Source organism: Cupressus sempervirens, chromosome 4, assembly GCF_028749045.1.
Source record: "Cupressus sempervirens isolate cs-2001-9-10 chromosome 4, ASM2874904v1, whole genome shotgun sequence".
Lineage (NCBI taxonomy): Eukaryota > Viridiplantae > Streptophyta > Pinopsida > Cupressales > Cupressaceae > Cupressus > Cupressus sempervirens.
The window spans coordinates 727,499,122-727,571,210 of record NC_143121.1 but is presented as its reverse complement, the minus strand read 5'-3'; the positions used below and the strand labels follow the sequence as shown (position 1 = coordinate 727,571,210).

Here is a 72,089-nt window from a genome sequence, read left to right as displayed (position 1 = left end):
GATCCATTATTCCAAGGAGTGGGAGTTGGAGATAATGCAATTTGGGCAGTCATGACAGTTGTTGTCGTCCTGGAATTTTCTGCAGGTATGGATTAATTTTTTCTTGTACACATTGGTAGTTAACGATATAAGTTGTGTTGTTTTGTTCTTATCTTTATTATGTTCGCATTGTTGTCAAATGTTTATAGGGAATTCACTCTTGCATTTGCATTTGTAACTCCATTGTATCATTATTTTTGAGTCGAAATCATTTAGCCGTCTTTTTTAGGGAAACCTTATGTTTGCATTTAAAATATTAGAGAATTTTGACTACAGTATGTAATTTTGCTATTAGAATTCAATTGTATAGATTTTTTGAGTGAAACTTATTGACTCAATTGTGTAATTTTTTTTTAGTGAAACTCATTGACTCGTGTTGTATGAGTAGTGGCTCACAAGACCCCATTTCTTGATAATCTGAAAAACAAGAAAAACAGAGTAAAAACAGAGAACACAATATGCACATAAATAAATGCACATGGATCTGCTACAGCAGATATCAAATTATCTTTTTATTCGATTCCTTAATTAGAGGTCATTACAATCAATCATATATATAGAAGTCTTTAGACATTTCTAGATTTCTCATGAAGAAAATACAAACTAAAGCATTCTACTGTAAACTCAAGAAACTAACTATTGATGAACTAGACTAAACTGAGAGACTCCAGATGTGCTATGATTAACATTATAAACTGCATACATGTCTCTGTAATAACAAAAGATAACAACAGTTTCAACTCTAGTGAAATGGGGAGATGACTTTGGTGAAACTTGATAGCAAAATCATCGAACATGCAAATATGGTTTACCAGCACTTGACATGGGAAGAAATTACTGTTTACTAAGATTGTTCACAAGAACAAATGAAACACTTAGTATTGATGCTCATAGAGGAGATGTTCATAGAGGTGAAGCACTAGGACTTCTTAGGAGGTCACCCATCCCAACATTAGAGTGCACTTAACTATTGAGTTATCGTCATGGTTAAATCTACTTTGTAGTTAAGCGTGTTCGAACTAGAGTAGTACAGGAATGGGTGACTTCCCAAAAAGTCATAGTGCTTCACCTTTATAAACGTCACCTAAATACAATAACTACTAAGTGTTCTATCTGTTCTGATAAGAGAAAAGTTTTTGTAAACCACTACTCATGAAACTTGAATCAATTCAACAAAAAAAAAATTTGAATTCTGATAACAATATCAGAGAATAGTTGTTTTTTCATACTCATTACAAAATCCTAACGAAATGGAAAACGATTAAGGCAATCTTCTCCTCTCCCTGTTTTACAATTTAGATTGGCTGACAAATTGTTTGTAACATTAGCATGACTCACTGGGTGTTTTTGCTCAAACAGGGGCAACCATGGGCAAAGGACTAAACAGAGGGATCGGAACCGTGGTGGCTGGGTCTCTAGCCTTTCTTGTTTGTTACCTATCAGAGCAAGTAACGCAAGGAGAGGCCATTGTAGTTGGATCTTCTTTGTTCATCATAGGTAATCAACTTGCTACTATTTAGTACTTTTAGTCTAGAAATCAGTTGGTAGTATGTGATGTTGGTAGTATGTGATGTTTAAGCCAAGATCTTGAAACTCTTTTTTCTCGATATTTTGACTGACCATTAAATTCATTTTTGCAGGCGCAGCTGCCACGTATGCTCTCTTCTTCCCTTTTATCAAGATAAAATTTGATTATGGAGTTGTGATATTCCTGCTGACATTCAGCATGATAACAGTATCTGGATATCGAGTGTACAATATATCACGCATGGCATATGAACGCCTCACCACCGTACTCATTGGATGTGGAGTGTTCCTGGTTGTAAGCCTCTTCCTTTTCCCCATCTGGGCTGGTGAGGATCTTCACAGTTCGACTGTCACGAAATTGCAAGGCCTCATGGAATCTATGCAAGGTAGGCAAAGTGGAACCGGACCAAACCAAAAGAGGTTCATTAAATGTTTCTCAATTGTAAGAAAAATATAACGTTATCACCTGCATAAAAAGGGTGTTTACTTTTATATAGTGTAATGTGATACAGGATGCATCGATGAATATTTTAGTGGAAGCCAAAACGAAAAGGTTGAAGATGAATCGGAAGATCCCATATACAGCGGATACAAGCCTGTGTTAGACTCAAAGGCCACCAACGATTCTTTCGTAAGTAAACATATATTCTTACTATAAATCTCTACGGTTGGAAAGAACAAATCAAATTCTGGCCTGTTTGTTTGAATTGTAGGAACGCATTCTAATAAAAATGAAGAAATTAATCTTCCGTTTGGATGTGTCAAATCTAAATTGGAACATGAGTTTTGAATTCTTACTTTAGGGTGAAATGAGAATTTGTTGTCCAATTCAAAAGGTGAAATTAGGTGAAATTGGATTTGCCAAACAGAACTAAAATCAAAATTAATATAAATTTAAATTTAAATTTTTTCTGCTCAACAAAACCTAATTCAGAATTAACAAATCTAACAATTGACAAATTCTATATATAAAACAAATACAACATTTGCTAATGCCAACAGCCAAATAGACCCTAAAATATACCAAACGCTTCCTCTTTCTTTTCCTTTCTTGCTTCTACTATCAAGTACCAATTGTACATGTCAAACAAATGGGTTTGAATTGCAGGCCACATTTGCTAGCTGGGAGCCGAGGCATGGTCGATTTCGATACCGGCACCCATGGAAGCAGTACGTGAAAATTGGAGTGAAGCTTCGTTATTTGGCTTATTCTATTGTAGCCTTGCATGGATGTCTCCGATCTGAGATAGAGGTACATACATATACATCTTTAGAAATATTCTTGAACATCATATATTACAAAGAAAATTAAGCTTAAGAAAGTAAGTCAATTTTCACTATTTAACACTTTTCATCTAGAAATCAAACCTTAACGACCTGGTCCACATTTCCAAGTATCATTTCAACTTAATTTGAATACATTGCAGACCCCACGTTACCTTCATTCAGCATTGAAGGAGCCATTCACAAAGGTTGGTCATGGAGCAGCGAAATTACTAGGAGAACTGTCAAGAAGCATTCAACATATGAGAAAATGCGATTGGGAGTCAACCATGAAGGAACTGAGACTTGCATTGAAGGATCTGCAGGTTGCCCTGCATAAAACAAGACTACCTATGGAGAAAGTCCCTGAGAATGAAAGTAGTAAAGAAGGAGATAACGTTAAATGTGGGAAGAGAGTGAGAAGATTAATGTCATGGCATGGAGAAAGTGGTATGAAGGAGACAGAGAAAGGAATAGCATGGAGAGAGAGTGTTCAATTTGCAGAGGCTCTTCCATTGGCTACGTTTGCATGGTTGGTGGTGGAGATTGTAGCGAGGCTTGAACATGTCAGAGAGGCTATGGAAGAGCTCTCTGCAATGGCGAATTTCAAGCCTTACAATCCTTCCTCAGAACAAGAAGAGCTAAACATAACTTCTTCTTCTCCTCCACCTAATAATACCCCCAAAACTAGCTTGAGAAGAACACGTGAGATATATATACCGAGCAATAGTGTTGACTGATTAATTCTTTGGTTTTTTCCTTGACTTTACACTATTTCTGCCTCCATGCCGTCTTGTGTCTATTTCTTCCAACTGTAACAATTTACATATTTATTTTTTTATTAAATGAGGGAGGAAGAGGGTATTGAACCTTAACAAATATGTTGTTTAAATTTATTTATACCATTTGATTTATTTGTCATTCTCCGATGTTGTAGTGAGAATTAGTTTGCTTTGACAATTTTTTGTATAAGATGTATTTAAAAATGGGAACTTTGAGTAACACGTAACTAGCTTATATATACCTCTATATATATTACGCCGAGAGTAATCGTTCTCGAGGCACCTATTTTTATTTAATCCCAAAGTTATTTTAATCGAAGTTGGGATTAATGAAAATAAAAATAGGCGCCTCGAGAACGATTACTCTCCGCGTAATATATATAGAGGTATATATAAGCTAGTGGCAGTCGCGGCGCAATAGGAAAAATATTCACTTTTTACTTTTTATTTTGATAAGGTTACTATAAAATTGTTAATTAATTTTTAATTAGAGTTGTATGAAGTTACTATAAAATTATGCTTCAAAATATTTTTTAAAATTTAATATAAGGAGTTTAATATAGATTAAAAAAATATTTTTTATTTTTGGGATATTGTAATGTAAAATGTTATAGTCATACATAGATATATGGTTAGGGACAAAGTTACCATTATAGTTAATGTTAACCTGAGGGATAGAATTAGGGTTAGGGTTAGCATTAGAGTTAGGGTTGGAGTTAGGGTTAGGGTTTGAGCTATGGTTAAGGTTAGGGATAGAGATATGGTTATGGTTATTGTTAGAGTTATGGTTAATGTTTAGATTAGAATTATGTTTATGGTTAAGGTTAGGATTAATGTTATGGTCATGGTTAACGTTATGGTTAGAGTTATGGTTATGGTTATGATTAGGGTTAGTGTTAGGGTTATAGTAAGGCTAACGTTAGGGTTAGGGTTAAGGTTTGAGTCAAGGTTAAGGTTAGAGTTTAAAGGGTTAGGGTTTGAGTTAGGATCAAAATTAAGGTTAGGGTTAAGGTTAGAGTCCAATTATGGTAGAGTCAAATCCAAAGTTAGAGTTATGCTCATGGTTAAGGCTAGGGTTAGACTTATGCTTGTAGTTAGGGTTAGGGATAGGGTTAGAATCCAATTATGGTAGAATTAGAATTAGGGTTAGAGTTAGGGGTAGAGTTATGCTTATGGTTAATGTTAGGTTTAGAGTAATGCTCATGGTTAAGGTTAGGGTTAGAGTCATCATTATGGTTATGGTTAGGGTTATAGTGGGGATAGGGTTAGGGTTAGGGTTTGAGTCAAATATATCTTTTAATTTAAAATAAGGAATTTAATTTAGAGTTAGGGTTAGGGTTAGGGTTATAGATAGGGATAGGGTTAGGGTTAGGGTAAGGTTTTGGGTTAGGGTTAGGGCTGGGGTCAGGTTTAGGGTTAGAGTATGAGTTAGGGTTAGAGTTTGAGTTAGGGTTAGGGTTATAGTTTGAGTTAGGGGTAGACAGAGCATTATAATTTGGGTTAGGATTAGGGTTAGGTTTAGGGTTTGAGTTTGAGTTATGGTTAGAGTTAGGGTTAGAGCTAGAGCTAGAGTTAGAGTTAGGGTTAGAATTAGGGTTAGGTTTAGGGTTTGAGTTACCAATAGAGTTAATTTTACAGTTGGGTTAATGTTAGAGTTAGGGTTAGGGTTAGAGTTTTGAGTCAGGGTTAAGGTTAGAGTTAGGGTTAAAATTAAAATCCAATTATGGTAGAGTTAGATTTATAGTTAGAGTTATGGGTAGGGGTAGGGTTACGCTTACAGTTAGGGTTAGAGTTAGATTTAGGGTTAGGGTTAGGGTTAGGGTTAGGTTTATATTTAGAGTTAGGGTTATATATAGAGAGAGTTATAACAATGTTAAGGTTAGGGTAAGGGGATTGAGTCAGGGTTAAGGTTAGAGTTAGGGTTAGGGTTAGGGTTTCAATCAGGATTAAAGTTAGGGTTACGGTTAGAGTCTAATTATGGTAGAGTTAGATTTACAGCAAGAGTTAGATTTAGGGTTAGAGTTAGGGGTAGGGTTAGGGTTAGGGTTAGGGTTAGAGATAGGGGTAGACAAAGGGTTAGGCTTAGGCTTAGGGTTACGATTAGGGTCAAGGTTAGGGTTAGGTTTAGGTTTAGAATATGAGTTAGGGTTATAGTTTGAGTTATAGTTAGGGCTATAGTTTGAGTTAGGGGTAGACAGAGTATTAGAATTCTAGCTAGGATTAGGCTTAGGTTTTGGGTTATGGTTATGGTTACGGTTAAGGTTAGAGTTAGGTTTAGGGTTACAGTTATAGTTGGGGTTAAAATCCAATTATGGTAGAGTTAGATTCAGGGTTACAATTAGTGGTAGGGATAGGGTTACAGTTATAGTTAGGGTTAGGGTTAGGGTTAGGGTTAGAGGAAGGGTTATATTTAGGAGTTTTCTTATGGTCACAGTTATAGTTAGGAGGGGAGTAAGGGTTGGGATTTTAGATTAAATTTATTATTATATAAGGTGCCTTATATAATAATATGTATATTCCCACACTCATGGATAAGGTTAGGGAAAGAAGTAGGACCATGGTTATTAGGGTTACATTTAGAATTTCATTTAGGAGGGCATTGTGTGCTATTTTTTCCCCCTATTCAACCCATCACCGATGTCTGATCTGAGAGACCTTAAATGGGATAGGTTCTTTGTAGAGGGTTAACATCGCTAAAGTTGGTGGCTAACATTTTGTGTTGGCTCAGTTTCTTCATTAACCACGCTGGATCATTTTTTCTTGGTCAGGTTGATTCATGTTGCGAGGTTCGATAACTCTTATTTCTTCGCGAGCTATCTTCCCATTTCTCCAAAAGTGCAAGATGTTGCCATGCATTCCCATTCTAATGTTTCTTTATACGCTAGTGTCTTCGAAACACTCTAAAGCCTAGAATTGCACAAGATGTTGCCATGCATCTCCATTCTGATGCATCGTCATGCTACATTGTCTCTTCAATTCTCTGAAGCCCAGAATTGCATCATGCTACCAGGCATTGCCTTTCTAACATTTCCTCACTCCACAATGCTTTCATGAGTCTTTGAGACCCAAAATTGTGCCACATGGAGGGGATTCGCACCTTTTGTGCTATCTGCTTCATTCGTTGGGAGGAATCTCTTCACTACATCTTAGTCATCCATTGGAAATAAAGCCAATCTTGATCGACGAATGTGACTTAATCCTTCATTGGGAGGAGTTTCCTCATTGCATCTCAGTCATCTTTTTTGAGGGGAGAATCTACATCGATGGCTGCGACTTAATCCTTCATTGGTGAGGATTCACGATGCATCTATGCCGTTTATTTCGAGAGGAAGACCTTCATCGATGACCATCATTCATTTTTGGGGAAACCAAATTCCCCCTTCTGATCAACCTTGCATTTTTTGTGGGAGGTTAACACATCATATTATCTCTCTTCATAGTTTTCTACCAGCGACATGAAAGTCTTTCCTCTTCTTTCCATTAGTCTCCATTCTAGCACCTCCTTACACTGCATTGTTTCTTCAATGCTCTAAAGCCCAGAATTGTGTCATGTGGTAATGTCACCTTTCTGACATTTCCGCACTCTGTAGTACTTTCGCGAGGCTCCAAGACCCAGAATTGTGCCACGTAGCGGGGGTCCCCACCTTTCGTGCTATGGTTACAATTTAGATTTTAGGGTTATGGTTAGAATCAACGTCAATTCTAGAGTTTATAGAATATTTAGAGTTAAGATTAGGGATTAAATATACATGAGGGTTAGCATTGGGTTGTATGATAGTTACAGTTAGGATTATAGTTAGATATATCATTTAGATTAGGTTTTAGTCAGGGTTTAATTAGACTTAAGATTAGGGTGAGGATCAAGGTGAAGTCTATATTAGGGTTCATATCATGGTAGGATTGAAACTAATGTTAGGGTTAACATTGAAATTATGATTAGGGGTAAGGTGAAGATTTATATTTGGTCATGATTGTGGTTTGTGCTAGGATTAGGGTCTAAGCTATGATTAATTTTATGGTTGTACCTTTAGGGTTAGGGTTTTGTTTAAGTTTATGATTATGGTTACAACTATGGTTTATAGTTCAAGTTTAAAGTTGGGAATGTGATTAGGATCAGGGATTAGTAAATTTTTTAAGAGTTCGGTTATAGGTTTACACCATGGTTAGGACCTTGGGACTGGATTTAGAGTTTAATATCATGGTTATCCCTATAGTTAGGTTTAGGATTTTGATCAATATTCTGGAGTTTGTTTTTACATTATGGTTAGATATATAATTATGTAAATATATTTTTGGTATTTTTGTAAACGAACTTGCATAACACTTCCCTATTTCAAAGTTGATAAAATATCATTTCTATTGTCTTAGATTTGAGAGTAAGTATATTAAATAAGTAATAATAAATAAACATTATGATTAATATATTTCTAAAATAAAAATATATTGCTTAAAAACTTGTTTACTTTAAATGAATAAAGTACTCATTTACTTGTAAATTTTAAAAATAGAAATTAATCTACATATATATAAAATATTTATTCTTTTTCCTATTTGCATACAAATTAATTAAAATCTAAACTTTAAACTACATAAATATTTTTAAAATATATATCCATCAATAATTAGTTTAGAATAAAGTAAAATCTAAAAATTAGACACATATAGAATCTTTTTAATTTCTAGATACATGTTTTTCTAATTTATTTCTACAAACATGCAACTAATATTTCTATTATCCATTTTTTTCCATTCTAAAAAAATCTAGATGTAAATAGAAATTTTTTAGATGTATGCAATCTTTCTAATTTTTTCTACATACATATATTAACATTTCTATTTTATATTTTTTTTTTACATTATGGTTATTTCAATCAAAATATCTTGATGTAAATAGAATTCTTTTCAAAAAATCTAGATGTATATAGAATTCTTTTAATTTTTTACATACATAAAATCTTTCTATTTTTTTTCTACATACATAAAAGAATAATTTCTATTTTCTATTATTTATTTTCTATTTTTAAAAAAAAGCTATCATAAAGATTGATAAAAAAAATTGATTGCATATGCATTCTTTATTTTGTGCACTAAATGCATTAATTTTTTTCATTTATCTGATGGTTTTGAATGAACTTTGTCTCATCTTGGCATTGCATCTTCCAAAGATGAGTAAGCAATATCAAGATATAAAATATCAAAGTTGAAAATATTAAAATGAATGACTAAAATATCAAATGCTCAGGATGCAAGGCAGAAATAAACTGTGTTGAAGTGTATTTTATTGATTAAATGATGACTTTTATATTGAATTACTAAATTACCAAATCTACCCACCCCATTGTAAAACTTAATTGCTCTGTTTCAAACGTGATTAAATTAAAAATAGAAAACCTACACAACATAGATCTGTTCTGCATAATGCAGATTTTAAAACTATGTAAAAGATTTGTTGTTCTACATAATACAGATTTTAAAACTATGTAACAACAATTTATTCCTGACTTCCAACTATTTGTATCTTCTCTAATATAAATTATTTTGTTCATATCATACATTATATAATGAATGTAAATCCATACCAATTAATATTAATGTAAGTGGGAAATATATTTTTTTCACATTGATAGAAGAGTATGACAAAATCCAAAATGGGTTTGCCGTGGATTTGCATTCTTGCATCAGTAGTTTAAACTGATTCCATACTCATGAATCACACCGGCTAAAATACACTAAAAAAAAATCCATTGCAGGGAGGCGATAAAATTAGTAAAGAACTTAAAGAAGACACATGGGTATACTCGAAAGAGTTTTTAGAAGTGAGCATCTTATTAGCTCCAAGTTGGAACCTCACAGAACAATCGAATATTAATTTAGGTTTTTTTTATAAAAACATTACAGATACTATATTTTCAAAACAGAGAGATTGATGCTATCAACACTCAAATGAACAAGACTCATTCTTATTAACAACATTTACAGAGAAATAAAATAAATAAAATCTGAGAAGACTGTGCAACTCTGGAATTTTGTCCAAATACAATGACCCAAATCAAAGTCAAATAGAAATTGAAATCAAAAGGCTCCAAAAATTCAATGTTTCAATTTCTCATGGATCTTCTGAATTCTGCAAAGATTTTAGTGTGCTCATAGACTGGAAGGAACCTATAAATTGGAGCTACAACAAAGCCAATTCCAAATGCATATCCAGATCCAGAGTCAGTCATTTATCTTTAATCCATTCCCATTCAGTCCCAGCAACGCGCTAATAGCGTCAGGAAGCTCTGGTTAGATCTGGTTAGGAAAGTACATATTGGACCAAAATATTTCAGAAATAGAAAAGAAGACACCCCTAAAACACTCCCATCAAGCACCATTAACAATGAAAAGTATTATAAAATGGATGTATATCAAATAGATTTTGAATACAAATCTAAATCTAAATCAAACATGCAATAGTAAACTATTAAATGCAAGCCTAAATAGTTATGAATAGAATTCTAAATCTAAATGAAATTAATTAAAATTGAAATCTAAATCAAAGTAGAATATTATAACTAATTTTGAATTTCAATTTACATCTACATCTAAATCTAAATGAAAATGTAAATAAAAAATAGAAATCTCACCTGCAAAAATGTTACTCCAAAACTTCAATTTACTCCTATTCAAAAACTCCAATCTAATCCTCTAATAACCTCCACCTCTTCCTTCCTGCAAAAACATAAAATGAAAATGAAATGAGGAGCCTTGGTTTTATAACTTTTGAGAGGCTCCTCATATCCCCCAACAGACTTCTCTTCACATTCCATGAATTTGTTTCAAATTCCCCCACTCCCCGCAAAAAATAAGCATGAATGTGCATGCAAAATTATATTTAACAAAAAAAAAAATCATATTGAAATTATTTCGCCCCTATTTTTTCGGGCCCTATTTTTTCGGGTCCTACTTTTTCGGGCCCTACTTTTTCGGGCCTATTATTTCGGCCTCCATTTGGCTTCCTATTATTTCGGCTAGCTAATATTTCGAGAATTCTTTTTTAATATTTAATTTGGAAGTTTGTAATTGCTCCCAATTCTTTTTTATTGACAAAGAATCTTGGCATATTCTCGTGCTAGGCATTTGTGCTGCCATTGTATAGAACGCCTCTCGGCATAATAAGTGCAAGGGTGTGAAAGTCAAGGAGCACTCACAATCTCCATTTTCATATTTCTACTTTAGTATATGTATGTTTTAAATTTTGGATATCCTTGGTCAAATTGGGCATAATGTGTAAGGGGAAGGGGAAGGGGAAGGGGAAGGGGAAGGGGACCACTAATCTATGGGGTTCAATAATGGTTATATTTTTTTACACTTTTTTACACATAGTTTTTCAATTATTAGTTTTAAATAAATTCTAGAAATTATTAAATTTGTAAATTACTAGTTTAGATTAAATATGTACTTATGTCAATGGGCTTCTAGTCTATTGGTGAAATTTAATGGCTCACAAAGAGCCCACCAAGAATCAGGGCTTGTTGAGGGCAAGGCTCCGACATTATAAGGGATGAGGTTGGGATCGTGCCTCAAGTGATTATGATGGTGCGGATGCCCCTCAATCTTTGGCTCTAAGCTGAAGAGGTAAATGTGTGGGCCCGTATTGGGTTCCTAAACCCTCCATAAAAAAAAAATAGGTATTTGTAGTCTATTATTTTTTAGTTTTTTTTTGGTAAAATGGTTCATTTATGCACCACCATTGTCACTGTGTGAACATTTGCGTACAATTATTAGGACATTTGTTCACAAGTATTGGCATTTTATGTGCATGACTCATTTTCTTGAGTGAATGGTTCTTGGTGCACTTTTATTGGCTATCAAAAGAAACTTTGAAATGGTCACTATAGAGTATAAAATATAATAAACATAGAAAGAGAAACATATAAATGAGTGTATTTTGGTTACCCCATGGCTAGATGTGCACGATATACTCACTTGTGCTTACATTTCCCAATCTTGTCACATATTTATATTATATATTGTAATAAATAATCTACATGTAAATGAAAAACGTACCAAAAATTGATCAAAATATATCAAGTGAACACATACAAACTTATGAATGGTATATTAAAAGGATAATTAAATTCATTAACAAGTAAAATAACTTTTTGTTTGAAATGAAAATCATAGCTATCGACTATTAGTATATCATTTAAAAAATAATATGTCTAGTTAATAAAATAAGATGTTGTTTTAAACAAGTATTGTTACTATAGCAAAAAAAAATTGTGTACAACTATTGGAGTAGTAATATTTATGTATTGGAGTATTTCATATTAACATCTTTTTCTTATCAAAAATATAAAAGGTGAGCATTATAAATTCATATAAACTCATATCTTTTATTTGTCATTTCAAAAGAGTCTACTAATGCTCACATAAATAGTGTTCTTCTTGTTTTGTTAGTTTTAGCCCTATGTTATTTCTTCCACTATAATAATTTATATTTGTATTAATTTTGTAGTTTGAATTTATTTATACTAGTGAAGAATTTTTTGTCCCTTGGTTGAAGAATTTTTCGAGGCAGGTTCTAGTTTTCTTGGATAATTCAATCATAGAGAATTCAATTTTTTTTCATGTCCTTTCTTTCTAGATAATTTTTGTGTATAGGGGAGAGGACCTACTAGTTAAGCATCCTAACTTTGTACTTCTAAAAATTTTATGTGGAGATTTAACATCACTCTCATATTTTTACAAAGGTGAGTCTCCTTCTTATAACTAAGGTTTGAATGCCACCCAATCAAATATGATGCCATATGAGCATGTTTTTTACCACGGTATCCAAACCAACCCAAGAAGAAAGAGAGACAAATCAAAGTATATTAGGGATCCCCATACTTGTGTAACAAATATGGTATCATACAATTGGTTGTTTTTCAAGAAAAGGGACACATCTAATTCAATTATGGGTAGCCATCATTAGCAAAAATAACTTTAAGTCACATTTATTGGCATATATTTTGTCAAAATTATTAGATATTAAATCAGAAAATGTGGGTATTAAGTTAACAAATGCTATTACAACCATTGGAACATGCACAAGTACTAGGTCATCTCCCATAGGTATCCACTATAAGTATATCATTTGAAAAACAATATGCCTAGTTAATAAATATGTTCTTTTAAACAAGTCTTGTTATCATAATGAAAAAATATTATTCTTATGTGTACAAATTTATTAGAGTAGCAATGTCAATACAGTAGAGTATTTCATATTAATAATTTGCCTTATCACAACTATAAATGGTGAGAACTATATGTTCCTTATATTTTTCTATGGAATGTGTGAGACTATCAAAAGGTTTTAGTTTTCAACTATCGATCAATTTGTGTTCGATATTAGTTGTATATTATATAGCATCATTTTATTATAATAACAAAAAATAATATTTTGTGTTCAACTATTGGCCATTTTTTCATTGGACATAAAAGTTAGTGATATCAAGCATTTATGATTATTAATATGAATTTGGTCTATTTAAGTTGCATATACATTATAATTTACGTATAAATATGATATTCCACTAATAATAGTTTATGATAGTTTTTTATTCAATTATTAGGGATCATTAGATTGTTTTGGTCATATCTTTAGAAAGTTATATTTTAAACACTTCAAATTGAATGTGATATTTTAATGAGTTACATGATGAGTAACCTCTATTAAAAAATAGATGTACATAGTTAAGTTTCCAATTTACATTTCTAAATAATATGGAGGTCTTATAATATTTTGGATACAAGAACTACATGTTTATGAAGTTATCTCATAAATATCTATAGACATGAACATACTCTCCAATTTGTTTCTTTCACCTTGCACTTCCATTGTTTTCACTCAAAGCTATTTTCTTTGACTTGTGAATGTGATAATGATACCACATGGGGGGCCCAAACCTACTTGTAGCCCTCCCATTGGACCCTGATTCTTTTCTCAATCATCGTTCTATCTACAGTTTATCTCTACCACCTATTGGTCATGTGAACTATTTTCTTCTCACTTTTATGCCTTGCTCTTTACTTCCCCCTTTTTGAAAAAAAAAATCACAAAATTTAATTTTTGCGCCAATTTTTTAAGGGGCATACCCATCAATAATTTTAGCTTTTATATGACCTCCTAACCTCTATTTCCCCTTGGGGCATCTTTTTTTTCTCATATTTGTTATAACTATTGATCAATTTGTGTTTGATATTAGTTTTATATTATATAGCATCACCTTGTTTTGATATCAACAAATAATATTTTATGTTCAACTATTGGCTATTTTTTCATTGGATATAATAGTTAGTGATATCAAGCATTTATGATTATTAATAGGCATTTGGTCTATTTATGTTGCGTATACATTATGATTTAAGTATAAATATGATATTCCACAAATAACAATTTATGATAGTTTTTTAATTTAATCATTAGGGATTGTTAGATTAAGTTTTGGTCAAATCTTTAGAAAGTCATATTTTACACACTTCAAATTGAATGTGATATTTTAATGAGTTGCATGATGAGTAACCTCTACAAAAACATTGGATGGACATAGCTAAGTTTCCAATTTACATTTCTAAATAATATGAAGGTCTTATAATATTCCATTCAAGAACTACATGTTTACAAAGCTATCTCATATATATAAACATGAACATACTCTCCAATTTGTTTCTTTCACCTTGCATCTTCTACTGTTTTCACTCAGAGCTATTTTCTTTGACTTGGGAATGTAATAATGACGCCACATGGAGGACCCTAGCCTACTTGTAGCACTCCCATTGACGTTGATTATTTTCTCAACAATCATTTTATCTACGGCTTATCTCTACCACCCTATTGGTCATGTGAACTATTTTTTTCTCACTTTTTTGCCTTACTCTTTCTTTCCACTTTTTTGAAAAAAAATCACAAAATTTATTTTTTGCACCAATTTCTTAAGGGGCATACCCATCGATCATTTTAGCTTTTATATGACCTCCTAACCTCTGTAACCCCTTGGGGCATCTTTATTTTTTTGTATTTGATGCAATCCCATTTCAATCATTGAATCAAAGGTGGGAAAATGTGAATATAAAAAATAATCCCTTGTGAATTTATTTAATTCAAAGTAATATGACCTTTTAATTAATTTAATTAATTAATTGTCTTAATTATATTATTTTCCTCTTTATCCTATAATATAATTATTTTGAATAAATTAGTTCTATTTTACCCCTTTCGAGCCCAAGGAGTAATTAATTTTAATTATTTTATGTACCATTTCCATAGCCTATATTCAGATATTTTATTTTATTTTATTTTGGATTTCCTCCATTAGACATAAACCTATAATTTATCTAATTCATAAAATTAGTTAAATGCAAACATAAGTCAACACCTTAAAAACCCAACATATCACCTCTAAACCTATCCATGAATTAATCAGTATCTTCTAGTTATAGGAATACCAAATTCAAAATAGAATATTATGAAAGTCTTAAACAAGTATAAGCTTTAAAAACACATGCATGCTTCTAGAAAGTAATGGAAAGAGGATATCTGGAAGAAGAAAGAGATACTTTTATTGATGATTACTACATAAGTATGTATACCAATGCAACACTAAGTGTCAGTGATGTAACTCATTAACCAATGAATTAAATAATTTGAAATAACAAAGTCATAATTAATTAACCAATTAATTAAGTGCAAGCACAAAAGCAATAAATTTTAGAAATGGATATGTTAAGAATGAACCAATTAATTTCACACCAAATCATGTTTAATGCAAACATATAAGACAAGTCTGACCTAATTAAATTTATATGTACTTGAAAATGATATCGTATGCCCATGGATGTAAAATGAGAACTCAAACCTCTACCTCTTACATAATATTGAAACAAAATATTACAATAATATTAAAGTCTCAATAAGTCATAGCATTTATTGAGATATAAGAGTCCAACCTAGATTTAGACGCTAGAGAAAAAAGTGTCAAAACTAAAGATAGCGAACTAAAATGTATTCCCGAGTCCCTAAAATACTATCTCTTAGAAGTTCAATCAAGAATGCTAGGATAGGAGCACATGATGAATTAATCTAGGGATTTCTTTCCTATTCTACATATATCACAAAGCATTGAAACAATTGTATACTCATCTATCATAATAAGTAATTTGGATTTGAAACTACATAATGAATATAGAGAAAAATAATTGTGGTCTAAATTTTTCAACACCTCAAATTATCCTTCACACTAGATAATATTAATTCTTATTAATATTTACACTTAACATTGTAGTCAATTTTATTAATTGACTATAATAGTAGGGATATGAAAACCAAAAGTTTGCACATCAAAATAAACAATAAAGTTGCAAAGATAAATAGTGCTATAAAACAACCAGGACCCCTAGAATAGAAATAGCTATAGCAAAAATAAACCAGCACCAACACAAACCCAAACCTAACAAACTAAGGCAAAAACTATAGCACTAAAAAAAATCCACTAGAGAGGAAAAAACTTGCACTATAAGCATTATGTTGGTTCCGTGACTAGTTCTTTCTTGATTTCCTTGATTTTTTTATTGCAGCATGGATATCCTCCTTGTTTGGTTCCTTACTCTTAATTTATTATCTTCCTTTTTCTCGATTGAAGGTTCCTTTAGCATTCCTAGGGGATTCCTCAATGTACTTTTTGTTAGCAAGAATGCTGATGATTTTCCTTTGGGGGAGTTTTCTAAGCATTGGAGAGTATTGACATGTTACATTCATGACTGTTTTTTTCATTGATGTCAATATAGGAGTAAGTCTGTGAAGATTGACAAAGCACTAGACAGAGATCTTAGTTGCATGCAAAATGTTTTGATTATCCACTGATGTGTGTTCATGGACATGTTCTATATTGTGTCCTAATTTTTAGGTTCAATGTGCAATATCTAACTTCGTGATGTACAGAAGATATGCCTAATTTATAGAGAACAGTATAGAGACAAAGTACCTAAGAAGTGGTTCCTAATGTTTGTCTTATATCTTCTAATAGAGATATAATCTAGAGATGTGCGATCAGCTAATGACATAAGGTAGTCTGATGATGATGTCAGTGAATGTGCAAGCTGTAGTGTCTCACATGTGAAAAATTGTATAGATTATTAGCTAACAGTGCTATTGTAATTACAAATTAATTAATTATCTTATCATAATTAATTGGGAAATCCTCAAGGCCAACTCAAGGAATTATTTTAAAGATAGTGTATAAAGGAAAGATGTTTTCCTTGTTTGTAGTAGTGGGAAAAATCATTGTATTGAATGTGAAGTGTGAAAAGGAGTAGAGTGTTTGGCGAATGTGAGTAAGCAATCCAAGGGATTATTGGATTCAAGATTTGTGATGTAGTTACAAGATTAGAAGGAGATGTTTGGTTGACAGGACAAAGAAAGAGGCCCTGAAGGATTAGTACTATCTTTTAATATTCATCTGCAAGGAATAATACATAGATCATTTGAGTAGTGGGTTCATTAGTCTTGCTCGTGAAGTTGTTTGGATAGTGGGTCCATCTGTTTTCTACAACTCCTAACACAGTTGGCACAACTCCTAACATAGTTGGAATCTCCTAAAAGGGATTCAAAGTCTCCTAGTAGGGACTAATATGTATTGAATGATGTTATAGACTCCTAATAGGGTTCATCCTCTAACAAGCAATATTTATATTAGTACATCATCTTTTGGGTATCATCTCCACCAGGGTTTTCCCTCTGATCAAGGGTTTCCCTAATTATCATATTTGGTGTTATTGTGCATGAGTATCTTATTGTGGTTTCTAATTATATTGTTCATATGGTTAAAGTTTAATAAGGTTGATAATTGTGATATTAGTTGGATAACTGATTCAAGCCCCCCCCCCAATTATATTGGTGGACTATATATTCTAACACTTTGGGTCCACTAAGACTAAAACAAGCAGATTCATAGATTTATGATCCACTTTGCCTAGTGTCTTGTTAAGACATTCAACGGTAGCTTCCAAAATATACTAAAAAATTTCATAGTATTTTCCATATTCTCAATTCTTTCTATCCATGCTAGAATTTAATATTGTCCTTATTAAAGGGTTCCCTAGAATTCTCTTTCTTTGCAAAATCCTACATTTACCAAGGATTTCATCCATCTTGGCATATAGGACTCTGTAATTGATATTCAAGAGTTTAATAGCATTGGATGACCATTTCTCCATACAAAAAGTGTACAAGGAAATGGCCTTCATTTTCTACAAAACACCCAAGGGAGGTTTGACAATAAGATCCTTGAGGTTGTCTTCCAAGAGTTTTGCATTAACCTTGTTTGTGTCCACCATATTAGTCATAGGAAAGTTCCTTTTGTTGGAATCCTTTCTTTGAATATCAACATCTTAAAGGGGATATATGTAAAGTGAAAAATCCAATATATGTATCATAAAATGCTCATACTTTGTTGATAGGGTTGGATCTCTCCTTGTTTCCATGTCCATCAAATTTTCCTAAGTATAAAACCCTAGGTAAAACTATTGAAAACCTTTACCATGTTATAATTTTGAGTTACTTTTTGAAATCAATTAATAAAGGGTCGATTGTCATGTTGAAGGCCCCATTGTTTTCCTAGGGATCAAAACTTTTTAATGTTTCTAGTCTCATTGTGGTCATTAAAAATCCCTAAGTCCTTTTTAACATGTGCAATCATCTTTCATGCAAATATGAGTATAGTATGACTTTGGAATTCAACTCAAATTACTTCTTAGTGGGTTTCCCTTTGGTGAGGGATTTTTCAAGATCCATTGCTCCTACTTCATCCCCATTTGTTTGGTACAAAAAATGCTTGAGTCGGGTTTACTAAAAATATATTGTTTGGGTTATGCATCAACTTTCCTAGAAAATTCATAAGATCCACTCCCAAATCAAAAGTAAAGTCTAATCCCTTTTACGCTTTCTTCATAAAGAAGTGTTTGTAATTTCCTCTCTCTTGCTTCTTTTCTGGTCAGAGGAGAAGCAGTTTTTGCATAGCTCTAAAAAACTATTAAGTGATCCTACAGTGAGAAATATACTCTGAGTCTGGATGAAATATTTCTTTGGAGGTGGCTTCACGACTAAGTGCCACATTTTCCTACTGAGTTACAATGTGTAGACAAGATCTGGTTAAAGATGAACTTCATCTAATGATAGCCATGAATCTATGAAGATAAGGTGCATGATCATTGTTCATGGCAACTTCATGACTACTTTCCATGTGTCCAAGATGATAGACTTTAGCATGATTAAAGCTTGAGTTGATCCAATGGTGGTCACTAATTTGCAATGTAAGTTGCATGGTGCATTAAGCATTGAGGCATTGCAATGAGATGCCATGTGTCCAAGAATACCTACATGGTCAGTTTGAAGCCAAGATGACCTAGACTTAGACAACGAATGGATATCTGACACATAGCATAGTGACTAATGCTAGATACATGAGATTGTGATGTCAATAGAAGGACACATGATAGTTAGTCACAATGCTACAAAGAGAATGGTAGGTTTACGAAAGCCATTGCAGGTTCGTGACAAGGTGACACATGTTTGTGGGGTCAAATTTGTAGAAGGTGGTGAGATGGATTCAATAGCTAATTACACAATGTCTTGTGGAAATATGCAAATGATCAAATGGAGGTTGACTATGATTCAGAGGGAAGTACACATATATAGGCAATGTAAAGATGAGATGAGATCAAGGATCACAGTGATCTAACAATGGTCGTGAACTTGTGATGAGAAGATGTAGGTTAAATTATCTTTGTGTCTTTACAAACTTTTTCTATGTGTCTAGGAAGATAGAGTCAAATTTTACTGAATACAAAAAAGATTGACAATAGTCATGAACCATTAGAAATAAGATGCATGGTGTGAAAAGCTTTGCAACTTCACAACAAACTGACACATGTTTGATATGCATGTTGTTGTGTGAGTTAGATCAGGTCAATGATGATGAAGATCAATGGTTGTTGCAGACCTGTGATAGAGAATTACATGTTTCTTTAATAATAGTGGCTTCACGACTGGTCAACACATGTCCCTAAAGGCATAATGTGATATATTTAACGATGGTGAAGATCAATGGTTGTCACAAACCCATGATTAACAGATATAAAATTATTTTTTGTAGAGGCTCCATGATAGTTTGACATGTGTCTAGGGGCACCCAAATGGTCTGTACGATGTGGTAGGTTGAAATGGTTCTTCATGTAACCCTCAACTCTTCAAAGAATAAATCAGAAAATGACCCAACACAGAACTTTTAGAATGCCATAATCTTTCATTAAACTTTCAAAACTCTACTCTACCTCTACAATGAAATAAAAAACCTACTTAATAAAATTCTGAAAATTACCATATTTGGTACTTTTTCAGGGAAAATAGATTTTTTCATTTTTGGTAAATTTTTATAACCCATCCTATGAATCCTTTTTTTGCCAAGAAAAACCCCCAACTAAGGCATGATGAATTGCCAACTAATCGACAAAACCAACAAATTGATTTTAGATTTATTACAAAAACAACTTTCAAAAAAAATTGGAAAAAATATGAAAAGCTAATTTTGGAGGTCAAGACAATTTTTTAGGCCCTTGAAAAATGTCAAAACGGCCACCTATTGAGATAAGCTCTATTAGCAATCCAAATAACTCCTTCTCATGCAATTGCCTATAAAATTTCAGCCAAAACCACATCCAAGTCAAAAGATATGATCGCCAGAAGTAAATTTTGACCAAAACCCACATCTAAGTCAATAGCCTTAACCCATGGATGCCCCTGCATCAGTTCTGAGGACCAATGATAGTGTGCCATATCGAAATGATATGGTAGAGATGATAAATAATGCTAATAGATTAGTGGAATGAATGAAGCAAGCTAAGCAGGGACTGACACTTGTCACATCTCAAGTTGACTGAATTTCACCAAATTCCAAGGGAAGAGAAAGGTAATATAAAAGGTTACAATTGAAGTATTAAAAATTATTCATCCTCATGTAGCGTGCATAGGGGGAATATCAAATTATTTCCTTTCATTGCCATTAACATGAACCCACAAGGATATAGCAAAATATTAAAAAGAAATGATGTGGGGCCCATTAAAGAAAGTGACCAATGAGATAAGGAGGTTAAGATATGAGATTTTATTGGTTGGGAGATAACTAATAAAAATGACTTGTGCTTTAAGAGGCTTATCACATTTTTACAAAGGATTCATTTTTACTAACAATAAAGGGAAATTCTCATTTTCTAGCAAAGGGAATTTTTCACAACAGTGTAGTTCTATAGTGCAGATAATGTCCAGGCCTACAAGTATTATATACCATCAAAAATTTCTTGAGGTGGGGATTTTAATTTTACAAGTGTAATGAGTGTAGGTCTCACAATGAAGAATCTATTCTGAAGTTTATTAAATTGGGGATTTTCTAAACTCAACTTTAGAAGCAATTTTCAAGGCTTTTCAATTTGATAGTAAGAGGCATCTTTTTTGCAAATAAGAATAGAAGGTATTATAGATTTATATTGGTAAATTAGAAAGAAGTGAAAATTAAAAATATTATTTGACATCTGCTCAAACAAGATTGGAAGTAGGTGTAACAACTAGTCCTTAAAAATTTTACAAAAATTTACCAATGTCATAATAGTGTATATCGTTTTTAAATTGATTATTTGGTATAATTATAATATTATTTGATTAGACATGCATAGTGAAGTTAAGATATGCGCTCCTCTCAGAAAGATTGGGATTAGGAGTAGCTCATGGTGTCAGCAAGATGATATGACAATTGTGAGAGAGACAAAAATGAGACTAGTGTAAATCATTAATACATAAAATTTAATAATGCAACCATAGCATTCGACTTTGTTTTTGGCAAGCTTAATTTTTTCCTTAGTGTATGATGTTAAAAATTGACTCCTTTATTAGAGTGTGAATTGAAAGGAAAAATCAGTCGACATTGTTGATATGTACACATCTTTCCGGCATTCTTGCAAGACCGGGTCTCTGGATATAACTACGGGGAGAAGCAGCACTAGTTATGATTAAAGCCTCCTGATCCAACGTCGAAGGATTGTGAGGCTTGAATTTTTTCATTGCCGCGAGCTCTTCCACGGCATGTACTACGTGCTCAAGCCTCTCTACAATCTCCGCCACCAACCACGCAAACGTAGCCAATGGAAGTGCTTCTCCAAATTCAACGTCGTGTCTCAGCATTAACCTCTTCTCGTCACTACTTTCTCCATGCCATGATCTTCTTCTCGTTGCCCACCTTACCTCCTCTTCTCTATTTTCATTCTCAAGTACGATTTTCTAACTCGGCGTTCTTGTTGTTGAATGCAGTAAGAGCTTTGGTTGAGAATTCAAGGAAACTTGAAGATCCTCCAGTGCATGTTGACCTTCTTCCAATATTGGCTCGAAGTCGTATATTTTCATTTGCTCAATGCAGCTTGACAGCTCTGCCAGTAATTTGGCTGCTTTCTGGGCGACATTGGTGCATGGCTTCTTCCATGGTGAATGAAAGGAATGAGGGGCCTGAAATGTATGCAAAAAAAAAATTCATCAGCTATAGTGCATGCATTGAAGATAATTTGTAAATTTAAGGTAATGATACCAAATGAGGAAATGCATACGAATATACCTCAATTTCAGATCGAAGGCATCCGTGCAAGGACACAATAGGATAAGCCAGATAATGAAGCTTCACTCCAATTTTCACATACTGCTTCCATGGATTTCGGCATCAAAATAGACCATGCCTTGGCTCCCACCTAGCAAATGCCTCCTGCAATTAACATGTACAATCACTGCTTTCAGACGATCCATTTAACATTCTTTAATGTCAAAAGTTGTCATGGCTACCACTTAATTAGTTTCTTCTAATAACTAAATATTTTTTCAATTTACCAAAGAATTGTCGGTAGCCTTTGAGTCCAGCACAGACTTGTATCCTCTGTGTATGATATCTTCTGACTCATCTTCCACCTTCTCATCAGTACGGCATCCGCTGAAATATTCATCCACGCATCTTGGCATCAAATATATCATGCCAATTACATGAGTCGGATATTTTAACAAGTTAATCTACTGAGCTGATAACAAGCCACACCAATCAAAGCGTACTAGTAGTTCATCTGTAACAGCCCATTGCGAAAAACACACATTTTACGCTGAAGAAAACATTACGTTTTCATCACAATCAAAACAAGGATTTTTAACCTCAATTGTTTTTGTTCGGTTTTCTTACCCTGCAGAGATTTCCCCAAGCCTTGTAACTTCCTGATAGTGGAATTGTGAAGATCCTCGCCAGCCTTGGCGGGGAAGATGAGAAAACTTACAACTAAACACACTCCACATCCGATGAGTATGGTGGCGAAGCGTTCGTATGCCATGCATGATATATTCTCCACTCGATATCCAGAGACCGTTATCATACTGAATGTGAGCAGGAATATAAGTACTGCATAGCCAAATTTATTCTTGAGGGAAGGAAAGAAACGGGCATACGTGGTAGCCACTCCTGCAAAATGAGTGTCATGGAGTACTAATTGAGATTTGGTGAATGCAACAAGGTGATTCCAAGAGAGCACAAAAACTCACCCTCGATGAAGAGGGAAGATCCCACTACAAATGCCTTTCCTCGCACTACCTTCTCTGACACGTGGCAAACGAGGAAGGCAAGAAATGCAGCCACCATGGTTCCAATTCCTCTGTTGAGGCCTTTCTTCATGGTAGCCCCTGCTCAAGCAGCAATAATAGCCATTCTAAATGTTAGTCGATTAGGGTGAAAAAGATGGTTGCGTTAGAAACAATCGAACAAGGGGTAAATTAAATTAAACTAACTCATACCCGCAGAGAATTCGAGAACGACAACGACAGTCATGACTGCCCAAATTGCATGGTTACCAAATCCCACCCTGCAGAATAATCGATCCCATAGAAATAATAGCAAAACTGATGACAATGCCAACCCAACTTTTATAGCATGCGTAATCCTTCTGGGATCCTCTATTCCAACATCCATTATGTTTCTACACCACCCCATCAAAACATTGCTTATATTTAACCAATTTTTTCTTAGAAATCCCCCGTTTCAAGACTCATTGTAGCTAATTTCTTCATTAGACGTACTGATGTTAGTTCTACATTTGCTGCTGCCAAGGGACGCCATGGTCCACAAAATCGATTCAATAAAATTTCAGATACAAGAGCTTGAATTTCAAGTAGAGGAGATCCAGCCAAACTGATTTATAATGTAATTTAATCTTGGTCTGAACAGTTACACAAGACCTCATAAACTCCAAAGAAGAACACCCTGGCTAAAATCTTGGAGCACCTTATAAATGAGCTCAATTGTATTAAGGAAGCAGATCTTATAAATTCTGAGGATCGAGCAAACCGTTCATTTCTTCTTGCGGTTGCCTTACAAGATGGAAGAGAAAAAAACTCGGCTTCTCGAATGAATCGGCCTTTGCATTTCATGTTTTACTAATGGCAGAGATAATACTTGTCACAGAGAGGGAGAGGGAGATGATTGAGTTACTTTATTTTCATTGTCACGGAGATAATAATTTTGAATTCTAGGTGGGTGATCTTGTATCTCCGGTTCTTTTTTGGTGAATTGTATTCTTAGATTATTAATTATTAATAGAAAAGGCTATTATAAAAATAAATAAATAAATTATTTTTATATGCAAATATATAGTCTTATAAAATTTAAACGTCTTTCGTTGAAAGTTATTATAGGGAGATTTTATACTGTCATTTTTTCTAAAAAAGAATATATATTAATTTTAAATTTTAAATTCCATTCTATGGATTGTTCTTTTCGAAATTTAAATAAAATTGTATGATTTCTTTTTCTTTTTTCTTACTTTATGTATGATGGATAATAGACTTTATTCTACCATGTAAGCCAATAATGGCTTATAAAGTGGGATAAAGTAAGGGACTTTAGATTTAATAATTATCAAGTGATAGATTCTTGATTACAAGACTCTTTAAAGAGTAATATCTATTACTTTTAGATTTTATTGGATGATTTTTTTCCTAGGTGTTCAATATCAAATTTCATGATCTATCATTTGTCTTGTCATATTTCCCATTTCTAATATTGGATGAGATAGTTTGTGCAAAAACCTTGCAAAATTAAATCTATAAATAATATACGCACCCAATAGCTAGATCATAGATTTTGATTATTTTTGTACTACTTCGAGATATAGTATTTGAATTTTTTTATTAAAATTTTATAAAAATATAAATACATAATTAAAATAAATTTTCAGTTTAAATCTTAAAATAATTACTTTAGTCTAAATTAATCTAAATAATAGTTGAATATACTATTAACAATCCAAGATAATATAGTCCAACTTCATGCGATTAATTTGAAGGCGTTATATGATTTATTATGCCTAAGAAGGCAATCATCCCCTTACCATCAAATATTATTATGTGCCTAAAGGAGTTTCATATTTGATGTCACATTTATTATGTATAACATTAGCAGTCCAAAATGGGTGACTAGCCTAGTAAGAACAACCATAGTGAAGGAAACACTATCACCTAACGGATGGCTCACCGACCCAAATCATAAACAACAAATTAGCTACCCATTATCATAAAAAATTAAGTACCTACAAGAATTTTTCAATCTACTATCAAAACCATTATAGTCTATAGTGTCATACAAGTTACCAACAAGAAAACTAATCAGGCTACCAACATTAAAGTTCATATAAAAATTTCCATATTGGCCACACAAGATCAAATTTTAAGCATGATAACAATATTAAAAAATTAACACAAAATGAGGCCAAGTAGTCATTCTTTCTTCTCATCAGGGGGTTGGTTTCCCTTGTCGCACATTCAACATGTCATTTAATTGGAACCTATAGAGTCTTTAGGTGCTTTCCTCATCTTCCTCCACCTTACCTCCCATCTTCCCTGACTGAAGAAGCTAAAGAATGGTTACTACAAAATGCATAAACTTTACACAAAAAATCCACCAAAGTGGTGAACCTCATATTCAAATAAATTAGCAAGTTCTTTTTCTTTTTCATCTTTGTCCACAATGTCCTCAATTTAGCTTCAACCTATTTGAAACTACTTTGATCCAAATTGGTGGGTGGGTCGGGGTCTTGAACAAGGGGTTGCATGGGACAAGTAAAAGGGGTCAAGGGTTCGACAGGGGGTTTCTTAGGGGGAGGGGAAATAAGGGGGTCCTCCTTAGGCCTCTTGAGAGGGGAAGTAGATGTCATGGATGAGTTATCATTTGTGCCTAGGTTATCATCCTTTCTCATGAGATTTTCCATGCCCATACCAAGTGTAGCCAAAACATGGGTGTTTATATCTCAGAAGGCTTTTGCAGTATCTTGGAGTATACCCTGTTGTTCCTCAATATAGAAGTTCCTCTTAGATTTTTTCTCCTACTTAGCATCATGGGTTCCTTTTTTTCCAATCCCCTTAGACACAAAATCCCAGTCTATCTCTTCCGGGCTATCTTTTATTCCCTCTTGCTTTTCTTCCACATGTCCACATTTCTCTGATGTAATACTAGAACTTTCAATTATGTTATTTTAGACATTTCAGGGTGTAGATGTAGGTGAGGTTAGGATGAAATTAATTAACTAGGGGTGGGAGACATTCCCATAGAGATGTCTCAAACCTTAATAAGAAAAAAAGAGTGAAAAATAATGAGAGCCTAAAAGAACTAGATTCTAACTCTAATTCTAAAGTAAGTGAGGAGATAGAGAAACATGCAAGGAAAAAACAAAAAAGCTAGAAGGTTCTAGTACATCGATAATGAGGAGGAGGAAAATGTTACTAAATCCCCCCTAAAGATGCAGGAAGTTTCTCAAGATAAAGATATATCTCATGTTTTGGCTAGTTTCAGTTTGGACAAGCTAGATCTCACAACTTTTTATATGGGTGGCTAGGTTGGACAACCTGTGAGATCCAGATTGTCCAAACTGAAACTAGTTGAAACATGAGATATACCTTTATAATGGCTAAACTTCCTCCATCATCAGGGGGGACTTAGTAGCATTTTCCTCCTCATCATCATTGATGCACTGGAACCTCCTAGTTTTCTATTTTTCCCTTGCATGTTTCCCTTTCTCCTCACTTTCTTTAGACTTGGACGTAGCGGGTGAAAGTACAAAGTTGTGTCACCTTCCAGGCTGACTTATCAGAATGACTAAATTTGAGTTATTTTAATAGTGTTTCTAAAAATCTATAACTTTTCTAACATTCTTTGCATTACAATCAAGATATTATTCAATTTCTAATTATAAAATTAAATCTAACAAATTGAATTAATGATTCACATTCAATTATATCTGTATAAATTTTTGACACTTTTTCAATTAAGATTAGATGTAAAGCCTAATATTAATAATAATAATATTTTTGAAAAAAATAGGTCTATTTTATTTATTAGAGTTTGATACTTAGTAAGGAGAATACCACACAAAAACTTAACTTTCATACAATACCACTATTAAATTGAACACCACCAAAACTTAACCATCATATATTATTATTATATACTAGTATTGAATATGATAGATCTTAACAAGGGGTGCAAGCGCCAAAGTTCTTGCCTCTAGTGTGGTGGGTTTTGGGGTAAGTGTTGAGTCAAATTGTACATCAAAAATTTTGAACATTTAGTAATGGTGACATATTCATAAATTGTAAAGTTTCTTAAAGTAATGTATGTGTTTGAGTGTTCATCTAACGAGTCATAGACAAAGAATATAGAACTATGTTGCATCTGTAGCTTGAAAATAAATATTGAACATAAACAAATGATGTGCACAAGAAATTTAGGAAATATTTCATATTGTTTCTCCTTTGAATGGTTTTCTAGTTCCTACAAATGTTCTATTAAAATAGGTGTTAAGTAATTTTAAATTAATAACAGATTATATTCTAAAAATGAATGAGTGGCTCAAATTAGAAACTCATTTGTTATGTACTTTATATAATGCATGAATTGATATTATCTATATTATTGTTAATGTATCCTGAAAATGAGTGTACACCTTAGGCATTGTCAATGTTTATTGTGCTTTTGAATGAAGCAATGACAATTATGTATGTTGCTATTAAGAAAGTAGTTAGTCTCATGAATGTACTATTGCCCAAGTCATATTTTGAAGATGTATGGATAATTCTAATGATCCTATTTTATCAATGACATGATCTAGCTTTAAACTTGAAACTATATTTTCCTTGAAGTATTTAAAGGATTTTCTAAAAGTTCATGTTGTGCATGTCTTACAAAAATTTTAGTTCTTGATATAGTGTTTCTTGCAAGAATTACTTAAAAGTTCATATTTCCCTCTCAACAAAATCATTGGGCACATATCCTACAATTTCTACAAGATTAAATCTAACATAATATGATCTCATCCATTTACAAGATATATTAGATTAATTTACTTTTTAAATACTATTGGTTAACAATTTTCTCTCCTATTAGATTTTAAAATCCTAACTCTTTGATACCCAATGCTTGGAGAGACAAAAGCATGTTTACCAACAAATGGGTTAGTATATGTATTCTATCATTACCCTCTGAATGATTAGGTTTAATTCCCTATGATTTGGAATGATATGCAATGAATTATTTTTTTATGAGATCAGAGGTTTTGACATTATAAGCTCTTAACTTGAGCGTGGTAAAAGATAACCAAATTGTTTGTAGGCACAAAAAATTTAGGCAAAATAGATTTGAATAACCTATCACTCTCAATGGAATGACTATAGTAGATTATCTTAATATTTCTAACTCTTACTTCTATTCTAAATGTAGATTAACCATCAAAATGTAGAAGAGGAATGAAGAGATATGCATATGAGGGAAAATGGAATTGCTCTCACTACCAGCCTTGAATGAAATGGAATCCAACCAATAACTAATAGATTCATACACATTTATCTTTCATTTCCCAATGAACCTATCTAATATTAGAGGAAATTAATAAGAGGAGAAGAAAGACCATATATAAAGAAAGTAAATGGAATCACCTTCACTATAGTTACCAAAATGAAATAGAATCCATATGTTAACCACAGAGCCACATATCATTTTCTTTCAACTCTTAATGCAGAACTAATCTATGCATGGGCAATAAAACATGACAAGAAAAAAGGATAAATGAAATTATAGACCAATTCACCATCAAGTTTGGCAACCTTTATATCATCAAATGAGCTTACGTTTATAGTTTTTGGATATCCTTTAGTTTAGCAGAGCAACAGTCACAAAATAGAAAAGGAAATAAAATGTGAAGTTATCTAGTCATATGAATATGTGGTGTCTTCCCCATCAATGATTCTAAATCCATGGTGTTTATGAAAATAGGAAATGACTATTCAATTTCATGCAATCTCAGAAAAACTTGTAGAAAATTGTTAATTCTTCATAGTCTACTATTTTGCGCCAAACCTGTGTATTTCATATTCCAATGGTCATTGCATTTTTGAACACTAACCATCGATCTTAAATTAACGATCATGATGAAAACATTATAAATTTTCTTTAAAACTTCCTCCATGAGTCCCTCCGTGTACACGTATCTTTCAATCATTATGTCACTATGATTATTTTCCTTGTAACTTTTTATAGCGACATAACAATGAGCGTTGATCTCTCTTTTGATCTGATGACAAAAATAAAAGATATTAATTCTCTATTTTCTTTATGATGCGGGTCCACTTTCCAACTAGGTACACCATGGTGAATAGTTGGAACTATTTTATTACTTGGAGGATCTAACATTGACCTAGTTTTGCTTCGTGAAATGTAATGGCCCATAGGACACATGTCTTTCTGTCGCTTTTTTGTAATGATTAAAGCATGTTCATCTTTTCATAATTATATAGTGACGAGTGTAGATGTTCTTTTGATCTGACAATGAATAAGATAGATCATTGAATGATCATATTTCCATCATTAAAACTTCATCCATTGATCTGGTCTTTATCGATGATCTGGATTTGATCTTCTAAACCATTTGACTTGTCAACTGGCCAATAGTGTGCATTCTTTCATTCATTTGAATTTTCTCCACCATGTAGCTTATTATGATTGCATATGAACCATTCATGTACTAAATCGATGATGCATATTTTCTTATCTTCATATTTTGACTCTAGAAGGGTTCTGAATCTTTTCTTCTGCATGAACTACTTCTTCTGCTCACTGATCTTTCTTATCTGCAATGTCTTTCATGGAAACCATAACATAATGTTGAATCTTTGTGTTTATCATGGTTAGGAACAAATCAATAGAAGGTATAGACCTTCTTCTCATCGAGATGACACATGAAACCTCTCAAACCCTAATCACCAAGCTTTGAATTGATGCATTGTTCATATGATTCTCTGCATTCGGTTAGCTCATTTGAAGGAATGATGAGAAGATAGATAATCCTATGGGAAATATAGACCTAGACTTGAAACATTGATACCTAACTTGACTCCAAAACCCTGAGGCAAAAAGATATGAACTGAAACTTGGGCAACAGCTGACTCTGGCTGGGTATTTAGGCATGATAATGGTTGAAGGAAATCTAGCAATCTTTGTTTTGCACAAAAGGTGAAAACTTAAAAACAAAACAAAAAAAAAAAAAAAACTAAACTAGGAAAATGACAAAAAACTACCTAAGAAAGCAAGCAACTAAGCTAAAGCAAACTGCATGATACCTAGTCTACTTTCACTTTTGCATTTGATACAACGTCAAATCCTTCTCATTATAACAACATGGTAGGGCTTCTCTGGTGGGATATTCCAATTTGAAATAATTATTCTTATTCACTTAAATGATCTAAAGTGGTCGTTTCCACAAAGACTAAAACTTCGAGTGCATACCTCTTGGCTCATGTCTCTTATCCCATAGCAACACCAAATCACCTTCCATAAATTTTCTAGGCCTTGTTCTTCTATCAAACAGCCTTTTGATTCTTCCCTAGTGTTTAGTGATTTTATCAACCATCTCTTCTCTTTCCTCTTGCAATTTGGTAAGTTACAAGATCCTCTTCTCTAATCCGTCTTTTAAATCATCCTCTTTAATCATAGTCTTTAGTTTACATGTAGAAAGCTCTAAGGTTAGTGGCAAATTAGCTTCCACTCCATAGATTAATTGAAAAGGTGAAATACCAATAGCCCTTCTAGGTAACAATAGCCCTTTTAGGTGTGGTCCTATCAACCCATAAAGCATCATGAATCTTCTTATGCCCATTTTTTTGATTATTTGAGAGCAATTTCTTTAAAATATTAATCAGATTCTTATTACCAGACTCACCATGCCCATTTCCTTAAGGGAAATAGTCAGAGGAATGTCCAACTTGAATACCATTATCATAGTAAAATCCAATAATTTATAAAGAGGAAAAGTAAGATGTATTATCCATTATAAATTTTATAGGAACTCCAAACCTAATAAATATATGCTCTTTAAGGATTTCACATACTACTTCTGATGAATTCTTCTTCATTGGCTTTACTTCAACCCATTTACTAAAATAATTTGTGGCAATTAGTATGTAATAGTGTCCTTGACTAGAAGGAGGATTAAGTGGACCTATAAAATATAAACCCCATTCATGGAAAGAAGCTTTAACTACCATTGGCCTAAGAGGTAGAATAGCAAGCTGAGGTTTACCAGCAAACATCTTTCATTTCTCACAAGTAACCACCCACTTACATGCATCTTTATACATGTAAGGCCAATAATAACCTCACCTCAAAATTTTTAATGCAGTAACAGTAGAATAAAAGTGTCGTCCAGATGCTTCATTATGAAAAGATGTCAAAAATTTTACCTATTTCTCTTTATCCACACATCTCACAAATGTTCCATCAATTGCTTTCTTGTACAAGACATCATCATGAATCACATACTTCAAGATTTTTATTTTTAGATCCCTTCTTTTCTTAGTAATCAATCCATCAAGGAATTCACCATATATCATAAAATAAGTAATGTTTGAGAACCAAGGATCCTAAAGGCTTACCATTAGAACTTTTGGAGAATCTTCTTCTTTGAATTGTTGATCCTCTACCAATGCTTTACAAAGTGTATTACTTCCTACAAGTTTGGTTGGCTTAATTTCTATATCATATTCTTGGACTTTTTCGATCCGTACTCCTATATTATTACAACCAACCTCTTGTTCCATCAGAATACTTTTTGTTGTAGGATCTGGCACATATATTATTGAATGAGAATGTAGCACATAAAACCTAAAAAATTTAAGGGCTCTCACCATTGCATATACATGTTTTTCCATCTATGAGTATATCAATTCTTGATTCTTCAATGGTATACTCATGAAAGCAATTTGAGCTTGTATTCTTTCTTTATTCTCTTTCATCAATATAGTTGACATAGTATGTTCTATGGAATAACGGTAAATAATTGATTCTTTAGTGTAGTTAGGATGGACAAGAACATCGGCTTTGGCAATGGAACTCTTGATATCTTCAAAAGTCTTTTCCCAACATCAGTCCATTTTAAAGTTGTATTTTCTTTTATCATATCAACTATACATTTAATTATTTTAGAGAAGTCAGGCATAAATCTCCTCAAGAAATTTACTTGACCAAAGAAGGACTTTACTCTAGTTTTACTCAATGAAAGACTTAATTGTTGAATGACTTTAACTCTGCCTAGATAAATCATCACTCCTTCTTGGGATACAATATGAGCAAGAGGCTTTCCTTTTGTCACACAAAATACTAATTCAACACCCACCCAACCCCCCCCCCCTCCACCAAAATTTATATTGGTGGAATATATTCGAACACTTTGGGTCCTCTAATTCTAGAACAAGTGGATTCTTCAATTTTTGATCCACTTTACCTTGTGTCTTGTTATGACATTCAATGGTAGCTTCCAAAATATGCTGAAAACTTTTAATCCTCGCATTCATTGTATTTTCTAGATTCTCAATTCTTTCTATCAATGCTAGAATAACATTGTTCTTTTTAATGGATTCCCTATAATTCTCTTTCTCTACGCAATCTTGCATTTACCTAAGATTTCATCCATCTTAGCATTTAGGGCCCTATAATTGATATTCAAGAGTTTAATAGCATTGAATGACTAGTTCTCCATACAAAATGTGTTCAAGGAAATTGCCTTGACTATCTACAAAACACCCAAGGAAGGTTCAACACTAAGATCCTTAAGCTCATCTTCCAAAAGCTTCAAATTAACCTCATCCGTGTCCACCATATTAGTTATATGAATGTTCTTTCTATTGGAATTCTTTCTTTGACTTTCAACATCTTTATTGATCCCCTTTTTGGGTTGAGGCATTCAGTGAACTGTGCACATCATGATTCACATTATCCACAAATTTGTCAAGATCGAGAGTCTCTTTATCAAAATTCTCATCATTCTCCTCTTGATTAATCACTTTTTCCTCCTTTGCCATGTCATTCTAAGGAAGGCCTTGGTTGTCATGAGAATGGGATGAAATAGGGGAAGGACAATTATTGAGAGGCTTGTATATTTTGTCCATCGAACCACCAAAATACTCACTATCGCCATCATCCACCATATTCAATATCTTTCCATCCTCCTCACTTCACCTTCTAACTCTATTTTTGTATCCTTTTAACCGATATTTTTCTTCTTCCTCTTACTCATTTCACTCTTAATATCACCCAACTCTTCCATGATTCCTTTTCCCTTACCTTTATTGCTAGAAGGGAATTTCAAGCTTTTATCCTTACTAAACACCAATGACCTCGCAAGGTTTAATTTCACATTTTTCCACTATGTAATCATAAATTAAAACCATGAAGCCTTGGCACAAAATGGGTTTATGTGGATTCTCTCTATGAGCCTTGATACTATGAGTGAGAGAGAAGAGCTGACAGAAAGGAAAGAAAACTCATTTCTTAAACATAAATTATTTAAAAGGGTGAAATAGTAGTTGTGGGTGTTGGCCCTTATTCTAGTAAATTGCAAAATCTAATATTTGTATCATAAAATGCTCAAACTTTGTTGATAGGGTGGGATTTCTACTTGTTTCCATGTCCATTAAAGTTTCCTAAGTATAAAACCCTAGGTGAAACTCTTAAAAACCTTTACCACGTTATAATTTTGAGTTACTTTTTGAAATCAATTAATGAAGGGTCGATTGTCATGTTTAAGGCCCCTTTGTTTTCCCAGCAGTCAATTTTTTTTAATGTTTCTAGTCTCACTGTGGTCATAAAAATCCCTAAGTCCTTTTTCACAGGTGCAATCATTTTTCATTCAAATATGAGTATAGTATGATGTCGGGTTTGAAGCTGAGGGATTTTTTAGTATTCATTGCTCTTGCTTCTTCCCCATTTTTTTTGCACAAAAAATGCTTGAGTCAAGTTTGGGCGAGAAATATCGTTTGGGTTATGCATCAACTTTCTTAGAAAATTCATAGGATCCATCCCCAATTCAAAAGTAAATTCTGTAGACACCTAAATCTATTTACATCACTAGGTAATCTTATTTAGTAGTCTCCTAGGATGTTACGAATTAAATATTTACTATTTAATTAATTAGTCTTCATCCCCTAGTTTATTTATTTATTTATTTGACTATAGTCCAATTGATAAAATCAAATGATAACCCAAAATCAATCTATCAATTAAATCCATATTCCTCTATTAAATTAAATAAATCCTCAAACCTCTTTAATTTAATCCCACATCCCCCATTTTATTAAATAAATTATCCAAACCCCTAAAAATATCCCTAAACCCAACCTTTACCCCTAATCCAACTCATCCACCCATACTAACCTTACTTGGCCACCTAACTAACCCATCCCACCAAAGCTAAACCACTTGCCCCCTAATCCCCTTTCTAAACTAAGTTTAATACCCCTCCTAAACATGTGCACAACTTTAAGCAAGGGTTGAGACTTGCTAACCCAAGCTAAAGTCAAAAAGTCTCCCTTATCCTCTTCCATCCCTATCCAAGAGCATTTATGGCTCTTACATACCATTAATACCTCTTGCATGCCATTAAATACCTCTTACATCCCTCTTACACACTCATCCTCCCTCGTTACTCCCTTTGACCAACCATTATCCCATCCCCTCACACTGATCCTCCTTGTGACAAGTGTCACTTCCCTATTGGCTCTAAACAAGCACAATCCATGTGCTTCCCTTTGAAATCATCATAGCCCTTCCTCACCATTCTTCCATCCTTGCATCTTGACCCTCCATTTCACTACCCCTTAGCCTATAAATAAAGCCCTTCCCTCTCAGAATCTATCAATCCACTTTTATGAAAACTTATAATGCCCCAGTGACTACTACATCATAGCCATTTTACACCATCATAATGCTGAAATACATCCACACCTCCATTGTTGAAACTCTCACCCATCTACACACTTGGTAAAAACCCCCACCCATTGGAAGCTTGAGTACATCATCAGCATACATCCCCTATCCATCAGGGACATATCTACGTCATAATAGGTTACACCCAAGGAGCTTACCATTCTTTGTTTTCCTTCCTTTTGGTAGTAACCTCGTCTTACTATAAGTTTTTAGTTATTTACTTTTGTGAATGCTTTTACTAGTTAGTATTCAATATTACACTACTAGATTAGGTTATACATTTTGGCACACCCAATGGGAGTCCGCATTCGAGTCACTATAATCACACTTTTGCTTATTCATGTTTGAACTAACCAAACTAACATTTTGTATCTTTTACGCATGTAGGTGTTCTTCTAACATTTTTTGAAGGCACCAAATTCCCTTGCCAAGAATTATGCTCCCAACCATAAAATCAAATTCTAGTTTCACCAATATTTTAGCACCCTTGGTTCGCAATCCTGCAACCACAAAATTGCAAACCCAGAATTGTGAGATCGTGATCCTAAACCCATGGGAACACAACCTGGTGTAGGAGAAATCACCCTTTGCCCTAAACCCCACCACTACGTGCCATTAAAAACATTCGAGTTGTCATTCCCACTGACCCTATTCCCATGGGAACGCCAATTTTTACCAACAGGATCGTTGTAAAAACCTATAGGAATGTTTCACCTATTTATTCAATCATTATACCCCACTTTTTTTCCTCCTCTATCGAACCCACAGATAAATTTGACAGTGGGAAAGTGTCCCCATAAACCCATGCGATCATCATTTTGCAAGATTGCCCTGTTACTTTCTTCTCACGACCCATTTTTTCGTAGTTTCACCAATTTTTTTTAACTCCAATCCCGCTACCTTTTAGCTTCGATCTTGCATTGCAGGATCGCAGTTTAAACCCATGAGTTTGCTAGATTGACCAACCAATGGCAAACTTATAATCTTTTTTTGTTGCAAGTATTTGTGGGAGCAAAATACTAACAATTTTTTGCAAGTTTCTTATAATGATTGCTTGAAAACTCGTGTTTAAAAGCTTAAAAATGAACCATTCTTTCTTTTTCATGGAATGCATGTCTAAATATTATAATGTTTTTCATTGGAATGTTTGGATAGTCTAATTAAGAAAATCCACTCTTGAATGGCAACTATTAAAAACTAATCCAGTGCGATGGACACTTCATTTAAAATTCAAATGAACATTATGTGAAAACGCTTCCATTTTGGGGCTTAAAATAAATCCATCAAATCTTGAATGCTCTAAAGTAAAAATGTTCTGCTTCCCTTCTTTTCAATGCTTTCACGCACGATTTACCTTTTGTTGACTCCATTTACTAGTCTTTGCTAGTCATGTAGATAAATTTGACAATGTGCTTAATCAGTTCTAGTTTTTTTCTATCTACTGAAGTGATTTTGTATCTTCAAAAAAAGAGGAATGATGAAGTCTTCCAAAATATCAAGAGGGAACTTACTAGGTTTATGCTTAAAATCACCTTCTTCAACATCATGTCACAAGTATCTATGGTTCTAGGGTTCCTCAAGGACCACTTCATGGTCTACATTAATGAGGGAATAATGATTGTATACAAGGATGGTATACAACTGGTCCATTTTTTTGACATTTATTCAAACATTCTAAATTAGGAAGAATGTGAAGCTTTAAGATAGCTCACTAAAGAGAGTCATTGATATCTAGAAAGCGAATGGGGCCATCCAACTGAAGTGGGACAAGGTAGGCCCAAGTTGGGAGACTACCACTTACCCTCCTCAAGGTGTAGATCCTCTTATCGGTACTTTTGAGAAAAATAAAGAAAAAACTAGCAACATTAATTTTGGTGCATTGGACTAGTCCTTCATGTGAAACTATATCATTTTGTTAATTCTTTGTTATCAGCAAGATGTTTTTTTGTATATGATAAGCATTGTAACTTGTCACTATTTATTTTTTGATTCACTCATGAGATTACATGGCTTGGTTTCAAATTTAATATTCTTACATGATTGATAGTAATCATTATTTTGATGTTGTACTTCAAGTTTTTTATGCTATGTATGTAGTTTATCCTTTATCTTATTATTAAAAAAATTAGATCAAAAGTAAGAATGAGTATAACTTTATCAATTTTTGTGAAATTTTTGAAATGAAAACATGTACTTTTCATTTAGTTGACAACTATATAGCTCGACCAATTTGAGGTGGTCCCTAAAATTGGTAACAAAGTACTTCAAATAAGTATTTAGAGTAGACAGTGTATGATTCAGATATCTAATTATTAAAAAAAAATAGGAATACTATATGATAGTTAAAAATACATATTAATCATTTTCATTATTTCTAGGATAAATATTAAAAAGAAGTAAAAGGATAATATATATGTTCTACAACTTTTTGAAGTAGATAAAATTTAATTTAGTTTTAACACAACTTAGTGATTAATTGGAGGAAGTTTATAAACACGTGTGAGGGAAGTGTAGTGGAATTAAACTCTAATAAGTAAGCCCAAATTTAAGGAAAATACCAAAAATAAAAACTAAGAAAACACATTACACAAAATTTAACTTATGCACAATGTCATTATAGAGAAAAAAAAATAAGACACATTACATAATTGTATACATGAGGTGGATAGTGTTCTCAATTATTTTAATTTTATTAAATATAGTAAACCTAAAAATAATTCTAACTATAATCCTAATGGTAAAATCTAAGTGTTGATCATAATTATAAACACTAACCTTGACACTAAAATTTACTATTATGTGTACCTAATTAGAACCATAATGCATACTATGATCTAAATACAAAAACCTAAATTTTAACTCTGATCTCAAACACCCAAACAATAATTGTTGTGAGAATATTAAATAAATTAGGGTTATGATTTTTTATTACGCTTACAATCAAAGGTGAAATTTATGTAAGCATAAGGATTAATATTTTTCATTAAATTTTATGGTGAGAATTTGTATTATAGTTCAATTGTAGTTAGGTTTATGATTAATATATTTTTTTTTAAATTATATATTTAACCTTAACCTAAGTCTAAGTCTCTCCAACCCCAAATCCCATTTGCTAAAGCCTAATCCTAATCCCACCCTAAATTATGATCCTAAATCATAAGTCCTAATCACTATTATCAAACACTAATCATAGCCCTTATTATTGAATCATAATCCTAAATGTTGAACTTTAACCCAAATTCTATCGTAATTCAAACTCTACTCATAACTATAATACTAACCATGATGTAATATCATATCCTATTTCCATAAATTACTAAATAAATCTTAAATTATAAGCCTTAATTGTAATCCTAGTTCTAAATGCTACACCCTAAATAATAAACTCCAATCCTAATCCCAATTACCACATCATAATCCAAAAAACTAAACCCTAAATCTAAATCCAAACTATAATCCTAAATGATAAACCTTAAACCATTATCCAATCCTTATGTTAAACCCTAATCCTAATTGCCAATCATCAAGTCTAAATATACAACCCTAATTCTAAATCCTAGCTCTAACTCTTAAACCTAACCTTAATATAAATCCCAAGCTTAACTATGATGCATACCCATACCATAACACTCAACGTAATAATAACCATAAATGTTGAACCCTCACACAAAATGTAAACGACTAACCTTGAATCCTAAATCTTAAGATAAACCCTAAGCCTAAATGGTTAACCCTAATACCTTGTTATGAATGTTAAACCATGATCCTAATCCTAAATGTCAAACCCTAATGCTCACCCTAACCCTTAAATCCTTACTTTAACCCTTGTCCCAATAAAAAACTGACCCTAACAAAAGTCCTAATAATGTAATTCTAGGTATTAAAATTAAATTTTAATTTATAAAGCCTTCAATAGATTTAAATTAATTAATTAATATAAGATTTAGTATTATAAAAATGAGGTTTGAAGACTTAGAAAATAATATTGAGAAAAATGTTATTTTACATGAAACGTTAATCAATTACAAATGTATTAAAATAAAAATAATATTTTACTCAAAGAGATTATTATAATTAAAAATAATAATTATGTCTTTCATTTTGTCATGAATTTCCTTGTGGAGGAACCTATTCAATTTCTTATAAGTTTCAAAAAAAACTATGACACTTTTCAACATTTCAAATCTTCTTCTTTTTTTTTTCTTTTGAACACATGAAATCATTGGCATACACATTAACAATGACTTACTTAATCATTACTAAAAATATTTTTGGTCATGAATAAACATATATTTGATATTTGGAACATAAGAGGTAGTGGTCTCGAAGAGGTAATATCAAGAGTTATAGAGATGTAGATATAGATAGTGGAAACAAATAAAGAATAATCATGATATAAAAGTATGTGATGAGATTATAATTATAATAATAAATAAGAATAGAAGGTATTATAGATTGATATTAGTAAATTAGAAATAAGTGAAAATTAAAAATGTTATTTGACATCTGCTCAAACAAGATTGGAAGTAGGTGTAACAACTAGTCTTTAAAAAGTTTTCAAAAATTTACCAATGTCATAATAGTGTATATCATTTTTAAATTGATTATTTGGTAAAATTATAATATTATTCGATTAGACATGCATAGTGAAGTTAAGATATGTGCTCCTCTCAGAAAGATTGGGATTAGGAGTAGCTCATGGTGTCAGCAAGATGATATGACAATTGTGAGAGAGGAAAAAATGAGACTAGTGTAAATCATTAATACATAAAATTTAATAATGCAACCATAGCATTTGACTTTGTTTTTGGCAAGCTTAATTTTTCCCTTTGTGTATGATGCTAAAAATTGACTCCTGTATTAGAGTGTTAATTGAAGGGAAAAATCAGTCGACATTGTTGATATGTACACATCTTTCTGGCGTTCTTGCAAGACTGGGTCTCTGGATATATCTACGGGGAGAAGTAGCACTAGTTATGATTAAAGCCTCCTGATCCAACGTCGAAGGATTGTGAGGCTTGAATTTCGCCATTGCCGCGAGCTCTTACACGGCGTGTACCACGTGCTCAAGCCTCGCTACAATCTCTGCCACCAACCACGCAAACGTAGCCAATGGAAGTGCTTCTCCAAATTCAACGCCGTGTCTTAGCATTAACCTCTTCTCGTCACTACTTTCTCCATGCCATGATCTTCTTCTTGTCGCCCACCTTACCTCCTCTTCTCTATTTTCATTCTCAAGTATGATTTTCTGACTCGTCGTTCTTGTTGTTGAATGCAGTAAGAGCTTTGGTTGAGAATTCAAGGAAACTTGAAGATCCTCCAGTGCATGTTGAACTTCTTCCAATATTGGCTCAAAGTTGTATATTCTCATTTGTTCAATGCAGCTTGACAGCTCTGCCAGTAATTTGGCTGCTTTGTGGGCGACGTTGGTGCATGGCTTCTTTAATGGTGAACGAAAGGAATGAGGGGCCTGAAAAGTATGTAACACAAAAATTCATTAGCTATAGTGCATGCATTGAAGATAATTTGTAAATTTAAGGTAATGATACCAAATGAGGAAATGCATATGAATATACCTCGATTTCAAATCGAACGCATCTATGCAAGGCCACAATAGGATAAGCCAGATAACGAAGCTTCACTCCAATTTTCACATACTGCTTCGATGGATGTCAGCATTGAAATAGACCATGCCTTCGCTCCCACCTAGCAAATGCCTCCTGCAATTAACATGTACAATCACTGCTTTCAGATGATCCATTTAACATTCTTTAATGTCAAAAGTTGTCATGGCTACCACTTAATTAGTTTCTTCTAATAACTATATATTTTTTCGATTTACCAAAGAATCGTCGGTAGCCTTTGAGTCCAGCACAGACTTGTATCCTCTGTGTATGATATCTTCTGACTCATCTTCCACCTTCTCATCAGTACGGCATCCGCTAAAATATTCATCCACGCAGCCTGGCATCAAATATATCATGCCCATTACATTAGTCGGATATTTTAACAAGTTAATCTATCGAGCTGATAACAAGCCACACGAATCAAAGCGTACTAGTAGTTCATCTGTAACAGCCCATTGCGAAAAACACACATTTTACGCTAAAGAAAACGTTACGTTTTCATCACAATCAAAACAAGGATTTTTAACCTCAATTGTTTGCGTTCAGTTTTCTTTCCCTGCAAAGATTTCCCCAAGCCTTGTAACTTCCTGACAGTGGAATTATGAAGATCCTCACCAGCCCAGGCGGGGAAGATGAGCAGACTTACAACCAAACACACTCCACATCCGATGAGTATGGTGGCGAAGCGTTCGTATGCCATGCGTGATATATTCTCCACTCGATATCCAGAGACCGTTATCATGTTGAATGTGAGCAGGAATATAAGCACTGCATAGTCAAATTTATTCTTGAGGGAAGGAAAGAAACGGGCATACGTGGTAGCCGCTCCTGCAAAATGAGTGTCGTGGAGTACTAATTGAGATTTGGTGAATGCAACAAGGTGATTCCAAGAGAGCACAAAAACACACCCACGATGAAGAGGGAAGATCCCACTACAAACGCCTTTCCTCGCACTACCTTCTCTGACACGTGGCAAATGAGGAAGGCAAGAAATGTAGCCACCGTGGTTCCAATTCCTCTGTTGAGGCCTTTCTTCATGGTAGCCCCTGCTCAAGCAGCAACAACAGCCATTCTAAATGTTAGTCGATTAGGGTGAAAAAGATGGTTGTGTTAGAAACAATCGAACAAGGGGTAAATTAAATTAAACTAACTCATACCCGCAGAGAATTCGAGAACGACAACGACAGTCATGACTGCCCAAATTGCATGGTTACCAAATCCCACCCTGCGGAATAATCGATCCCACAGAAATAACAGCAAAACTGATGACAATGCCAACCCAACTTTTATAGCATGTGTAATCCTTCTGGGATCCTCTATTCCAACATCCATTATGTTTCTACACCACCCCATCAAAACATTGCTTATATTTAACAAAAATTTTCTTAGAAATCCCTCGTTTCGAGACTCATTGTAGATAATTTCTTCATTAGACATACTGATGTTAGTTCTGCATTCGCCGCTACCAAGAGACGCCATGGTACACAAAATTGATTCAATCAGATTTCAGATACAAGAGCTTAAATTTCAAGTAGAGGAGATCCAACCAAACTGATTTATAATGTAATTTAATCTTTGTGCCTAGGTTATCCTCCTTAGGCCTCTTGAGAGGGGAAGTAGATGTCATGGATCAGTTATTATTTGTGCCTAGGTTATCATCCTTTCTCATGAGATTTTCCATGCCCATACCAAGTGTAGCCAAAACATGGGTGTTTATATCTGAGAAGGCTATTGCAGTATCTTGGAGTATGTTGCAGGAGCAACTACAAGTGCTTGGCACAAGAATAATGTTTCCATATTGTTTATGGGGGGTATTTTAATGTTTTTTTATTTTAGGGCATATTTTTAATGTTTTGTTATTTTAGGGCATATTTTAATGTTTTGTTATCACTTTAGTAAAGGATTGAATAAAACCTTTATGGGTTTGGTGGTTGCCCAAAATAGTTTTTAACTGTTTATCATTGTTTATAAATTCTCTCCAAAATCGATGGCTAGAGGTATTATTTCTTTTCTTTTCTGGTGGGAAGAAGACTAAGAAAGAAGTTGAATGATATTGTTCATGTTCTGTGGAATGAAATAGGAGATTAAAAAACTCTAGTTTTCCTGCAATTGCTTTTATTATTATTATTATTGTTTAATCTTTGTGTGGAGTCCCAATGTTTTAAATTTTATATTGTAACGAGATCTTTGTAGCCAGGGCACAGGTTGTTGAACTGCCGCCTGGAAGATATTTTGAGACATCATGTCTCCTGCTTGTGTATTCTTCATGTGAACAGACCAGCACATGTTGAAGAATAGGTAGGAAGAATGTACCATACTTTACTTGTGGTCAAGTGCAGGAATTGGCTGCAAATAGAGATGGCACGTGTGGTGAAAGGGTAGATCTCTATGTGCTTGTCATAAATGAATGGATGCAACCTGTAAGGTGTTGCTTGTGTTTGATGTTTACGTCATTCATCTCATGGCATTGTTGTAGTTTTCTCCAATTTATTCTTTCCATCTCATAGTGAAGATAGACTTTATTCTTGTCTTCTCCTCATCATTGTGTCTCTCTACCTAGAAAATCATCCCCACCACAAGCTAAGTCCTACTAGAAGTAGTTGTTCATCCACAACTAAGTGAGTTTTGAGTCATATTTGTATTGTCAAGCTTCAAATTAACTAAGAAAACCAATATATGCATCAACTTTTATGGTTAATTTCTATGCTACACAATAGAGAGCTCCTTGATGCTAACTAATCCATTGAGGAAAAAGGAACTTAAGTTATAGACAGCATGTTTGGTGAAAAGAGCATCCATTGTGCTAACTGGAGTAGCCACAGAATGAAGAAATGATGATGATGACAAGGGCCTCTAGCAGCACTGGCCCATTGCAAATTATTTAAGAAGAGTTAGGGGTCATAACCTAGTTGTTGCTTTCTCCACTTTCTGCCTCCCTGTTTTTTCCCTTGTCTAAGAAATCAATAGATAGACAAAAATGTACAACCATCTGTAAATGGGTCAAACCTTATCTAGAAAGAACATTTAGAACTTTCGGAACATTCGACGTAAATTTCTAGAACGTTTCTATTGTTATGATGTTAGTTTTTTTTAATTTTCCATAGGGAAAAATGTTTTTTCTCATTGTTTTAACCAATTAATAATCTTATTTTAAAATTGTGAAAAAATAATAATCAATTATCATCTATATAGTTTTGCTTTAGTAATATTTAATGTTTTATTATCATTGAATAGTCAATTCAGTCAAATAAAAAAATTGGAATATAACGAGTGTAAGTTACCTGCCTCCGGCAGGAACTAATAATTTGTACTTTCTGAAACGTGGAAGATTTTTAGGTGTCATTTTCTTTTGTTTCTTACCCATATGTGCCGATTGGCCGGCAAGTTCGAAGAAAAACACACAGCGAATTTGAAAATTTGCGATGAATATAATTATCTGGACCTCGTAAGTGTCACTCACTTTTGACTGTTCAGATCATCTCGTGGAGGTTTTATTTCATTTTCCTAAGCTTTCCAAATAAAATCTTTGCTCCTTGAAAAATAATTGCCACCTCGCATTTCTGTTAATATTCTATATATTTATCTATAAAATAAAGAACAGTATTCTCACTGGTGAGGGTATATTCAATTTTTAGGTGGATCCTCAAAATTATAAAATCTGATATATTTCAATTGATTTCATGAAGGCCCTCCAAGTTTTTGGCTAGGCTGCTGTTCTTCTGATTTCTGTTTTGGACATTAGAGTTCAGGGATGCAATTTTTTTCCCTCTCTCTCATTTCTTGTTAGAATTTCTGCAACAATTCGGACCGAGAAGCATTATAAGTTAGAATCAGTGGATCTGCTTTCAAGGGCGACTTGGTAAATATTAACAATGTGAAATCTAAATGGTTTGACAATATCAGTTTACCAGAGATTCATGATTGTAGTTCATTTTACTATTTTCAGATTCGTTTCTGTGTTTTTTCTTGCATCAAAAAAATCGAATGCAGCAGAAAGAGTAAAAAAATCGAATTATTTTGTCAACCATCTCTATTTTTTCAGGTTTTGCTTTGAATTGACTGGGTAATGGCGGCTGTTGCAAGCGCAGAATGCAGAGTTAATATCACTTCTGATCAGCAAAATGGGGGACTGTTAAGAAGAATTGGGTTGAGTATAAAAGGGGTTATAATGGGGTGGTGCAGAAAGACATGGGATGTGGGAGTAGAAGATCCGAGAAGGATTATACACGCCATGAAAGTTGGACTAGCATTGTCAGTAGTTTCTCTTGTGTGTCTTTGGGATCCATTATTCCAAGGAGTGGGAGTTGGAGATAATGCAATTTGGGCAGTCATGACAGTTGTTGTCGTTCTGGAATTTTCTGCAGGTATGGATTAATTTTTTCTTGTACACATTGGTAGTTAACGATATAAGTTGTGTTGTTTTGTTCTTATCTTTATTATGTTCGCATTGTTGTCAAATGTTTATAGGGAATTCACTCTTGCATTTGCATTTGTAACTCCATTGTATCATTATTTTTGAGTCGAAATCATTTAGCCGTCTTTTTTAGGGAAACCTTATGTTTGCATTTAAAATATTAGAGAATTTTGACTACAGTATGTAATTTTGCTATTAGAATTCAATTGTATAGTTTTTTTGAGTGAAACTTATTGACTCAATTGTGTAATTTTTTTTTAGTGAAACTCATTGACTCGTGTTGTATTAGTGGCTCACAAGACCCCATTTCTTGATAATCTGAAAAACAAGAAAAACAGAGAACACAATATGCACATAAATAAATGCACATGGATCTGCTACAGCAGATATCAAATTATCTTTTTATTCGATGCCTTAATTAGAGGTCATTACAATCAATCATATATATAGAAGTCTTTAGACATTTCTAGATTTCTCATGAAGAAAATACAAACTAAAGCATTCTACTGTAAACTCAAGAAACTAACTATTGATGAACTAGACTAAACTGAGAGACTCCAGATGTGCTATGATTAACATTATAAACTGCATACATGTCTCTGTAATAACAAAAGATAACAACAGTTTCAACTCTAGTGAAATGGGGAGATGACTTTGGTGAAACTTGATAGCAAAATCATCGAACATGCAAATATGGTTTACCAGCACTTGACATGGGAAGAAATTACTGTTTACTAAGATTGTTCACAAGAACAAATGGAACACTTAGTATTGATGCTCATAGAGGAGATGTTCATAGAGGTGAAGTACTAGGACTTCTTAGGAGGTCACCCATCCCAACATTAGAGTGCACTTAACTATGGAGTTATCTTCATGGTTAAATCTACTTTGTAGTTAAGCGTGTTCGAACTAGAGTAGTACAGGAATGGGTGACCTCCCAAAAAGTCATAGTGCTTCACCTTTATAAACGTCACCTAAATACAATAACTACTAAGTGTTCTATCTGTTCTGATAAGAGAAAAGTTTTTGTAAACCACTACTCATGAAACTTGAATTAATTCAACAAAAAAAAAATTTGAATTCTGATAACAATATCAGAGAATAGTTGTTTTTTCATACTCATTACAAAATCCTAACGAAATGGAAAACGATTAAGGCAATCTTCTCCTCTCCCTGTTTTACAATTTAGATTGGCTGACAAATTGTTTGTAACATTAGCATGACTCACTGGGTGTTTTTGCTCAAACAGGGGCAACCATGGGCAAAGGACTAAACAGAGGGATCGGAACCGTGGTGGCTGGGTCTCTAGCCTTTCTTGTTTGTTACCTATCAGAGCAAGTAACGCAAGGACAGGCCATTGTAGTTGGATCTTCTTTGTTCATCATAGGTAATCAACTTGCTACTATTTAGTACTTTTAGTCTAGAAATCAGTTGGTAGTATGTGATGTTGGTAGTATGTGATGTTTAAGCCAAGATCTTGAAACTCTTTTTTCTCGATATTTTGACTGACCATTAAATTCATTTTTGCAGGCGCAGCTGCCACGTATGCTCTCTTCTTCCCTTTTATCAAGATAAATTTTGATTATGGAGTTGTGATATTCCTGCTGACATTCAGCATGATAACAGTATCTGGATATCGAGTGTACAATATATCACGCATGGCATATGAACGCCTCACCACCGTACTCATTGGATGTGGAGTGTTCCTGGTTGTAAGCCTCTTCCTTTTCCCCATCTGGGCTGGTGAGGATCTTCACAGTTCGACTGTCACGAAATTGCAAGGCCTCATGGAATCTATGCAAGGTAGGCAAAGTGGAACCGGACCAAACCAAAAGAGGTTCATTAAATGTTTCTCAATTGTAAGAAAAATATAACGTTATCACCTGCATAAAAAGGGTGTTTACTTTTATATAGTGTAATGTGATACAGGATGCATCGATGAATATTTTAGTGGAAGCCAAAACGAAAAGGTTGAAGATGAATCGGAAGATCCCATATACAGCGGATACAAGCCTGTGTTAGACTCAAAGGCCACCAACGATTCTTTGGTAAGTAAACATATATTCTTACTATAAATCTCTACGGTTGGAAAGAACAAATCAAATTCTGGCCTGTTTGTTTGAATTGTAGGAACGCATTCTAATAAAAATGAAGAAATTAATCTTCCGTTTGGATGTGTCAAATCTAAATTGGAACATGAGTTTTGAATTCTTACTTTAGGGTGAAATGAGAATTTGTTGTCCAATTCAAAAGGTGAAATTAGGTGAAATTGGATTTGCCAAACAGAACTAAAATCAAAATTAATATAAATTTAAATTTAAATTTTTTCTGCTCAACAAAACCTAATTCAGAATTAACAAATCTAACAATTGACAAATTCTATATATAAAACAAATACAACATTTGCTAATGCCAACAGCCAAATAGACCCTAAAGTATACCAAACGCTTCCTCTTTCTTTTCCTTTTTTGCTTCTACTATCAAGTACTAATTGTACATGTCAAACAAATGGGTTTGAATTGCAGGCCACATTTGCTAGCTGGGAGCCGAGGCATGGTCGATTTTGATACCGGCACCCATGGAAGCAGTACGTGAAAATTGGAGTGAAGCTTCGTTATTTGGCTTATTCTATTGTAGCCTTGCATGGATGTCTCCGATCTGAGATAGAGGTACATACATATACATCTTTAGAAATATTCTTGAACATCATATATTACAAAGAAAATTAAGCTTAAGAAAGTAAGTCAATTTTCACTATTTAACACTTTTCATCTAGAAATCAAACCTTAACGACCTGGTCCACATTTCCAAGTATCATTTCAACTTAATTTGAATACATTGCAGACCCCACGTTACCTTCATTCAGCATTGAAGGAGCCATTCACAAAGGTTGGTCATGGAGCAGCGAAATTACTAGGAGAACTGTCAAGAAGCATTCAACATATGAGAAAATGCGATTGGGAGTCAACCATGAAGGAACTGAGACTTGCATTGAAGGATCTGCAGGTTACCCTGCATAAAACAAGACTACCTATGGAGAAAGTCCCTGAGAATGAAAGTAGTAAAGAAGGAGATAACGTTAAATGTGGGAAGAGAGTGAGAAGATTAATGTCATGGCATGGAGAAAGTGGTATGAAGGAGACAGAGAAAGGAATAGCATGGAGAGAGAGTGTTCAATTTGCAGAGGCTCTTCCATTGGCTACGTTTGCATGGTTGGTGGTGGAGATTGTAGCGAGGCTTGAACATGTCACAGAGGCTATGGAAGAGCTCTCTACAATGGCGAATTTCAAGCCTTACAATCCTTCCTCAGAACAAGAAGAGCTAAACATAACTTCTTCTTCTCCTCCACCTAATAATACCCCCAGAACTAGCTTGAGAAGAACACGTGAGATATATATACCGAGCAATAGTGTTGACTGATTAATTCTTTGGTTTTTTCCTTGACTTTACACTATTTCTGCCTCCATGCCGTCTTGTGTCTATTTCTTCCAACTGTAACAATTTACATATTTATTTTTTTATTAAATGAGGGAGGAAGAGGGTACTGAACCTTAACAAATATGTTGTTTGAATTTATTTATACCATTTGATTTATTTGTCATTCTCCGATGTTGTAGTGAGAATTAGTTTGCTTTGACAATTTTGTGTATAAGATGTATTTAAAAATGGGAACTTTGAGTAACACGTAACTAGCTTATATATACCTCTATATATATTACGCCGAGAGTAATCGTTCTCGAGGCACCTATTTTTATTTAATCCCAAATTTATTTTAATCGAAGTTGGGATTAATGAAAATAAAAATAGGCGCCTCGAGAACGATTACTCTCCGCGTAATATATATAGAGGTATATATAAGCTAGTGGCAGTCGCGGTGCAATAGGAAAAATATTCACTTTTTATTTTTTATTTTGATAAGGTTACTATAAAATTGTTAATTAATTTTTAATTAGAGTTGTATGAAGTTACTATAAAATTATGCTTCAAAATATTTTTTAAAATTTAATATAAGGAGTTTAATATAGATTAAAAAAATATTTTTTATTTTTGGGATATTGTAATGTAAAATGTTATAGTCATACATAGATATATGGTTAGGGACAAAGTTACCATTATAGTTAATGTTAACCTTAGGGATAGAATTAGGGTTAGGGTTAGCATTAGAGTTAGGGTTGGAGTTAGGGTTAGGGTTTGAGCTATGGTTAAGGTTAGGGATAGAGTTATGGTTATGGTTATTGTTAGAGTTATGTTTAAGGTTTAGATTAGAGTTATGTTTATGGTTAAGGTTAGGATTAATGTTATGGTCATGGTTAAGCTTAGGGTTAGAGTTATGGTTATGGTTATGATTAGGGTTAGTGTTAGGGTTATAGTAAGGCTAACGTTAGGGTTAGGGTTAAGGTTTGAGTCAAGGTTAAGGTTAGAGTTTAAAGGGTTAGGGTTTGAGTTAGGATCAAAATTAAGGTTAGGGTTAAGGTTAGAGTCCAATTATGGTAGAGTCAAATCCAAAGTTAGAGTTATGCTCATGGTTAAGGCTAGGGTTAGACTTATGCTTGTAGTTAGGGTTAGGGATAGGGTTAGAATCCAATTATGGTAGAATTAGAATTAGAGGTAGAGTTAGGGGTAGAGTTATGCTTATGGTTAATGTTAGGTTTAGAGTAATGCTCATGGTTAAGGTTAGGGTTAGATTTATCATTATGGTTATGGTTAGGGTTATAGTGGGTATAGGGTTAGGGTTAGGGTTTGAGTCAAATATATCTTTTAATTTAATATAAGGAATTTAATTTAGAGTAAGGGTTAAGGTTAGGGTTATAGATAGGGTTAGGGTTAGGGTTAGGGTAAGGTTTTGGTTTAGGGTTAGGGCTAGGGTCAGGTTTAGGGTTAGAGTATGAGTTAGGGTTAGAGTTTGAGTTAGGGTTAGGGTTATAGTTTGAGTTAGGGGTAGACAGAGCATTATAATTTGGGTTAGGATTAGGGTTAGGTTTAGGGTTTGAGTTTGAGTTATGGTTAGAGTTAGGGTTAGAGCTAGAGCTAGAGTTAGAGTTAGGGTTAGAATTAGGGTTAGGTTTAGGGTTTGAGTTACCAATAGAGTTAATTTTACAGTTGGGTTAATGTTAGAGTTAGGGTTAGGGTTAGAGTTTTGAGTCAGGGTTAAGGTTAGAGTTAGAGTTAGGGTTAAAATTAAAATCCAATTATGGTAGAGTTAGATTTACAGTTAGAGTTATGGGTAGGGGTAGGGTTACGCTTACAGTTAGGGTTAGAGTTAGATTTAGGGTTAGGGTTAGGGTTAGGGTTAGGGTTAGGTTTATATTTAGAGTTAGGGTTATATATAGAGAGAGTTATATCAATGTTAAGGTTAGGGTAAGGGGATTGAGTCAGGGTTAAGGTTAGAGTTAGGGTTAGGGTTAGGGTTTCAATCAGGATTAAAGTTAGGGTTAGGGTTAGAGTCTAATTATGGTAGAGTTAGATTTACAGCAAGAGTTAGATTTAGGGTTAGAGTTAGGGGTAGGGTTAGGGTTAGGGTTAGGGTTAGAGATAGGGGTAGACAAAGGGTTAGGTTTAGGCTTAGGGTTAGGATTAGGGTCAAGGTCAGGGTTAGGTTTAGGGTTAGAATATGAGTTAGGGTTAGAGTTTGAGTTATAGTTAGGGCTATAGTTTTAGTTAGGGGTAGACAGAGTATTAGAATTCTAGCTAGGATTAGGGTTAGGTTTTTGGTTATGGTTATGGTTACGGTTAAGGTTAGAGTTAGGTTTAGGGTTACAATTAGTGGTAGGGATAGGGTTACAATTATAGTTAGGGTTCGGGTTAGGGTTAGAGCTATAGGAAGGGTTATATTTAGGAGTTTTCTTATGTTCACAGTTATAGTTAGGAGGGGAGTAAGGGTTGGGATTTTAGATTATATTTATTATTATATAAGGTGCCCTATATAATAATATGTATATTCCCACGCTCATGGATAAGGTTAGGGAAAGAAGTAGGACCATGGTTATTAGTGTTACATTTAGAATTTCATTTAGGAGGGCATTGTGTGCTATTTTTTCCCCCTATTCAACCCATCACTGATGTCTGATCTGAGAGACCTTAAATGGGATAGGTTCTTTGCAGAGGGTTAACATCACTAAAGTTGGCGGCTAACATTTTGTGTTGGCTCGGTTTCTTCATTGACCACGCTGGATCATTTTTTCTTGGTCAGGTTGATTCATGCTGCGAGATTCGATAACTGTTATTTCTTCGTGAGCTATCTTCTCATCTTCCCAAAAGTGCAAGATGTTTCCATGCATTCCCATTCTAATGTTTCTTTATACGCTAGTGTCTTTGAAACACTCTAAAGCTTAGAATTGCACAAGATGCTGCCATGCATCTCCATTCTGATGCATCGTCATGCTACATTGTTTCTTCAATTCTCTGAAGCCCAGAATTGCATCATGCTACCAGGCATTTCCTTTCCAACATTTCCTCACTCCACAATGCTTTCATGAGTCTTTGAGACCCAAAATTGTGCCACATGGAGGGGATTCGCACCTTTTGTAATATCTGCTTCGTTCATTGGGAGGAATCTCTTCACTACATTTTAGTCATCCATTGGAAATAAAGCCAATCTTGATCGATGAATGCGACTTAATCCTTCATTGGGAGGAGTTTCCTCATTGCATCTCAGTCATCCTTTTTGAGGGGAGAATCTATATCGATGGCCGCGACTTAATCCTTCATTGGTGAGGATTCACGATGCATCTATGCCGTCTATTTCGAGAGGAAGACCTTCATCGATGACCATCATTCATTTTTCGGGAAACCAAATTCCCCCTTGTGGTCAACCTTGCATTTTTTGTGGGAGATTAACACATATTATTATCTCTTTTCATAGTTTTCTGCCAGCGACATGAAAGTCTTTCCTCTTCTTTCCATGAGTCTCCATTCTAGCGCCTCCTTACACTGCATTGTTTCATCAATGCTCTAAAGCCCAGAATTGTGTCATGCGGTAATGTCACCTTTCTGACATTTCCTCACTCTATAGTGCTTTCGCAAGGCTCCAAGACCCAGAATTGTGCCACGTAGTGGGGTTCCCCACCTTTCGTGCTATGGTTACAATTTAGATTTTAGGGTTATGGTTAGAATCAAGGTCAATTCTAGAGTTTATAGAATATTTAGAGTTAAGATTAGGGATTAAATATACATGAGGGTTAGCATTGGGTTGTATGATAGTTACAGTTAGGATTATAGTTAGATATATCATTTAGATTAGGTTTTAGTCAGGGTTTAATTAGACTTAAGATTAGGGTGAGGATCAAGGTGAAGTCTATATTAGGGTTCATATCATGGTAGGATTGAAACTAATGTTAGGGTTAACATTGAAATTATGATTAGGGGTAAGGTGAAGATTTATATTTGGTCATGATTGTGGTTTGTGCTAGGATTAGGGTCTAAGCTATGATTAATTTTATGATTGTACCTTTAGGGTTAGGGTTTTGTTTAAGTTTATGATTATGGTTACAACTATGGTTTATAGTTCAAGTTTAAAGTTGGGAATGTAATTAGGATCAGGGATTAGTAAATTTTTTAAGAGTTCGGTTATAGGTTTACACCATGGTTAGGACCTTGGGACTGGATTTAGAGTTTAATATCATGGTTATCCCTATAGTTAGGTTTAGGATTTTGATCAATATTCTGGAGTTTGTTTTTACATTATGGTTAGATATATAATTATGTAAATATATTTTTGGTATTTTTGTAAACGAACTTGCATAACACTTCCCTATTTCAAAGTTGATAAAATATCATTTCTATTTGCTTAGATTTGAGAGTAAGTATATTAAATAAGTAATAATAAATGAACATTATGATTAATATATTTCTAAAATAAAAATATATTGCTTAAAAACTTGTTTACTTTAAATGAATAAAGTACTCATTTACTTGTAAATTTTAAAAATAGAAATTAATCTACATATATATAAAATATTTATTCTTTTTCCTATTTGCATACAAATTAATTAAAATCTAAACTTTAAACTACATAAATATTTTTAAAATATATATCCATCAATAATTAGTTTAGAATAAAGTAAAATCTAAAAATTAGGCACATATAGTATCTTTTTAATTTCTAGATACATGTTTTTCTAATTTATTTCTACAAACATGCAACTGATATTTCTATTATCCATTTTTTTCCATTCTAAAAAAATCTAGATGTAAATAGAATTTTTTTAGATGTATGCAATATTTCTAATTTTTTCTACATACATATATTAACATTTCTATTTTATATTTTATTTTTACATTATGGTTATTTCAATCAAAATATCTAGATGTAAATAGAATTCTTTTAAAAAAATCTAGATGTATATAGAATTCTTTTAATTTTTTACATACATAAAATCTTTCTAATTTTTTTCTACATACATAAAAGAATAATTTCTATTTTCTATTATTTATTTTCTATTTTAAAAAAAAAAAGCTATCATAAAGATTGATAAAAAAATTGATTGCATATGCATTCTTTATTTTGCGCACTAAATGCATTAATTTTTTTCATTTATCTAATGGTTTTGAATGAACTTTGTCTCATCTTGGCATTGCATCTTCCAAAGATGAGTAAGCAATATCAAGATATAAAATATCAAAGTTGAAAATATTAAAATGAATGACTAAAATATCAAATGCTCAGGATGCAAGGCAGAAATAAACTGTGTTGAAGTGTATTTTATTGATTAAATGATGACTTTTATATTGAATTACTAAATTACCAAATCTACCCACCCCATTGTAAAACTTAATTGCTCTGTTTCAAATGTGATTAAATTAAAAATAGAAAACCTACACAACATAAATCTGTTCTGCATAATGCAGATTTTAAAACTATGTAAAAGATTTGTTGTTCTACATAATACAGATTTTAAAACTATGTAACAATAATTTATTCCTGACTTCCAACTATTTGTATCTTCTCTAATATAAATTATTTTGTTCATATCATAAATTATATAATGAAAGTAAATCCATACCAATTAATATTAATGTAAGTGGGAAATAAATTTTTTTCACATTGATAGAAGAGTATGACGAAATCCAAAACGGGTTTGCCATGGATTTGCATTCTTGCATCAATAGTTTAAACTGATTCTGTACTCATGAATCACACCGGCTAAAATACACTGAAAAAAATCCATTCCAAGGAGGCGATAAAATACACTCAAATGAACAAGACTCATTCTTATTAACAACATTTACAAAGAAATAAAATAAATAAGATCTGAGAAGACCGAGCAACTCTGGAATTTTGTCCAAATACAATGACCCAAATCAAAGTCAAATAGAAATTGAAATCAAAAGGCTCCAAAAATTCAATGTTTCAATTTCTCATGGATCTTCTGAATTTTGCAAAGATTTTAGTGCGCTCATAGACTGGAAGGAACCTATAAATTGGAGCTTCAACAAAGCCAATTCCAAATGCATATCCAGATCCAGAGTCAGTCATTTATCTTTAATCCATTCCCATTTAGTCCTAGCAATGCGCTAATAGCGTCAGGAAGCTCCATGCATGAATCGAAAGAAAATGGATAGATCTGGTTAGGAAAGTACATATTGGACCAAAATATTTCAGAAATAGAAAAGAAGACACCCCTAAAACACTCCCATCAAGCACCATTAACAATGAAAAGTATTATAAAATATATATATATATATATCAAATAGATTTTGAATACAAATCTAAATCTAAATCAAACATTCAAGACTAAACTATTAAATGCAAGCCTAAATAGTTATGAACATAATTATAAATCTTAATGAAATTAATTAAAATTGAAATCTAAATCAAAGTAATATATTATAACTAATTTTGAATTTCAATTTACATCTACACATAAATCTAAATGAAAATGTAAATAAAAAATAGAAATCTCACCTGCAAAAATGTTACTCCAAAACTTCAATTTACTCCTATTCAAAAACTCTAATCTAATCCTCCAATAACCTCCACCTCTTCCTTCCTGCAAAAACATAAAATGAAAATGAAATGAGGAGCCTTGGTTTTATAACTTTTGAGAGGCTCCTCATATCCCCCAACAGACTTCTCTTCACATTCCACGAATTTGTTTCAAATTCCCCCACTCCCCGCAAAAAATAAGCATGAATGTGCATGCAAAATTATATTTAACAAAAAAAAAAATCATATTGAAATTATTTCGCCCCTATTTTTTCGGGCCCTATTTTTTCGGGTCCTACTTTTTTGGGCCCTACTTTTTCGGGCCTATTATTTCGGCCTCCATTTGGCTTCCTATTATTTTGGCCAGCTATTATTTCGAGAATTCTTTTTTAATATTTAATTTGGAAGTTTGTAACTGCTCCCAATTCTTTTTTATTTACAAGGAATCTTGTCATATTCTCGTGCTAGGCATTTGTGCTGCCATTGTATAGAACGCCTCTCGGCGTAATAAGTGCAAGGGTGTGAAAGTCAAGGAGCACTCACAATCTCCATTTTCATCTTTCTAGTTTAGTATATATATGTTTTAAATTTTGGATATCCTTGGTCAAATTGGGCATAATGTGTAAGGGGAAGGGGAAGGGGAAGGGGAAGGGGAAGCGGACCACTAATCTATGGGGTTCAATAATGATTATATTTTTTTACACTTTTTTACACATAGTTTTTCAATTATTAGTTTTAAATAAATTCTAGAAATTATTAAATTTTGAAATTACTAGTTTAGATTAAATATGTACTTATGTCAATGGGCTTCTAGTCTATTGGTGAAATTTAGTGGCTCACAAAGAGCCCACCAAGAATCAGGGCTTGTTGAGTGCAAGGCTCCGACATTATAAGGGATGAGGTCAGGATCGTGCCTCAGGTGATTATGATGGTGTGGATTCCCCTCAATCTTTGGCTCTAAGCTGAAGAGGTACATGTGTGGGCTCGTATTGGGTTCCTAAACCCTCCATCAAAAAAAATATGTCTTTGTAGTCTATTATTTTTTAGTTTATTTTTGGTAAAATGGTTCATTTATGCAACACCATTGTCACTGTGTGAACATTTGCGTACAATTATTAGGACATTTGTTCACAAGTATTGGCATTTTATGTGCATGACTCATTTTCTTGAGTGAATGGTTCTTGGTGCACTTTTATTGGCTATCAAAAGAAACTTTGAAATGGTCACTATAGAGTATAAAATATAATAAACTTAGAAAGAGAAACATATAAATGAGTGCATTTTGGTTACCCCATGGCTAGATGTGCACGATATACTCACTTGTACTTACATTTCCCACTCTTGTCACATATTTATATTATATATTGTAATAAATAATCTACATGTAAATGAAAAACGTACCAAAAATTGATCATAATATATCAAGTGAACACATACAAACTTATGAATGCTATATTAAAAGGATAATTAAATTCATTAACAAGTAAAATAACTTTTTGTTTGAAATTAAAATCATAGCTATCTACTATTAGTATATCATTTAAAAAATAATATGTCTAGTTAATAAAATAAGATGTTGTTTTAAACAAGTATTGTTACTATAGCAAAAAAAAATTGTGTACAACTATTGGAGTAGTAATATTTATGTATTGGAGTATTTCATATTAACATTTTTTTCTTATCACAAATATAAAAGGTGAGCATTATAAATTCATATAAACTCACATCGTTTATTTGCCATTTCAAAAGAGACTACTAATGGTCACATAAATAGTGTTCTTCTTGTTTTGTTAGTTTTAGCCCTATGTTATTTCTTCCACTATAATAATTTATATTTGTATTAATTTTGTAGTTTGAATTTATTTATACTAGTGAAGAATTTTTTGTCCCTTGGTTGAAGAATTTTTCGAGGCAGTAACTAGTTTTCTTGGATAATTCAATCATAGAGAATTCAATTTTTTTCATGTCCTTTCTTTCTAGATAAGTTTTGTGTATAGGGGAGAGGACCTACTAGTTAAGCATCCTAACTTTGTACTTCTAAAAATTTTATGTGGAGATTTAACATCACTCTCATATTTTTACAAAGGTGAGTCTCCTTCTTATAACTAAGGTTTGAATGCCACCCCATCAAATATGATGCCATATGAGCATGTTTTTTACCATGGTATCCAAAACTACCCAAGAAGAAAGAGAGACAAATCAAAGTATATTAGGGATCCCCATACTTGTGTAACAAATATGGTATCATACAATTGGTTGTTTTTCAAGAAAAGGGACACATCTAATTCAATTATGGGTAGCCATCATTAGCAAAAATAACTTTAAGTCACATTTATTGGCATATATTTTGTCAAAATTATTAGATATTAAATCAGAAAATGTGGGTATTAAGTTAACAAATGCTATTACAACCATTGGAACATGCACAAGTACTAGGTCATCTCCCATAGGTATCCACTATAAGTATATCATTTGAAAAACAATATGCCTAGTTAATAAATATGTTCTTTTAAACAAGTCTTGTTATCATAATGAAAAAATATTATTCTTATGTGTACAAATTTATTAGAGTAGCAATGTCAATACAGTAGAGTATTTCATATTAATAATTTTCCTTATCACAACTATAAATGGTGAGAACTATATGTTCCTTATATTTTCCTATGGAATGTGTGAGACTATCAAAAGGTTTTAGTTTTCAACTATCGATCAATTTGTGTTCGATATTAGTTGTATATTATATAGCATCATTTTATTATAATAACAACAAATAATATTTTGTGTTCAACTATTGGCCATTTTTTCATTGGACATAAAAGTTAGTGATATCAAGCATTTATGATTATTAATATGAATTTGGTCTATTTAAGTTGCATATACATTATAATTTAAGTATAAATATGATATTCCACTAATAATAGTTTATGATAGTTTTTTATTCAATTATTAGGGATCATTAGATTGTTTTGGTCATATCTTTAGAAAGTTATATTTTACACACTTCAAATTGAATGTGATATTTTAATGAGTTGCATGATGAGTAACCTCTATTAAAAAATAGATGTACATAGTTAAGTTTCCAATTTACATTTCTAAATAATATGGAGGTCTTATAATATTTTGGATACAATAACTACATGTTTATGAAGTTATCTCATAAATATCTATAGACATGAACATACTCTCCAATTTTTTTCTTTCACCTTGCATCTTCCATTGTTTTCACTCAAAGATATTTTCTTTGACTTGTGAATGTGATAATGATACCACATGGGGGGCCCAAACCTACTTGTAGCCCTCCCATTGGACCCTGATTCTTTTCTCAATCATCGTTCTATCTACGGTTTATCTCTACCACCTATTTGTCATGTGAACTATTTTCTTCTCACTTTTATGCCTTGCTCTTTACTTCCCCCTTTTTGAAAAAAAAATCAAAAAATTTAATTTTTGCACCAATTTTTTAAGGGGTATACCCATCAATAATTTTAGCTTTTATATGACCTCCTAACCTCTATTTCCCCTTGGGGCATCTTTTTTTTCTCATATTTGTTATAACTATTGATCAATTTGTGTTTGATATTAGTTGTATATTATATAGCATCACCTTGTTTTGATATCAACAAATAATATTTTATGTTCAACTATTGGCTATTTTTTCATTGGATATAATAGTTAGTGATATCAAGCATTTATGATTATTAATAGGCATTTGGTCTATTTATGTTGCGTATACATTATGATTTAAGTACAAATATGATATTCCACAAATAAAAATTTATGATAGTTTTTTAATTTAATTATTAGGGATTGTTAGATTAAGTTTTGGTCAAATTTTTAGAAAGTCATATTTTACACACTTCAAATTGAATGTGATATTTTAATGAGTTGCATGATGAGTAACCTCTACAAAAAATTGGATGGACATAGCTAAGTTTCCAATTTACATTTCTAAATAATATGAAGGTCTTATAATATTCCATTCAAGAACTACATGTTTACAAAGCTATCTCATATATATAAACATGAACATACTCTCCAATTTGTTTCTTTCACCTTGCATCTTCTACTGTTTTCACTCAGAGCTATTTTCTTTGACTTGGGAATGTAATAATGACGCCACATGGAGGACCCTAGCCTACTTGTAGCACACCCATTGACGTTGATTCTTTTCTCAACAATAATTTTATCTACAGCTTATCTCTACCACCCTATTGCTCATGTGAACTATTTTTTTCTCACTTTTTTGCCTTACTCTTTCTTTCCACTTTTTTGAAAAAAAATCACAAAATTTATTTTTTGCACCAATTTCTTAAGGAGCATACCCATCGATCATTTTAGCTTTTATATGACCTCCTAACCTCTGTAACTCCTTGGGGCATCTTTATTTTTTTCGTATTTGATGCAATCCCATTTCAATCATTGAATCAAAGGTGGGAAAAATGTGAATATAAAAAATAATCCCTTGTGAATTTATTTAATTCAAAGTAATATGACCTTTTAATTAATTTAATTAATTAAGAAAGCAGATAATATAATTAATTAATTGTCTTAATTATATTATTTTCCTCTTTATCCTATAATATAATTATTTTGAATAAATTAGTTCTATTTTACACCTTTCGAGCCCAAGGAGTAATTAATTTTAATTATTTTATGTACCATTTCCCTAGCCTATATTCAGATATTTTATTTTATTTTATTTTGGATTTCCTCCATTAGACATAAACGTATAATTTATCTAATTCATAAAATTAGTTAAATGCAAACATAAGTCAACACCTTAAAAACCCAACATATCACCTCTAAACCTATCCATGAATTAATCAGTATCTTCTAGTTCTAGGAATACCAAATTCAAAATAGAAGATTATGAAAGTCTTAAACAAGTATAAGCTTTAAAAACACACGCATGCTTCTAGAAAGTAATGGAAAGAGGATATCTAGAAGAAGAAAGAGATACTTTTATTGATGATTACTGCACGAGTATTTATACCAATGCAACACTAAGTGTCAGTGATGTAACTCATTAACCAATGAATTAAATGATTTGAAATAACAAAGTCATAATTAATTAACCAATTAATTAAGTGCAAGCACAAAAGCAATAAATTTTAGAAATGGATATGTTAAGAATGAACCAATTAATTTCACACCAAATCATGTTTAATGCAAACATATAAGACAAGTCTGAGCTAATTAAATTTATATGTACTTGAAAATGATATCGTATGCCCATGGATGTAGAAATGAGAACTCAAACCTCTACCTCTTACATAATATTGAAACAAAATATTACAATAATATTAAAGTCTCAATAAGTCATAGCATTTATTGAGATATAAGAGTCCAACCTAGATTTAGACGCTAAAGAAAAAAGTGTCAAAACTAAAGATAGCGAGCTAAAATGTAGTCACAAGTCCCTAAAATACTATCTCTTAGAAGTTCAATCAAGAATGCTAGGATAGGAGCACATGATGAATTAATCTAGGGATTTCTTTCCTATTCTACATATATCACAAAGCATTGAAAAAATTGTATACTCATCTATCACAATAAGTAATTTGGATCTGAAACTACATAATGAATATAGAGAAAAATAATTGTGGTCTAAATTTTTCAGCACCTCAAATTATCCTTCACAATAGATAATATTAATTCTTATTAATATTTACACTTAACATTGTAGTCAATTTTATTAATTGACTATAATAGTAGGGATATGAAAACCAAAAGTTTGCACATCAAAATAAACAATAAAGTTGCAAAGATAAATAGTGCTATAAAACAACCAGGACCCCTAGAATAGAAATAGCTATAGCAAAAATAAACCAACACCAACACAAACCCAAAGCTAACAAACTAAGGCAAAAACTATAGCACTAAAATAAAATCCACTAGAGAGGAAAAAACTAGCACTATAAGCATTATGTTGGTTTCGTGACTAGTTCTTTCTTGATTTCCTTGATTCTTTTATTGCAGCATGGATATCCTCCTTGTTTGGTTCCTTACTCTTAATTTATTATCTTCCTTTTTCTCGATTGAAGGTTCCTTTAGTATTCCTATGGGATTCCTCAATGTAATTTTTGATAGCAAGAATGCTGATGATATTCCTTTGGGGGAGTTTTCTAAGCATTGGAGAGTATTGACATGTTACATTCATGACTGTGTTTTTCATTGATGTCAATATAGGAGTAAGTCTGAGAAGACTGACAAAGCACCAGACAGAGATCTTAGTTGCATGGACAATGTTTTGATTATCCACTGATGTTTGTTCATGGACATGTTCTATATTGTGTCCTAATGTTTAGGTTCAATGTGCAATATCTAACTTCATGATGTACAGAAGATATGCCTAATTTATAGAGAACAGTATAGAGACAAAGTACCTAAGAAGTGGTTCCTAATGTTTGTCTTATATCTTCTAATAGAGATATAATCTAGAGATGTGCGATCAGCTAATGACATAAGGTAGTCTGATGATGATGTCAGTGAATGTGCAAGCTATAGTGTCTCACATGTGAAAAATTGTATAGATTATTAGCTAACAGTGCTATTGTAATTACAAATTAATTAATTATCTTATCATAATTAATTGGGAAATCCTCAAGGCCGACTCAAGGAATTATTTTAAAGATAGTGTATAAAGGAAAGATGTTTTCCTTGTTTGTATTAGTGGGAAAAATCATTGTATTGAATGTGAAGTGTGAAAAGGAGTAGAGTGTTTGGCGAATGTGAGTAAGCAATCCACGGGATTATTGGATTCAAGATTTGTGATTTAGTTACAAGATTAGAAGGAGATGTTTGGTTGACAGGACAAAGAAAGAGGCCCTGATTAACGATGGTGAAGATCAATGGTTGTCACAAACCCATGATTAACAGATATAAAATTATTCTTTGTAGAGGCTCCATGATAGTTTGACATGTGTCTAGGGGCACCCAAATGGTTTGTACGATGTGGTAGGTTGAAATGGTTCTTGATGTAACCCTCAACTCTTCAAAAAATAAATCAGAAAATGACCCAACACAGAACTTTTAGAATGCCATAATCTTTCATTAAACTTTTGAAACTCTACTCTACCTCTACAATGAAATAAAAAACCTACTTAATAAAATTCTGAAAATTACCATATTTGGTCTTTTTTCAGGGAAAATAGATTTTTTCATTTTTGGTAAATTTTTATAACCCATCCTACGAATCCTTTTTTTGCCAAAAAAAACCCCCAACTAAGGCAAGATGAATTGCCAACTAATCGACGAAATCAACAAATTGATTTTGGATTTATTACAAAAACAACTTTCAAAAAAATTTGGAAAAAATATGAAAAGCTAATTTTGGAGGTCAAGACAATTTTTTAGGCTCTTGAAAAATGTCGAAACGACCACCTATTGAGATAAGCTCTATTAGCAATCCAAATAACTCCTTCTCATGCAATTGCCTATAAAATTTCAGCCAAAACCACATCCAAGTCAAAAGATATGATCGCCAAAAGAAAATTTATACCAAAACCCACATCTAAGTCAACAGCCTTAACCCTCGGATGCCCTTGCATCAGTTCTGAGGACCAATGATAGTGTGTCATATGGAAATGATATGGTAGAGATGATAAATAATGCTAATAGATTAGTGGCATGGATGAAGCAAGCTAAGTAGGGACTGACACTTGTCACATCTCAAGTTGACTGAATTTTACCAAATTCCAAGGGAAGAGAAAGGTAATATAAAAGGTTACAATTGAAGTATTAAAAATTATTCATCCTCATGTAGCGTGCATAGGGGGAATATTAAATTATTTCCTTTCATTGCCATTAACATGAACCCACAAGGATATAGGAAAATGTTAAAAAGAAATGATGTGGCGCCCATTAAAGAAAGTGACCAGTGAGATAAGGAGGTTAAGATATGAGATTTTATTGGTTGGGAGATAACTAATAAAAATGACTTGTGCTTTAAGAGGCTTGTCACATTTTTACAAAGGATTCATTTTTACTAGCAACAAAGGGAAATTCTCATTTTCTAGCAAAGGAAATTTTTCACAATAGTGTAGTTCTATAGTGCAGATAATGTCTAGGCCTACAAGTATTATATAGCATCGAAAATTTCTTGAGGTGGGGATTTTAATTTTACAAGTGTAATGAGTGTAGGTTTCACTATGAAGAATCTATTCTGAAGTCTATTCTAAAGTTTATTAAATTGGGGATTTTCTAAACTCAACTTTAGAAGCAATTTTCAAGGCTTTTCAATTTGGTAGTAAGAGGCATCTTTTTTGCAAATCCACCATCTGGGTTGTCTCCAAACTTGGAGGACATTCTCTTAGTGCATTATTTTATTGTTGCAACCTTTTGAGGGCATTTTGGAAAAAAATTAATATTAGATTAGGCTTTTTCCTTAGTGGTTTTCTCATCATTTGGAGGGATTTTTTTTATTTTGTTGTTGAAATGACAAGATTTGATTTGCTTTTTAATTGGGGAGAGATGAGAGAGGTTTTGCAACAATAACAAATGGAGTCTCAAGGTGACATTTGGCATCCAAAGATCAAATCTTCTCATCTTTGTCCTTGTATATCTTCTTCTTCTAATTCATTGTAGGGGGTTGGTTCCATCTTATTGGACAAGTTTCTATTCTTCTGATTCCACCTTTTCTAGCAAGTTTTTCATGTTTTGAGAAGCACTTTGTATAATTTCTTGAGAAGATTAATAGATTCATGTTTAGCCTTTGTAGGGTTTCTTGTATCTGTTCATTCATAATTCATTGTATAGAAGAGATAGCAAGGGTTTTCAATGAATAAAATACTATGGTTTAGATCTCGCCATTGTAATGCTCTATCAAGTTTCAAATGAATGAATCAAGGATGTAGTGCATTTGGTGTCTTGTTGTGAGACATGCGTCTCTTTTTTTAATTTTATTCAAGGAATCAACTAAGTTGTTTAATGAAAAACATAGATTGATAAAGTGTTTTATGGATTTGATAAGTAGGTTGAATTGTTAGTGTTGATAAGATAGAGTCAAATTTTACTAAATACAAAAAAGATTGACAATACTCATGAACCATTAGAAATAAGATGCATGGTGTGAAAAGCTTTGCAACTTCACAAAAAACTAACACATGTTTGATATGCATTTTTTTGTGTGAGTTAGATCAGGTCAATGATGATGAAGATCAATGGTTGTTGCGGACCTGTGATAGAGAGTTACATGTTTCTTTAATAATAGTGGCTTCATGACTAGTCAACACATGTCCCTAAAGGCATAATGAGATATATTTAACGATGGTGAAGATCAATGGTTGTCACAAACCCATGATTAAGAGATATAAAATTATTCTTTGTAGAGGCTCCATGATAGTTTGACATGTGTCTAGGGGCACCCAAATGGTCTGTACGATGTGGTAGTTTGAAATGGTTCTTGATGTAACCCCCAACTCTTCAAAGAATAAATCAGAAAATGACCCAACACAGAACTTTTAGAATGCCATAATCTTTCATTAAACTTTTGAAACTCTACTCTACCTCTACAATGAAATAAAAAACCTACATAATAAAATCCTGAAAAATTACCATATTTGGTACTTTTTCAGGGAAAATAGATTTTTTCATTTTTGGTAAATTTTTATAACCCATCCTACGAATCCTTTTTTTGCCAAGAAAAACCCCCAACTAAGGCATGATGAATTGCCAACTAATCGACAAAATCAACAAATTGATTTTGGATTTATTACAAAAACAACTTTCGAAAAAATTTGGGAAAAATATGAAAAGCTAATTTTGGAGGTCAAGACAATTTTTTAGGCTCTTGAAAAATGTCAAAATGGCCACCTATTGAGATAAGCTCTATTAGCAATCCAAATAACTCCTTCTCATGCAATTGCCTATAAAATTTCAGCCAAAACCACATCCAAGTCAAAAGATATGATCGCCAAAAGTAAAATTTGACCAAAACCCACATCTAAGTCAATAGCCTTAACCCTCGGATGCCCCTGCATCAGTTCTGAGGACCAATGATAGTGTGCCATATGGAAATGATATGGTAGAGATGATAAATAATGCTAATAGATTAGTGGAATGAATGAAGCAAGCTAAGCAGGGACTAACACTTGTCACATCTCAAGTTGACTGAATTTCACCAAATTCCAAGGGAAGAGAAAGGTAATATAAAAGGTTACAATTGAAGTATTAAAAATTATTCATCCTCATGTAGCGTGCATAGGGGGAATATTAAATTATTTCCTTTCATTTCCATTAACATGAACCCACAAGGATATAGGAAAATGTTAAAAAGAAATGATGTGGGGCCCATTAAAGAAAGTGACCAGTGAGATAAGGAGGTTAAGATATGAGATTTTATTGGTTGGGAGATAACTAATAAAAATGACTTGTGCTTTAAGAGGCTTGTCACATTTTTACAAAGGATTCATTTTTACTAGCAATAAAGGGAAATTCTCATTTTCTAGCAAAGGGAATTTTTCACAATAGTGTAGTTCTATAGTGCAGATAATGTCCAGGCCTACAAGTACTATATACCATGGAAAATTTCTTGAGGTGGGGATTTTAATTTTACAAGTGTAATGAGTGTAGGTCTCACTATGAAGAATCTATTCTGAAGTTTATTAAATTGGGGATTTTCTAAACTCTACTTTAGAACCAATTTTCAAGGCTTTTCAATTTGATAGTAAGAGGCATCTTTTTTGCAAATAAGAATAGAAGGTATTATAGATTTATATTAGTAAATTAGAGATAAGTGAAAATTAAAAATATTATTTGACATCTGCTCAAACAAGATTGGAAGTACGTGTAACAACTAGTCTTTAAAAAGTTTACAAAAATTTACCAATGTCATAATAGTGTATATCATTTTTAAATTGATTATTTGGTATAATTATAATATTATTCGATTAGACATGCATAGTGAAGTTAAGATATGTGCTCCTCTCAGAAAGATTTGGATTAGGAGTAGCTCATGCTGTCAGCAAGATGATATGACAATTGTGAGAGAGACAAAAAAGAGACTAGTGTAAATAATTAATACATAAAATTTAATAATGCAACCATAGCATTTGACTTTGTTTTTGGCAAGCTTAATTTTTCCCTTAATGTATGATGTTAAAAATTGACTCTTGTATTAGAGTGTGAATTGAAGGGAAAAATTAGTTGACATTGTTGATATGTACACATCTTTCTGGCATTCTTGCAAGAATGGGTCTCTGGATATAACTACGGGGAGAAGCAGCACTAGTTATGATTAAAGCCTCCTGATCCGATGTCGAAGGATTTTGAGGCTTGCATTTCACCATTGCCACGAGCTCTTCCACGGCATGTACCACGTGCTCAAGCCTCGCTATGATCTCCGCCACCAACCACGCAAACGTAGCAAATGGAAGTGCTTCTCCAAATTCAACGCCGTGTCTCAGCATTAACCTCTTCTCATCACTACTTTCTCCATGCCATGATCTTATTCTCGTCGCCCACCTTACCTCCTCTTCTCTATTTTCATTCTCAAGTACGATTTTCTGACTCGGCGTTCTTGTTGTTGAATGTAGTAAGAGCTTTGGTTGAGAATTCAAGGAAACTTGAAGATCCTCCAGTGCATGTTGAACTTCTTCCAATATTGGCTCGAAGTCGTATATTCTCATTTGTTCAATGCAGCTTGATAGCTCTGCCAGTAATTTGGCTGCTTTGTGGGCGACGTTGGTGCATGGCTTCTTCAATCGTGAACGAAGGGAATGAGTGGCCTGAAACGTATGCAAAACAAAAATTCATCAGCTATAGTGCATGCATTGAAGATAATTTGTAAATTTAAGGTAATGATACCAAATGAGGAAATGCATACGAATATACCTCGATTTCAAATCGAAGGAATCCGTGCAAGGCCACAATAGGATAAGCCAGATAACGAAGCTTCACTCCAATTTTCACATACTGCTTCCATGGATGCCGGCATCGAAATAGACCATGCCTTGGCTCCCACCTAGCAAATGCCTCCTGCAATTAACATGTACAATCACTGCTTTCAGACGATCCATTTAACATTCTTTAATGTCAAAAGTTGGCATGGCTACCACTTAATTAGTTTCTTCTAATAACTATATATTTTTTTGATTTACCAAAGAATCGTCGGTAGCCTTTGAGTCCAGCACAGACTTGTATCCTCTGTGTATGATATCTTCTGACTCATCTTCCACCTTCTCATCAGTATGGCATCCGCTGAAATATTCATCCACGCATCCTGGCATCAAATATATCATGCCCATTACATTAGTCGGATATTTTAACAAGTTAATCTACCGAGCTGATAACAAGCCACACCAATCAAAGCGTACTAGTAGTTCATCTGTAACAACCCATTGCGAAAAACACACATTTTACGCTGAAGAAAACGTTACATTTTCATCACAATCAAAACAAGGATTTTTAACCTCAATTGTTTTCGTTCGGTTTTATTACCCTGCAGAGATTTCCCCAAGCCTTGTAACTTCCTGACAATGGAATTGTGAAGATCCTCGCTAGCCCAGGCGGGGAAGATGAGCAGACTTACAACCAAACACACTCCACATCCGATGAGTATGGTGGTGAAGCATTCGTATGTCATGCGTGATATATTCTCCACTTGATATCCAGAGACCGTTATCATGCTGAATGTGAGCAGGAATATAAGCACTGCATAGTCAAATTTATTCTTGAGGGAACGAAAGAAACGGGCATACGTGGTAGCCGCTCCTGCAAAATGAGTGTAGTGGAGTACTAATTGAGATTTGGTGAATGCAGCAAGGTGATTCCAAGAGAGCACAAAAACTCACCCACGATGAAGAGGGAAGATCCCACTACAAACGCCTTTCCTCGCACTACCTTCTCTGACACGTGGCAAATGAGGATGGCAAGAAATGCAGCCACCATGGTTCCAATTCCTCTGTTGAGGCCTTTCTTCATGGTAGCCCCTGCTCAAGTAGCAACAACAGCCATTCTAAATGTTAGTCGATTAGGGTGAAAAAGATGGTTGCGTTAGAAACAATCGAACAAGGGGTAAATTAAATTAAACTAACTCATACCTGTAGAGAATTCGAGAATGACAACGACAGTCATGACTCCCCAAATTGCATGGTTACCAAATCCCACCCTACGGAATAATCGATCCCACAGAAATAACAACGAAACCGATGACAATGCCAACCCAACTTTTATAGCAAGCGTAATCCCTCTGGGATCCTCTATTGCAACATCCATTATGTTTCTACACCACCCCATCAAAACATTGCTTATATTTAACCAAATTTTTCTTAGAAATCCCCCATTTTGAGACTCATTGTAGCGCATTTCTTCATTAGACGTACTGATGTTAGTTTTGCATTCGCCGCTACCAAGAGACGCCATGGTACACAAAATTGATTCAATTAGATTTCAGATACAAGAGCTTAAATTTCAAGTAGAGGCGATCCAGCCAAACTGATTTATAATGTAATTTAATCTTGGTCTGAAAAGTTACACAAGCCCTCATAAACTCCAAAGAAGAACACCCTGGCTAAAATCTTGGAGCACCTTATAAATGAGCTCAATTGTAGTAAGGAAGCAGATCTTATAAATTCTAAGGATCGAGCAAACCGTTCATTTCTTCTTGCGGTTGCCTTACAAGATGGAAGAGAAAAAACTCGGCTTATCGAATGAATCGACCTTTGCATTTCTTGTTTTACTAATGGCAGAGATAATACTTGTCACGGAGAGGGAGAGGGAGATGATTGAGTTACTTTATTTTCATTGTCACGGAGATAATACTTGTGAATTCTGGGTGGGTAATCTTGTATCTCCGGTTCTTCTTTGGTGAATTGTATTCTTAGATTATTAATTATTAATAGAAAAGGCTATTATAAAAATAAATAAATAAATCATTTTTATATGCAAATATATAGTCTTATAAAATTTAAATGTCTTTCATTGAAAGTTATTATAGGGAGATTTTATACTGTCATTTTTTTTATAAAAAAATATATATTAATTTTAAATTTTAAATTCCATTCTATGGATTGTTCTTTTCAAAATTTGAATGAAATTGTATGATTTCTTTTTCTTTTTTCTTACTTTATGTATGATGGATAATAGACTTTATTCTACCATGTAAGCCAAGAATGGCTTATAAAGTGGGATCATGTAAGGGACTTTAGATTTAATAATTATCAAGTGATAGATTCTTGATTACAAGAATCTTTAAAGAGTAATATCTATTACTTTTAGATTTTATTGGATGATTTTTTTCCTAGGTGTTCAATATCAAATTTCATGATCTATCATTTGTCTTGTCATATTTCCCATTTCTAATATTGGATGAGATAGTTTGTGCAAAAACCTTGCAAAATTAAATCTATAAATAATATACGCAACCAATAGCTACATCATACATTTTGATTGTTTTTGTACTACTTCGAGATATAGTATTTGAATTTTTTTATTAAAATTTTATAAAAATATAAATACATAATTAAAATAAATTTTCAGTTTAAATCTTATAAAAATTACTTTAGTCTAAATTAATCTAAATAATAGTTGAATATACTCTTAACAATCCAAGATAATATAGTCCAACTTCATGCGATTAATTTGAAGGCGTTATATGATTTATTATGCCTAAGAAGGCAATCATCCCCTTACAATCAAATATTATTATGTGCCTAAAGGATTTTCATATTTGATGTCACATTTATTATGTATAACATTAGCAGTCCAAAATGGGTGACTAGCCCAGTAAGAACAACCATAGTGAAGGAAACACTATCACCTGACGGATAGCTCACTGACCCAAATCATAAACAACAAATTAGCTGCCCATTATCAAAAAAAATAAGTACCTACAAGAATTTGTCAATCTACTATCAAAACCATTATAGTCTATAGTGTCATAAAAGTTACCAACAAGAAAACTAATCAGGCTACCAACATTAAAGTTCATATAAAAAGTTTCCATATTGGCCACACAAGATCAAAGTTTAAGCATCATAAAAATATTAAAAAATTAACCCAAAATGAGGCCAAGTAGTCGTTCTTTCTTCTCATCAGGGGGTTGGTTTCCCTTGTCGCACATTCAACATGTCATTTAATTGGAACCTATAGAGTCTTTAGGTGCTTTCCTCATCTTCCTCCACCTTACCTCCCATCTTCCCTGACTGAAGAAGCTAAAGAATGGTTACTACAAAATTCATAAACTTTACACAAAAAATCCACCAAAGTGGTGAACCTCATATTCAAATAAATTAGCAGGTTCTTTTGCTTTTTCATTTTGGTCACAATGTCTTCAATTTAGCTTCAACCTATTTGAAAGTACTTTGATCCAAATTGGTGGGTGGGTCGGGGTCTTGAACAAGGGGGTGCATGGGACAAGTAAAAGGCGTCAAGGGTTGGACAGGGGGTTTCTTAGGGGAGGGGAAATAAGGGGGTCCTCCTTAGGCCTCTTGAGAGGGGAAGTAGATGTCATGGATGAGTTATCATTTGTGCCTAGGTTATAATCCTTTCTCATGAGATTTTCCATGCCCATACCAAGTGTAGCCAAAACATGGGTGTTTATATCTGAGAAGGCTTTTGCAGTATCTTGGAGTATACCCTGTTGTTCCTCAATATAGAAGTTCCTCTTAGATTTATGCTCCTACTTAGCATCATGGGTTCCTTTTTTTCCAATCCCCTTAGACACAAAATCCCAGTCTATCTCTTCCGAGCTATCTCTTATTTCCTCTTGCTTTTCTTCCACATGTCCACATTTCTCTGATGTAATACTAGAACTTTCAATTATGTTATTTTAGAAATTTCAGGGTGTGGATGTAGGTGAGGTTAGGATGGAATTAATTAACTAGGGGTGGGAGACATTCCCATAGAGATGTCTCAAACCTTAATAAGAAAAAAAGAGTGAAAAATAATGAGAGCCTGAAAGAACTAGATTCTAACTCTAAGTCTAAAGTAAGTGAGGAGAAAGAGAAACATGCAAATAAAAAAAACAAAAAAGCTAGAAGGTTCTAGTACATCGATAATGAGGAGGAGGAAAATGTTACTAAATCCCCCCTAAAGATGCAGGAAGTTTCTCAAGATAAAGATATATCTCATGTTTTGGCTAGTTTCAGTTTGGACAAGCTAGATCTCATAGCTTTTTATATTGGTGTCTAGGTTGGACAACCTGTGAGATCCAGATTGTCCAAACTGAAACTAGTTGAAACATGAGATATACCTTTATAATGACTAAACTTCCTCCATCATCAAGGGGGACTTAGTAGCATTTTCCTCCTCATCATCATTGATGCACTGGAACCTCCTAGTTTTCTATTTTTCCCTCGCATGTTTCCCTTTCTCCTCACTTTCTTTAGACTTGGACTTAGAGGGTGAGAGTACAAAGTTGTCTCACCTTTCAGGTTGACTTATCAGAATGACTAAATTTGAGTTATTTTAATAGTGTTTCTAAAAATCTATAACTTTTCTAACATTCTTTGAATTACAATCAAGATATTATTCAATTTCTAATTATAAAATTAAATCTAACAAATTGAATTAATGATTCACATTCAATTATATCTGTATAAATTTTTGACACTTTTTCAATTAAGATTAGATGTAAAGCCTAATATTAATAATAATAATATTTTTGAAAAAAATAGGTCTATTTTATTTATTAGAGTTTGATACTTAGTAAGGAGAATACCACACAAAAACTTAACTTTCATACAATACCACTATTAAATTGAACACCACCAAAACTTAACCATCATATATTATTATTATATACTACTATTGAATATGATAGATCTTAACAAGGGGTGCAAGCGCCAAAGTTCTTGCCTCTAGTGTGGTGGGTTTTGGGGTAAGTGTTGAGTCAAATTGTACATTAAAAATTTTGAACATTTAGTAATGGTGACATATTCATAAATTGTAAAGTTTCTTAAAGTAATGTATGTGTTCGAGTGTTCATCTAAAGAGTCATAGACAAAGAATATAGAACTATGTTGCATCTGTAGCTTGAAAATAAATATTGAACATAAACAAATGATGTGCACAAGAAATTTAGGAAATATTTCATATTGTTTCTCCTCTGAATGGTTTTCTAGTTCCTGCAAATGTTCTATTAAAATAGGTGTTAAGTAATTTTAAATTAATAACAGATTA

The 72,089-nt window shown here is 33.1% G+C and overlaps 3 protein-coding genes and 2 pseudogenes across 3 annotated transcripts in view; 2 read left to right on the top strand and 3 right to left on the bottom strand.

Moving 5' to 3' along the window:
• Window positions 1-3,569, top strand: part of LOC149563350 (aluminum-activated malate transporter 14-like) — a 3,803-nt gene extending 234 nt beyond the window's left edge. Inside the window, exons 1-6 of the mRNA XM_089824005.1 lie at window positions 1-85; window positions 1,399-1,536; window positions 1,680-1,952; window positions 2,079-2,197; window positions 2,675-2,818; window positions 2,994-3,569. The exon at window positions 1-85 is cut by the window's left edge and continues 234 nt beyond it. Coding sequence (XP_089680131.1) covers window positions 1-85; window positions 1,399-1,536; window positions 1,680-1,952; window positions 2,079-2,197; window positions 2,675-2,818; window positions 2,994-3,569 — 1,335 coding nt within the window. The remainder of the gene's footprint in view (window positions 86-1,398; window positions 1,537-1,679; window positions 1,953-2,078; window positions 2,198-2,674; window positions 2,819-2,993) is intronic.
• An 18,028-nt stretch (window positions 3,570-21,597) lies between these two features.
• Window positions 21,598-23,671, bottom strand: LOC149563349 (aluminum-activated malate transporter 12-like). Its single transcript, XM_089828123.1, has 8 exons — window positions 23,497-23,671; window positions 23,248-23,385; window positions 22,895-23,167; window positions 22,757-22,781; window positions 22,555-22,654; window positions 22,289-22,369; window positions 22,021-22,182; window positions 21,598-21,960 (listed from the first exon to the last, which is right to left on the bottom strand). The coding sequence occupies exons 1-8, from the start codon at window positions 23,669-23,671 to the stop codon at window positions 21,598-21,600; spliced, it is 1,317 nt and encodes a 438-aa protein (XP_089684249.1).
• A 16,216-nt stretch (window positions 23,672-39,887) lies between these two features.
• Window positions 39,888-42,108, bottom strand: LOC149563348 (aluminum-activated malate transporter 14-like; annotated as a pseudogene).
• Window positions 42,109-44,695: 2,587 nt separating this feature from the next.
• LOC149563347 (aluminum-activated malate transporter 14-like) lies at window positions 44,696-48,463 on the top strand (annotated as a pseudogene).
• A 17,646-nt stretch (window positions 48,464-66,109) lies between these two features.
• Window positions 66,110-68,330, bottom strand: LOC149563346 (aluminum-activated malate transporter 14-like). Its single transcript, XM_089828122.1, has 6 exons — window positions 68,009-68,330; window positions 67,760-67,897; window positions 67,407-67,679; window positions 67,067-67,188; window positions 66,801-66,944; window positions 66,110-66,694 (listed from the first exon to the last, which is right to left on the bottom strand). The coding sequence occupies exons 1-6, from the start codon at window positions 68,328-68,330 to the stop codon at window positions 66,110-66,112; spliced, it is 1,584 nt and encodes a 527-aa protein (XP_089684248.1).
• Between the last annotated feature and the right edge of the window lie 3,759 nt (window positions 68,331-72,089).

Bases quoted from the DNA above. Each gene is read 5' to 3' on its own strand.
- LOC149563349 (XM_089828123.1), bottom strand. From the start codon at position 23,671: ATGGATGTTGGAATAGAGGATCCCAGAAGGATTACGCATGCTATAAAA. The intron at 23,168-23,247 runs GTGAGTTTTTGT...CTCATTTTGCAG, and splicing joins ATCTTCCCTCTTCATCGAGG to GAGTGGCTACCACGTATGCC. The intron at 22,370-22,554 runs GTAAATTGAAAA...CCATGGAAGCAG, and splicing joins AGGCTACCGACAATTCTTTG to TATGTGAAAATTGGAGTGAA.
- LOC149563346 (XM_089828122.1), bottom strand. From the start codon at position 68,330: ATGGCGTCTCTTGGTAGCGGCGAATGCAAAACTAACATCAGTACGTCT. The intron at 67,680-67,759 runs GTGAGTTTTTGT...CTCATTTTGCAG, and splicing joins ATCTTCCCTCTTCATCGTGG to GAGCGGCTACCACGTATGCC. The intron at 67,189-67,406 runs GTAATAAAACCG...ATTTGATGCCAG, and splicing joins CTTGGGGAAATCTCTGCAGG to GATGCGTGGATGAATATTTC.